The sequence below is a fragment of the Thalassophryne amazonica genome, chromosome 3 (assembly GCF_902500255.1).
Source record: "Thalassophryne amazonica chromosome 3, fThaAma1.1, whole genome shotgun sequence".
In the NCBI taxonomy this organism is placed as follows: Eukaryota; Metazoa; Chordata; class Actinopteri; order Batrachoidiformes; family Batrachoididae; genus Thalassophryne; species Thalassophryne amazonica.
The window spans coordinates 1094431-1166519 of NC_047105.1; the positions used below are offsets into that span (position 1 = coordinate 1094431).

Sequence of the window (72089 nt, forward strand, 5' to 3'; positions counted from 1 at the left end):
GGGTGCAGTACCAACCCAGACCACTTTGTGGAAAAGTGGCTTAAATGACATTTTGTCACTAATGTGTGAATGCAGCATGAGAGAACGTGCACGCCCATTAGCCTGTGACACTCATGTCTACTTGCTAAATGCTCCTGCTAATATAATTTGCAGTCATTTGCATGTCTTGTCTCACAGGTGTACTTCAGCTCCCTCCCACTGGGGATCTACCTGCTGATGACTGGTCACCTGTGGGTGGGTGTGGTCCTGGTCAGTCTGGTTCCTTCCACGCTGCTGATGCTCGTTCTGTACGGCTTCTGTCAATGTCTGTGTCAAGAACTGATGGAGGTGCTCGCCATGTCATGACACATCTTATCATAGTAAAAAAAATCCGTGCAAAACTACACAGACCCAACGCCATTCACCCCACTAAACTACACAGACCCAACGCCATTCACCCCACTAAACTACACAGACCCAACGCCATTCACCCCACTAAACTACACAGACCCAACGCCATTCACCCCACTAAACTACACAGACCCAACGCCATTCACCCCACTAAACTACACAGACCCAACGCCATTCACCCCACTAAATTACACAGACCCAACGCCATTCACCCCACTAAATTACACAGACCCAACGCCATTCAATCAATCAATCAATCAACTTTTTTCTTATATAGCGCCAAATCACAACAAACAGTTGCCCCAAGGCGCTCCACATTGCAAGGCAAGGCCATACAATAATTATGAAAAAAAAAAAAAAACGGTCAAACCCCAACGGTCAAAAAGACCCCCTATGAGCAAGCACTTGGCCACAGTGGGAAGGAAAAACTCCCTTTTAACAGGAAGAAACCTCCAGCAGAACCAGGCTCAGGGAGGGGCAGTCTTCTGCTGAGACTGGTTGGGGCTGAGGGAAAGAACCAGGAAAAAGAGATCGATCACTAATGATTAAATGCAGAGTGATGCATACGGAGCAAAAAGAGAAAGAAACAGTGCATCATGGGAACCCCCCCACAGTCTACGTCTAAAGCAACATAACCAAGGGATGGTCCAGGGTCACCCGATCCAGCCCTAACTATAAGCCTTAGCGAAAAGGAAAGTTTTAAGCCTAATCTTAAAAGTAGAGAGGGTATCTGTCTCCCTGATCTGAATTGGGAGCTGGTTCCACAGGAGAGGAGCCTGAAAGCTGAAGGCTCTGCCTCCCATTCTACTCTTACAAACCCTAGGAACTACAAGTAAGCCCGCAGTCTGAGAGCGAAGCGCTCTAATGGGGTAATATGGTACTACGAGGTCCCTAAGATAAGATGGGACCTGATTATTCAAAACCTTATAAGTAAGAAGAAGAATTTTAAATTCTATTCTAGAATTAACAGGAAGCCAATGAAGGGAGGCCAACACGGGTGAGATATGCTCTCTCCTGCTAGTCCCCGTCAGTACTCTAGCTGCAGCATTCTGAACCAACTGAAGGCTTTTTAGGGAACTTTTAGGACAACCTGATAATAATGAATTACAATAGTCCAGCCTAGAGGAAATAAATGCATGAATTAGTTTTTCAGCATCACTCTGAGACAAGACCTTTCTGATTTTAGAGATATTGCGTAAATGCAAAAAGGCAGTCCTACATATTTGTTTAATATGCGCTTTGAATGACATATCCTGATCAAAAATAACTCCAAGATTTCTCACAGTATTACTAGAGATCAGGGAAATGCCATCCAGAGTAACGATCTGGTTAGACACCATGCTTCTAAGATTTGTGGGGCCAAGTACAATAACTTCAGTTTTATCTGAGTTTAAAAGCAGGAAATTAGAGGTCATCCATGTCTTTATGTCTGTAAGACAATCCTGCAGTTTAGCTAATTGGTGTGTATCCTCTGGCTTCATGGATAGATAAAGCTGGGTATCATCTGCGTAACAATGAAAATTTAAGCAATACCGTCTAATAATACTGCCCAAGGGAAGCATGTATAAAGTGAATAAAATTGGTCCTAGCACAGAACCTTGTGGAACTCCATAATTAACTTTAGTCTGTGAACAAGATTCCCCATTTACATGAACAAACTGTAATCTATTAGACAAATATGATTCAAACCACCGCAGCGCAGTGCCTTTAATACCTATGGCATGCTCTAATCTCTGTAATAAAATTTTATGGTCAACAGTATCAAAAGCAGCACTGAGGTCCAACAGAACAAGCACAGAGATGAGACCACTGTCCGAGGCCATAAGAAGATCATTTGTAACCTTCACTAATGCTGTTTCTGTACTATGATGAATTCTAAAACCTGACTGAAACTCTTCAAATAGACCATTCCTCTGCAGGTGATCAGTTAGCTGTTTTACAACTACCCTCTCAAGAATCTTTGAGAGAAAAGGAAGGTTGGAGATTGGCCTATAATTAGCTAAGATAGCTGGGTCAAGTGATGGCTTTTTAAGTAATGGTTTAATTACTGCCACCTTAAAGGCCTGTGGTACATAGCCAACTAACAAAGATAGATTGATCATATTTAAGATTGAAGCATTAAATAATGGTAGGACTTCCTTGAGCAGCCTGGCAGGAATGGGGTCTAATAAGCATGTTGATGGTTTGGATGAAGTAACTAATGAAAATAACTCAGACAGAACAATCGGAGAGAAAGAGTCTAACCAAATACCGGCATCACTGAAAGCAGCCAAAGATAACGATACATCTTTGGGATGGTTATGAGTAATTTTTTCTCTAATAGTCAAAATTTTGTTAGCAAAGAAAGTCATGAAGTCATTACTAGTTAAAGTTAATGGAATACTCAGCTCAATAGAGCTCTGACTCTTTGTCAGCCTGGCTACAGTGCTGAAAAGAAACCTGGGGTTGTTCTTATTTTCTTCAATTAGTGATGAGTAGAAAGATGTCCTATCTTCACGAAGAGCTTTCTTATAGAGCAACAAACTCTTTTTCCAGGCTAAGTGAAGATCTTCTAAATTAGTGAGACGCCATTTCCTCTCCAACTTACGGGTTATCTGCTTTAAGCTACGAGTTTGTGAGTTATACCACGGAGTCAGACACTTCTGATTTAAAGCTCTCTTTTTCAGAGGAGCTACAGCATCCAAAGTTGTCTTCAATGAGGATGTAAAACTATTGACAAGATACTCTAACTCCCTTACAGAGTTTAGGTAGCTACTCTGCACTGTGTTGTTATATGACATTAGAGAACATAAAGAAGGAATCATATCCTTAAACCTAGTTACAGCGCTTTCTGAAAGACTTCTAGTGTAATGAAACTTATTCCCCACTGCTGGGTAGTCCATCAGGGTAAATGTAAATGTTATTAAAAAATGATCAGACAAAAGGGAGTTTTCAGGGAATACTGTTAAGTCTTCTATTTCCATACCATAAGTCAGAACAAGATCTAAAATATGATTAAAGTGGTGGGTGGACTCATTTACTTTTTGAGCAAAGCCGATAGAGTCTAATAATAGATTAAATGCAGTGTTGAGGCTGTCATTCTCAGCATCTGTGTGGATGTTAAAATCGCCCACTATAATTATCTTATCTTATCTGAGCTAAGCACTAAGTCAGACAAAAGGTCTGAAAATTCACAGAGAAACTCACAGTAACGACCAGGTGGACGATAGATAATAACAAATAAAACTGGTTTTTGGGACTTCCAATTTGGATGGACAAGACTAAGATACAAGCTTTCAAATGAATTAAAGCTCTGTCTAGGTTTTTGATTAATTAATAAGCTGGAATGGAAGATTGCTGCTAATCCTCCGCCCCGGCCCGTGCTACGAGCATTCTGACAGTTAGTGTGACTCGGGGGTGTTGACTCATTTAAACTAACATATTCATCCTGCTGTAACCAAGTTTCTGTTAGGCAGAATAAATCAATACGTTGATCAATTATTATATCATTTACCAACAGGGACTTAGAAGAAAGAGACCTAATGTTTAATAGACCACATTTAACTGTTTTAGTCTGTGGTGCAGTTGAAGGTGCTATATTATTTTTCTTTTTGAATTTTTATGCTTAAATAGATTTTTGCTAGTTATTGGTGGTCTGGGAGCAGGCACCGTCTCTACGGGGATGGGGTAATAGGGGGATGGCAGGGGGAGAGAAGCTGCAGAGAGGTGTATAAGACCACAGCTCTGCCTCCTGGTCCCAACGCTAGACAGTCACAGTTTGGAGGATCCCAAAAAATTGGCCAGATTTCTAGAAATGAGAGCTGCTCCCTCTAAAGTGGGATGGATGCCGTCTCTCCTAACAAGACCAGGTTTTCCCCAGAAGCTTTGCCAATTATCAATGAAGCCCACCTCATTTTTTGGACACCACTCAGACAGCCAGCAATTCAAGGAGAACATGCGGCTAAACATGTCACTCCCGGTCTGATTGGGGAGGGGCCCAGAGAAAACAACAGAGTCCGACATTGTTTTTGCAAAGTTACACACCGATTCAATGTTAATTTTAGTGACCTCCAATTGGCGTAACCGAGTGTCATTACTGCCGACGTGAATTACAATCTTACCAAATTTACGCTTAGCCTTAGCCAGCAATTTCAAATGTCCTTCGATGTCGCCTGCTCTGGCCCCCGGAAGACAATTGACAATGGTTGCTGGTGTCGCTAACTTCACATTTCTCAAAACAGAGTCGCCAATAACCAGAGTTTGATCCTCGGCGAGTGTATCGTCGAGTGGGGAAAAACGGTTAGAGATGTGAACGGGTTGACGGTGTACACGGGGCTTCTGTTTAGGGCTACGTTTCCTCCTCACAGTCACCCAGTCGGCCTGCTTTCCCGACTGCACGGGGTCTGCCAGGGGGGAACTAACGGCGGCTAAGCTACCTTGGTCCGCACCGACTACAGGGGCCTGGCTAGCTGTAGAATTTTCCACGGTGCGGAGCCGAGCCTCCAATTCGCCCAGCCTGGCCTCCAAAGCTACGAATAAGCTGCACTTATTACAAGTACCATTACTGCTAAAAGAGGCCGAGAAATAACTAAACATTTCACACCCAGAGCAGAAAAGTACGGGAGAGACAGGAGAAGCCGCCATGCTAAAACGGCTAAGAGCTAGTAGCTACGCTAAGCTAGCGGATTCCCAAACAGGGAATCCGACACTAGACAGGCTGTGGAGCAGCACAGGTACTCACAGGTATTCACCCCACTAAATTAAATCAAATCAATTTTTTTATATAGCGCCAAATCACAACAAACAGTTGCTCCAAGGCGCTTTATATTGTAAGGCAAAAGCCATACAATAATTACAGAAAAACCCCAACGGTCAAAACGACCCCCTGTGAGCAAGCACTTGGTGACAGTGGGAAGGAAAAACTCCCTTTTAACAGGAAGAAACCTCCAGCAGAACCAGGCTCAGGGAGGGGCAGTCTTCTGCTGGGACTGGTTGGGGCTGAGGGAGAGAACCAGGAAAAGACATGCTGTGGAGGGGAGCAGAGATCGATCACTAATGATTAAATGCAGAGTGGTGCATACAGAGCAAAAAGAGAAAGAAACACTCAGTGCATCATGGGAACCCCCCAGCAGTCTACGTCTATAGCAGCATAACTAAGGGATGGTTCAGGGTCACCTGATCCAGCCCTAACTATAAGCTTTAGCGAAAAGGAAAGTTTTAAGCCTAATCTTAAAAGTAGAGAGGGTGTCTGTCTCCCTGATCTGAATTGGGAGCTGGTTCCACAGGAGAGGAGCCTGAAAGCTGAAGGCTCTGCCTCCCATTCTACTCTTACAAACCCTAGGAACTACAAGTAAGCCTGCAGTCTGAGAGCGAAGCGCTCTATTGGGGTGATATGGTACTATGAGGTCCCTAAGATAAGATGGGACCTGATTATTCAAAACCTTATAAGTAAGAAGAAGAATTTTAAATTCTATTCTAGAATTAACAGGAAGCCAATGAAGAGAGGCCAATATGGGTGAGATATGCTCTCTCCTTCTAGTCCCTGTCAGTACTCTAGCTGCAGCATTCTGAATTAACTGAAGGCTTTTCAGGGAACTTTTAGGACAACCTGATAATAATGAATTACAATAGTCCAGCCTAGAGGAAATAAATGCATGAATTAGTTTTTCAGCATCACTCTGAGACAAGACCTTTCTAATTTTAGAGATATTGCGCAAATGCAAAAAAGCAGCCCTACATATGTGTTTAATATGCACATTGAATGACATATCCTGATCAAAAATGACTCCAAGATTTCTCACAGTATTACTAGAGGTCAGGGTAATGCCATCCAGAGTAAGGATCTGGTTAGACACCATGTTTCTAAGATTTGTGGGGCCAAGTACAGTAACTTCAGTTTTATCTGAGTTTAAAAGCAGGAAATTAGAGGTCATCCATGTCTTTATGTCTGTAAGACAATCCTGCAGTTTAGCTAATTGGTGTGTGTCCTCTGGCTTCATGGATAGATAAAGCTGGGTATCATCTGCGTAACAATGAAAATTTAAGCAATGCTGTCTAATAATACTGCCTAAGGGAAGCATGTATAAAGTGAATAATATTGGTCCTAGCACAGAACCTTGTGGAACTCCATAATTAACCTTTGTCTGTGAAGAAGATTCCCCATTTACATGAACAAATTGTAATCTATTAGATAAATATGATTCAAACCACTGCAGCGCAGTGCCTTTAATACCTATGGCATGCTCTAATCTCTGTAATAAAATTTTATGGTCAACAGTATCAAAAGCAGCTCTGAGGTCTAACAGAACAAGCACAGAGATGAGTCCACTGTCTGAGGCCATAAGATCATTTGTAACCTTCACTAATGCTGTTTCTGTACTATGATGAATTGTAAATTGGTTATGAGTAATTTTTTCTCTAATAGTTAGCAAAGAAAGTCATGAAGTCATTACTAGTTAAAGTTAAAGGAATACTCGGCTCAATAGAACTCTGACTCTTTGTCAGCCTGGCTACAGTGCTGAAAAGAAACCTGGGGTTGTTCTTATTTTCTTCAATTAGTGATGAGTAGTAAGATGTCCTAGCTTTACGGAGGGCTTTTTTTTTATAGAGCAACAGACTTTTTTCCAGGCTAAGTGAAGATCTTCTAAATTAGTGAGACGCCATTTCCTCTCCAACTTACGGGTTATCTGCTTTAAGCTGCGAGTTTGTGAGTTATACCACGGAGTCAGGCACTTCTGATTTAAGGCTCTCTTTTTCAGAGGAGCTACAGCATCCAAAGTTGTCCTCAATGAGGATATAAAACTATTGACTAAATTACACAGACCCAACGCCATTCACCCCACTAAAGTACACAGACCCAACGCCATTCACCCCACTAAAGTACACAGACCCAACGCCATTCACCCGACTAAAGTACACAGACCCAACGCCATTCACCCGACTAAAGTACACAGACCCAACGCCATTCACCCCACTAAAGTACACAGACCCAACGCCATTCACCCCACTAAAGTACACAGACCCAATGTCATCACCCAACTAAACTACACAGACCCAGTGTTGGTCACCCCACTAAACTACACAGACCCAGCGCCGTTCACCCCACTAAACTAAAGTCTAACCTTACCAATCCCTCTGAGCAAGAACACAGGTAACAGTGGTAAGGACAAACTCCCTCTGATGATTTGAGGAAAAAAACTCAAGAAGACCAGATTCAAAGGGGTGACCCTCTGCTTAGGCCAGTTACAAGGTTTTTACAAAGTTTTAACAAGCTGAAGAAACAGGAAAAGGAAATCCAGAATAGCCTAAAAAACAAAGTGCATTATTGAGGTGAGCATGCGGTCATTGGCGCCACAGGCAGGGCGTTGTGAGATCAGTCCTGGGGTGCAGAGCCAGCATCCATCCATCGACTTGTCAGTTTCAACTTCAAGAAAATGAAAAAAATTATTTTCTTCTTTAATTTTAACAGGGTTATTCATGTGATGTTATGTCTACCATTCTTAGATTCTGATCTTTGATCCTGATCACTCAGCTATAATTTGTGATCTGAAACTTCGATCCTAATCAATAATCTGTGATCTTATAATAAGGATAACTGATTAGTTCAGCAGACAGGATCCTGCATCAGGTTCCTCTCTTTGTTTCTCTAAAGATCAAAGGAAAAGCAACCTTTCATCTGGAGCTACACCAAATGATTCAAGTCTTTCTTGATGCGAACTTTACCGCTGCATGAACTGAAATGTCTTGTGAGCTCTTTGTGTTAATAAACAAACATCAACATAATCAGAGGTCCTTTGTGGAGTTAATTTGGCAAACTGAAATCTTGTTTCAGGAGAAATTTTCTTTTATATACAACTCCAGTTCCATTGAAGTTGGGATGTTGTGTAAAATGTAAATAAAAACAGAATCCAATGATTTTCAAATCCTCTTCAACCTATATTCAATTGAATACACCACAAAGACAAGATATTTAATGTTCAAACTGATAAACTTTATTGTTTTTGTGCAAATATTTGCTCATTTTGAAATGGATGCCTGCAACATGTTTCAAAAAGTTGGGACAGTGGCAACAAAAGACTGGGAAAGTTGATGAATGCTCAAAGAACACCTGTTTGGAACATTCCACAGGTGAACAGGTTCATTGGAAACAGGTGAGTGTCATGATTGGGTATAAAATAAGTATCCCCAAAAGGCTCAGCCATTCACAAGCAAAGATGGGGTGAGGATCACCACTTTGTGAACAACTGCATGAAAAAATAGTCCAACAAAGATTCAGAGAATCTGGAGAACTTTCTCCACGTAAGCAGCAAGGCCAAAAACCAACATTGAATGCCGTGACCTTCGATCCCTCAGGCGGCACTGCATTAAAAACCAACATCATTGTGTAAAGGATCTTACTGCGTGGGCTCAGGAACACTTCAGAAAACCACTGTCAGTTAACACAGTTCGTCACTACATCTACAAGTGCAAGTTAAAACTCTACCATGCAAAGTGAAAGTCAAACATCAACAACATCCAGAAATGCTGCCGCCTTCTCTGGGCCCGAGCTCATTTGAAATGGACAGACGCAAAGTGAAAAAGTGTGCTGTGGTCTGATGAGCCCACATTTCAAATTGTTTTTGGAAATCATGGACGTTGTGTCCTCTGGACAAAAGAGGAAAAAGACCATCCAGATTGTTACCAGCACTAAGTTCAAAAGTCAGCATCTGTGATGGTATGGGGGTGTGTTAGTGCCCATGTCATGGACAACTTACACATCTGTGATGGCACCATCAATGCTGAAAGGTACATCCAGGTTTTGGAGCAACACATGCTGCCGTCCAAGCAACGTCTTTTTCAGGGACGTCCCTGATTATTTCAGCAAGACAATGCCAAGCCACATTCTGCACGTGTTCCAACAGCGTGGCTTCATAGTAAAAGAGTGCGGGTACTAGACTGGCCTGCCTGCAGTCCAGACCTGTCACCCATTGAAAATGTGTGGCGCATTATGAAGCACAAAATACGACAACGGAGACCCTGGACTGTTGAACAACTGAAGTCGTACATCAAGCAAGAATGGGAAAGAATTCCACCTACAAAGCTTCAACAATTAGTGTCCTCAATTCCCAAACGCTTATTGAGTGTTGTTAGAAGGAAAGGTGATGTAACACAGTGGGAAACAGACCACTGTCCCAGCTTTTTAGAAACATGTTGCAGGCATCCATTTCAAAATGAGCAAGTATTTACACAAAAACAATAAAGTTTATCAGTTTGAACATTAAATATCTTGTAGAACAAAAAAGGAGAGTTCTCTGCACTTCTGTATAGCACAAACAAATCTGGTGCAACCAGATAGGACTGATTTGTAAAAGAGAAAAACAGCTGGTGCAACACAGAGGTAGGTGGTAAAAAATTTAAGGTGCTGAAAACATACAAAAAATATACAGTGGGATTAACGTTTAGACGTGAAAATCACATCTTCATCAGAGTCCTGCAAAGACAAGGATGGTACAGCTTAAATACTAAAAAGAACCAGGTGTCCTAATGCTTCAAAAGGGGCATGACCATCTGTCACAACACAAGACTAAAACCAGACTAAAAACAATTATTAGAGAAAACAAGTACACTTTAGTTCTTCATTCAATCCAAAAGGTTCCAAGGTACCTAAAATATAAATCCAAAATGCTTCTCTACATCAGAGTTTTTTAATAATGTCACCTCCTCTGGGTGGAGCTGTGATTCTCTCAATCCCCCAAAATTTTAAAGATGCTGGAGAGCCATGACCGGCCTGTTTATAGTGCCTCGCCATGGCACAAGTTAAATTCTGAGTACAGATTGCTGTTTTATGTTCAGCTATCTGTAATTTAAGTTGACGTTTTGTTTGGCCAACATATGACAATCCACAAGGGCATTTTAACATATATACTACATGAGTAGTGTTATAATTGATAAATGAAGAAATAGGATATTGCTTACCAGTGTGAGGATGAGAGAAACATGAAGCATTAGTGGAATTTGAACAATGTGCACAATTACCACATCTGAAGAAACCTTTTGGAGGGCCAGGCAGTTGAGACGGGACTAATCATTTCTGAATGAACATGTCTGTCACGAATATTTCGGGCACGCCTAAATATAAATTTGGGCGGTTCAGCACAGATGTCTTTAAGAGTGGGATCACTCTTAATAATATGCCAGTGTTTATAAATTATGTTTTTATTCTTCCTGCAAATGGAGTATAGCAGGTAGAAAAAAACAATTTAGCTGTTGAAGAAGATTTAGATTTTTTCTTAAGTAAAGAGGCACGATCAGTATTTAGAGCTCTGTCCCATGCTTTACCCATATCAATTTTATTAAAACCACGTTGTTCAAACAGAGTTGCTAGATGAGCTGCTTTTGACATAAAATCAGTAATAGAACTACAGTTTCTTCTGACTGTTATGGTCTGGACGCAGGTTGAGGAGCAGTCCAGCGTCTGACTGAACCCAGCACTAAATAACCAGAAGCAGTTCCAAAAGAAACAATTTTATTTTCTTCCCACTGTGCTGTACACAAAATAAATAAGTCTGGTGGGGTGAAGAGGCGGCGCGCTCTCCCAGCGCCTCAACGGATCGGAGCCCGAACGTTCTGGACTCAGGAGTTCTGCCGACACCCCCCAGGTGGCTTTTCCCAAGACTGTAATCTATGAAGGAGGAACAGAGGTGAGGTTATTCAGTACTTATATCAAGAAACACTATTTCGAGGCACACTTATCAGCAACACGTTCAGGACTGACTTCAGACTTAATTCAGAAGAACAGCTGCTCACAGTTTGTGGAGGATTATCAATCCGCACACCACAGCCGCGAGGAGCAAACGAGACGATTCTCTTCAATACTTAATTTTAGCTGCGCAAAAACACCACATTATATTCACAGATAAGCTTTTAAGGATAATCACCTCTGACGTGTGCTGACAGCGTTTGCCTCTCACCCTCGTCCTCCTTCACAGACGCAATGTCAGATTCTGGAGCGGCCCTCAGCGTCCTCAAACGGTTGTCACACGGTCGTATTATCCGGCCCCTAAGCCCTGATCACTGCTGGCTTAAATGCAGTTCTTCATCTCTTCATTGGTACCAGCTGAGAGTCCTTAGAACTGCACGTGAATGTCACAGGTGTCGTAAATCGTCCCGATTAGAGAATCGCATGTGAGTGCAACAGGTGCAGCAGATCACCGTGACAGAGGTGAGAGACTCTTCTGCAGCACATTCTCCCCAGAGATCAGCCCCAAACCACCTGGGAAGGAAAACAAACACAAAAACCACAAAACAGTGTCCAGCCAAGCCCCCCAACACACAACACTGACTTGTAAAAACTGACCTACTGGTATGTTACGAACTAAATGGGGCAGATGATCACTGTCTGCCCTCAATAAATTTTAAGAAGGCAAAAAACTTGATTTCTTTTTAAAAGGAGTAACTTCTCTTAGAGGCTCACTAATATTAGAATCACTTTTATTATTAGACTCATTATGAGATTTAGAAACAAAAATATTTCAAATGCAGCTGTCTAAAGAATTTGAAAGAATCAACTATAAGAGAAAAAGAGTCAAGGTGGTTAGAAGGGGCAAAGGAGAGTCCTTTGTGCAGAACCGCTGTCTCAGTAGCTGTAAGGACAGAATCAGAGATGTTAATCACAGTCTCCTCAGATGGGTCTGCTAGGACCAGCGTCTTACTCTAAGACGAGTGGGACCTTGATCCAAAAAAGAGGAACTGCTGGATTGAGAGGTGCCACGACCTCCGACGTCACTCAGTTCATCAGAAGAATCATACTCACTTGCCGTAGAAAGAGGTGTGTCCCTGTGCGTCTTGAGGAGGAGCTGGCGTTTATTCATAAAAAACTTCTTCTTTTTACCATGCCAATCATGGTGTTGACTCAATTTACTTGTTTTCTTTAAATATTAATAATTGTTTTTGATTCTGGTTTTAGTCTTGTGTACTTTGGGACAGTGTGTTTCTAATCATGAATTGATTACTAATTGAGTGAGTGTTGTGACGGATGGTCATGCCCCTTTTGAAGCATTAGGACACCTGGTTCTAGTTTTAGTATTTAAGCTGTACCATCCTTGTCTTTGCAGGACTCTGATGAAGATGTGATTTTCACGTCTAAACGTTAATCCCTCTGTATATTATTTGTATGTTTTCAGCACCTTATGAAAATTTTCAGCACCTACTTCTGTGTTGCACCAGCTGTTTTTCTCTTTTATTGAATATCTTGTCTTTGTGGTGTATTCAGTTGAATATAGGTTGAAGAGGATTTGCAGATCATTGTATTCTGTTTTTATTTACATTTTACACAACGTCCCAACTTCATTGGAATTGGTGTGGTCTGAAATGTCCCAACTTTGGGCTCACGGTCTTTGCAAAGTGCAAATCTGTTGTTGACTCTGTCAGCACCATTAGCTTTATCAGCAATTTATTAATGTCTTCACTCCCACGCTAACACTGGACTTTGTTAGCGTCGTTATTGCTGTTGACTCCGTTAGCGTCGTTATTGCTGTTGACCATTTTATTATTATTATATTAATTATTATTATAACCATTAGCATGGTTAACCTTGTTATGCAGTCAGCTGCTACATTTTCAATCGTGTCTTGTTTTTGTGTTGACATTAAAACAGTTTGCAGATGATCCACTTGTTTCTTTGAACAGTCAGCAGGACAGGTGTTGGATGGAAAAAGCTTGACAAGCTTTCTAAAAATAAACACTTCTGATTGGTGCTCTGCTGGTGGACTCTCTCGGGTCCAGGTCTCAGCTGTTTCAGAATAATTAAAAACAGCAGTGAGGTGGGCGGGGTTTGTGGCGTCTGAAGGAGGTTGAGCAGGCTGAAGGACAAGCTCACCTGTGGACATCTTCACACAGAGCTGTGGACAACCTGTGGAGGACTTTGATTGGACATTTAGTCAGGTGAGTGTTACAGTTTTTCTCCTAATAAATGTTTCAGTTAAAAAAACAAAAGAAAAAGATGTCCTGGGATTTAAAATTAAATGTGTCATTTGTGAAATAAAAACTGTTAAATGTTTAAACTTGATTATTCAGAGTATCTTAAATTCTCTGCTGGACACGAACGGCACCTTTTGCTGACAGATGAACTGCAGTGGTCAGTCGCTGAAAGACGATAGTCTTCTTGGACATGAGGTGGTTTTTGGCGCAGTGATGGGTCTCCTTAGAGTTCTGTGCACAATCAGGTCAGCGTGTGCTCCGCCGGCATCGCTGCAGCCGCCGCACCGTGGAACCACTGTGAGGTCTGCATAGAACCCATCAGGCAGACATGGGTACTCCTTTCCGGATCGTGACAAGTCCTTTCAACCACTCTGTCTCCAGATTGAAACAGAGATTAAGAACAGCTTCTCCAACACCTCTGGGCCATCGCACCTCAGGCAGTGCAGTGTCAGGGTTGAAATCTGTAAAAGAGCAACTCAGTTAGCTACACAAAGAGTAATTACGCAAGACTGAATTTAATTTCCTGATCAGGAGAGAAAAGATGACCCTTTGTCAAAACTCGTCCTCGTCCGCTCTGAAGGGTCCGCCCACTCTGCTCCTGGATTTATTTGAAGCAAGTTCCACACAGACATATTCAAAAGCACAGCTGTGTTTTTTTTCAGTCAGTTGATATTTGTATCACTTCAAATTGAAACATTACAGCGCCAGCCTGGAACAGTGTATAGGCTGTGCTGTTCTCTGCTCAAGGCGACTCATCAACTAAAATGTACATCTGTGCTCAGCAAAAACATAGCTCTAGCAAAACAGTCTGCAGTCACTAAGTCAAAGATCAAATGTTACATTCTCGTGGGAGCAGTTTTAATTGATTACCTGAACAGTTCAGTGTATATTTCTGCTTTGACAATGAGTGATTATTTAAAAGAATAATGGTGCATGAACTCTCACACATGCATATATCTATATATGAAACATAGAGAACAGAATCAAAAACAAGATCAAATGTAGCACGTCAAAGTAAAGGCATTAACAATCAAAGTAAAGACATTAATATTTGATAATAATATTGATAATATATAGAAAACCCTGTCAAGCAGCCACCGCAGCGTTGACAGCACGGGAAAAGACGGTCAGTGATCAGACGAAGGATGTGCTAGGTAACAACCCCTCCGCCCCCATGGGCCACCTCAGGTGTGGACCTGGATCCCAGAGTGCCACACCAGTCACCTCCCTCCAAAGAGAAAAGCTTTCGTGCTCTGCTGTGGCTTCATCTTTTCCATCCCATCATCAGGTGCTGCGCTCTAGAGGAAGGCTGCAGCAATTCCTCCCGCAGAGCATGGAATCTTTTTCGGTGTCGAGGTTACTGGAAACTTTCCTGGTGACTGAAGTGTTAAACCCACTACAGCCCCCCCCCCCCCCCCCCCCACCACCAAAAGGGCCATGTGAAGGCTGGAGGACCAGCTGCAGTCCGTGGACACAGAACACCGCCGCGCTCTTGATGTGACACTGGTGCACAATCTAAATGAAACATTCAAACATTTTAAAAGACATCTGAAATGTAAAGTGGGAGGTTCTTCAATCCATTTAATTCATAATCCAAAGTGCCCATTGGCTGGCTGACCAAAATGCCCCACAAACAGCCAATCAGTTTTCAGTAGCTCATCTTTGGCCAAAGACCCGCCTATGTTGCTTCTGGCTGCTGATGCTCACGCGGGTGTTGATGTTTCCTGTGTGAAGTTGATGTGATGTTTGTGTCAGGCGCTGGAATGAGTCGATGGCAGCGTTCCGTGACGGGACTGGCAGCACGACGGAGGCAGCAGCAGGAATGCGAACAAGTTCTTGAAGCCCTCAGCAGGGTCACTTCCTGTTTCCAGCAGCTGGTGGCGTCACTCGGCAGCTCAGCGGACTGCAGTTTCCTGCGAGAGGAAATGGATGAGATGAGCATGCTCGCATGTCGCACCTGCACATGTCAGACTTCAGTTAACTGTCATCACCATGTCATAACCAGGACTCTGACTCCTCCCCTTTCCTGTCGGTGTGTCTTTAGGTCTGTCCGGGTGTCTCGTCAATCTGCTGTCAGACTGTAACTCTGCCCCCAGCACTTCAGAGGACAGACAGAGCTTGGAGCGGTTGTGGGTTCTTTTTGTGTCTCTGCTGGAGACCTTCCTGTCTGACCTGCAGAAATCCAGCAGTCTGATTGGACAGTTTCCACTGATGCACATAAACCACCGCCGTTCACTCGTCAGCACAGGTGAACTTGCTGCCTTATTCAGTACAGTAAAACTTGCTTAAACTGTGATCATATAAACCGGATATTCGCACTCACCGGACAAAAGCAAAAATCCCAATGTTTATTCAAAACCGGCGATTATTAACCAAACGCTGCCTGAACTGTAGGACAACTGCTTTAGATCACAGCCCTCTGCAGGGGTGCGAACCCACTCTACAGCCTGACGTGCACCTGATAAACAATGGACACCGCAAAGGCTGTGATTTACACTTATATGTTTTCACTCCTTCCTCTCCTGTCATATTCTAATAGTTTTTCAGTGCACATGCTGATTACATTTTGATCGTGGATCAAATACGTTTGGCAGGAAAGTCCACAAATATGACCACCTTTACAACATGGAGTCAGAAAAAGATGCTCAAATGACCTGCAATTCATGGCGGAAATTGAACGCATGGTATTGTTGGTTTGGAGGTTGATGATTGTATAAAGAAGTGGAGCTCGTTCAGGGACAAATTCATCTATAAAAAGCTGCGGCTCCTGCGGTAAATTGCATAAAGACGTGATTGAGAACTTTTAAAGATTAACATCGACTGAATGTAATTTTTTTAAGGCAGGCATTTATTTTTATCAGATCAAGTTCAGACCCGGTCATTACATGAGGCAGGTCCCAACTTTAGGTCAGGCTTTTAATCAAGGAAATACAAGACTAATTGGAGCTGGTGATTCCCTGTAGATTGTTCGGCGCCTCTTGACTGCAACTAATGTTACATACATATGACGGATTTTGTCCGTTTTACACATAAGACAGATTTTGTCTGTTGTATACACAAAACGGTGACTTCGGCCTGGGTAATGGATGAGTCCGCCTCTGAGTCCCCAGTCTCTGCTTCCTCTTCGGAAGATGTGACGATGGGATTGAGGAGATCCTCGAAGTATTCCTTCCACCACTTGATAACATCCCCAGTCAGGGTCAACAGCTCTCCACCCGCACTGTAGACAGTGCGGGTGGAGAGCTGCTTCTGCCTCCTGCGGCGTTGGATGGTTTGCCAGAATTTCTTCGAGGCCGACCGATAATCCTCCTCCATGGCCTCCCCGAACTTCTTCCAGACCCGAGTTTTTGCTTCTGCGACCGCACGGGCTGCGGCATGCTTGGCCTGCCGGTACCTGTCAGCTGCCTCTGGGGTCCCACCTACCAACAAAGACAAGTAGGACTCCTTCTTCAGCTTGACGGCATCCCTTACTTCTGGCATCCACCACCGGGTTCAGGGGTTGCTGCCGCAACAGGCACCAGAGACCTTGTGACCACAGCTACGAGTGGCCGCATCGACAATGGAGGTGGAGAACATAGTCCACTCGGACTCCATGTCTCCAACCTCCCCTGGGATCTGAGAGAAGCGCTCCCAGAGGTGGGAGTTGAAGACCTCGCTGACAGAAGGTTCCACCAGTCGTTCCCAGCAGACCCTCACGATACGTTTGGGCCTGCCAGGTCTGACCGGCTTCCTCCTCTCCCAGCGGATCCAACTCACCACCAGGTGGTGATCGGTCGACAGCTCAGCCCCTCTCTTCACTCAAGTGTCCGAGACATGTAGCTGAAGGTCAGATGATACGACTACAAAGTCGATCATCGACCTCCGGCTCAAGGTGTCCTGGTGCCACGTGCACTTATGGACACCCTTGTGCTCGAACATGGTGTTCGTGATGGACAAACTGTGACTAGCACAGAAGTCCAACAACTGAACTGTCGCCGTCCACGTGGGTGTTGAAATCCCCCAGGAGGACAATGGAGTCCCCAGTCGGAGCACTATCTAGTACCTCTCCCAGGGACTCCAAGAAGGCCGGGTACTCTGCACTGCCGCTCGGCCCATAGGCCGAGACAACAGTGAGAGAGCTGTCCCGGACCCGAAGGGTAGGGACGCGACCCTCTCATTCACTGGAGTGAACTCGAACACATGGCAACTGAGCTGGGGAGCAGTAAGCAATGCGACCCCAGCTCTCCACCTCTCCCAGTGGGCAACACCAGAAAAGTGGAGCGTCCAGCCCCTCTCCAGGAGTCAGGTACCAGAGCCCAAGCTGTGTGTGGAGGTGAGCCCGACTATCTCTAGTCGGTATCTCTCAACCTCCCGCACAAGCTCAGGCTCCCCCCCCCCCCAGCGAGGTGACATTCCATGTCCCAACAGCCAGGGGCTGTGAGCGCGGACCATATCACCAAAGCCCGGCGTTTCGGCCTGGAGATACAGTGAGGAAAATAAGTATTTGAAAATTGAAAATATTTTGAAAATTTTCATCTTAGGTGCATGTCCACTGTGAGAGACATAATCTAAAAAAAAAAAAAATCCGGAAATCACAATGTATGATTTTTTTAAAATAATTTATTTGTACGTTACTGTTGCAAATAAGTATTTGAACACCTACCAACCAGCAAGAATTCTGTCTCTCACAGACCTGTTAATTTTTCTTTAAGAAGCCCTCTTATTCTGCACTCTTTACCTGTATTAATTTCACCTGTTTGAACTTGTTACCTATAAAAAAGACACCTGTTCACACACTCAGTCAATCACACTCCAACCTGTCCACCATAGCCAAGACCAAAGAGCTGTCTAAGGACACCAGGGACAAAACTAGAGACCTGCACAAGGCTGGGATGGACTACAGGACAACAGGCAAGCAGCTTGGTAGAAGACAACAACTGTTATGTGTTGTGTGGGCCGCTGAAGAGGAGGTACTGCTGGCCCACCACCACCAGAGGGCGCCCTGTCTGGAGTGCGGGCTCCAGGCACCAGAGGGCGCTGCCGCCTCGCAGGAGCAGCCAGGGTGACAGCTGTCACCCATCACCTGAGACGAGACAGCTGATATCAATCAACAGGGAGGTATATCAGCAGGACGGCATCTCCACCTCATTGCCGAGATATCGCTCTACCAAGGAGGTAACGTATCCAGCCAAACAGATCATCTTTTGACCATTAAATACTTTTTGCCTCTACACAGAAAGAGAAAAGACAGCAGGAGACTGTATTTTGGATAAGTACTCACATTCCTACACTCACCTGTAATTTCCTGACAAGAGGTGGAGGTGGCGTTTCCACCCTGTGTGTTGCTGGGTGCAGCCGCACCCACACCTGACTGTTTCTGTTCCTTGCCAGCAGTACCGGATCCGACGAGCGGAGGCAGTGGCCACCTGGGGTTCGGGACTTGGCGGCTCCAGTATCCCCGGGGTTCGGTGGCAGAGGAGATCGGGTGGTTCCGGTTCGACTCGGACAGACGTCTCCTATCGTCGAGCCTGCCCACACGACACCTTTGGAATTCGGTTACTGCTGTATTTGTAATCTGTTGTGTTTGTTGTGTGAGTTCACAACAGTAAAACTTTGTGATTTGACTTTCTCCATTGTCCGTTCATTTGCGCCCCCTGTTGTGGGTCCGTGTTCCTACACTTTCCCAACAGTTATGATTATTTATTAGAAAGTGGAAGAAACACAAGATGACTGTCAATTTCCCTTGGTCTGGGATTCCATGCAAGATCTCACTTTGTGGAGTAAGGATGATTCTGAGAAAGCTCAGAACTACACAGGAGGACCTGGTCAATGACCTGAAGAGAGCTGGGACCACAGTCACAAAGATTACATTAGTAACACATGATGCTATCATGGTTTAAAATCCTGCAGGGCAGCAAGGTCCCCCTGCTCAAGCCAGCACATGTCCAGGCCCATTTGAAGTTCACCAGTGACCATCTGGATGATCCAGAGGAGGCATGGGAGAAGGTCATGTGGTCAGATGAGACCAGAATAGAGCTTTTTGGAATCAACTCCACTTACCATGTTTAGAGGATGAGAACAACTTGAAGGATATATTGTTTTATTTGAATGTTTTAATATTAACCATTTGTGCTTCTTTCTCGATTCAGAATCAGTTTACTGTTTTATCCTTTGTTGAGCTAAGAATATATTGTGTTGTTTGAGTGTGTTCAAATGTTTTGAAGTGATCATTTACATTTTAATAGAGCTTGTTGCTGTAAGAAAGATACATTAATCATATGTGCATAATGATTAACAAATATTAATGCTTATTAAACATGTAAACAATCGCTAAGGTTAATTCATGCGATATCCAAATGTTTAAATACATTTTGAGTTATATGTTTGAATGCTGTTTTTGAAATGTGCAAACATTCTTGTGATGTAACTTGCTGACAGTTTTTCAGTTAGTAGTTGTTGCCTGAAAACCTTATCAGAAGGCTTCACAGTGCGTGTGGGCAGGACCATGCCACGAAAAGGAGGGATCAAGACCACCCAGACGAAGGACAACGCCCAAGATTAGCAGAAAGACGTTGTAGTAGCATAGGGTATAAATTTAAATGCCAGCCCACTGTTCAGGGTTCCTCTTTGCTGTCAGCTTGCTGGGACACCAGATTGCTGGTTGGAAGCTCGCAGCTCCTCAGACCCTCAGAACTTCTGGGTATGTTTTTGTTTATCTCACTCATTCTGTAAAACTTAAATTCTGTCAAAATTTGTGACATTTAAATCCTGTTCAATAAATCTCTGAGTGGTGGATGAGCCCTCAGAGTAATTGTGTTTAAATTTAAATGACTGGTTAATACCTTCTTTCAAATCAACGGATGCGCGGGATAAGAGGATGTTACAATGGACCTCCAAAATATCCCAATAAACCCCAAGAAAACCATCCCAACCGTGAAGCATGGGGGTGGAAACATCATACTCTGGGGGTGCTCTTCTGCAAAGGGGACAGGATGACTGCACCGTATTGAAGGGAGGATGGATGGGGTCATGTATTGTGAGATTTTGGCAAACAACCTCCTTCCCTCAGTAAGAGCTTTGAAGATGGGTCATGGCTGGGTCTTCCAGCATGACAATGACCCCAAACACACAGCCAGGGCAACTAAGGAGGGGCTCTGTAAGAAGCATTTCAAGGTCCTGGAGTGGCCTGGCCAGTCTCCAGACCTGAACTCAATAGAAAATCTTTGGAGGGAGCTGAAACTCCAAACCTGAAAGATCTGGAAAAGATCTGTATGGAGGAGTGGACCAAAATCCCTGCTGCAGTGTGTGAAAACCTGGACAAGAAGTACAGAAAACGTCTGAGTTCTGTAACTGCAAACAAAGGTTTCTGTGCCAAATATTAAGGTTTGTATTTCTGTTGGATCAAATACTTATTTCATGCAATAAAATGCAAATTAATTATTCAAAGATCATACAATGTGATTTTCTGGATTTTTTTAAATTCTGTCTCTCACAGTTGAAGTGAACCTACGATAAAAATTACAGACCTCTACATTCTTTGTAGGTGGGAAAAGTTGCAAAACTGACAGGGGGTCAAGTACTTATTTTCCTCATTGTATCTTGTGAAGCAGCAATGTGCCGTGAGCCGGTCCTGCTGAAAAAAAGAGTTATTATATATCAAGAAGCTTTGATGTGATGTTCTTTGATGCGTCAAACAGTTTGTGTGTCAAAGTAATTTTATATGATTGTTGTTTGGGAATAATATAATTGTATATATGTCAGCTGTTACAACTTTCAAAGGCCCATCATGAAATTGATGTCCTTTTTTTTGGGGGGGGGGGGGGAGTTATATGCTGAAGATACAGGCTAATGTTGGCAAAAAGAGAATGTTTGATTGTAATTGCAACATTATATATGTTTTGTTCATTGTTCTCCGTTGCCTCTGATTTCAGTTCAATTTCAATTTATGTTCATTTATATAGCGCCAAATCACAGCAGAGTTCCCTCAAGGTGCTTCACACTGGTAAGGTCTAACCTTACTAACCCCCAGAGCAACAGTGGTAAGAAAAAACTCCCTCTGAGGAAGAAACCTCAAGCAGACCAGACTCAAAAAGGTGACCCTCTGCTTGGGCCATGATACAGACACAAATTACAGAACAATTCACACAACGAATATACAAGAAATGCTGTTGGTGCACAGGACAGGAGGGTCTCCAGCACAAATACAACTCCCATCTCTGGATGGAGCTGCACCTTAAACAGAGAGAAAAAACAGAATCAGGCATCAGAAAGACAAGAAATACAGTATAATTTGTCAGCATTAAACAACAAGAAAAACAGCTGTGCAGTTCTGATACACTGTTTATTCAAGCATGAAACACTGGTCTTATAATCAACAGAATATCAAAGTATATATTTTCAGAGGGGATTAACATTTGTACATTACTGCTGAAAAATGTTTACTTCCACTTTTAGTGCTGGAGCTAAGGCTAAGATCGTGTGTTTTTGGATTAAAAGCATGAAACTTGGCACAGTTATAGAGTGACCCCAGGTGAATATTTCTGGATATGGATACATTCTGGCAGAGCCCCCTGGCGGCCACAGCTGGAACTAAAAGTGCACACATCGAAATAACACTACTTCAGTAAATATATGGTCTGTTAGAAAAGGATCTGACCTTTTTATTTTTTTCAAAAACTATATGGATTTGAATCACGTATGATTGCATCAGCCAAGCTTGAACCTTCGTGCGCATGCGTGAGTTTTTCCACGCCTGTCGGTGACGTCATTCGCCTGTGAGCACTCCTTGTGGGAGGAGTCGTCCAGCCCCTCGTCGGAATTCCTTTGTCTGAGAAGTTGCTGAGAGACTGGCACTTTGTTTGATCAAACTTTTTTCTAAACCTGTGAGACACATCGAAGTGGACATGGTTCGAAAAATTAAGCTGGTTTTCGGTGAAAATTTTAACAGCTGATGAGAGATTTTGAGGTGATTCTGTCGCTTTAAGGACTTCCCACGGTGCGAGACGTCGCGCAGCGCTCTCAGGCGCCGTCGTCAGCCTGTTTCAAGCTGAAAACCTCCACATTTCAGGCTCTATTGATCCAGGACGTCGTGAGAGAACAGAGAAGTTTCAGAAGAAGTCGGTTTCAGCATTTTATCCGGCTATTCCACTGTTAAAGGAGATTTTTTTAATGAAAGACGTGCGGACGGGTCCGCGCGTCGGGACGCAGCCGCCGCGACGCTCCGCCACAGGAAAAACACCTCTGTTGGAAGCCTTAAGGACAAGTTGGAACATGCCCAGCTGTTAAACAATTTCTCATATACTCACTCCACTGAAAGCCATCAAAAGCCGCCTGGATTTTACAAATGGTTATCAACACAGAGGTGTTTTTCCTGTGCTGCCTTACCGCGCCGGCTCATTTTTTTTTCATTAAAAAAAAATCTCCGTCAGTCAGGTTTTAGAATTCATCATAGTACAGAAACAGCATTAGTGAAGGTTACAAATGATCTTCTTATGGCCTCGGACAGTGGACTCATCTCTGTGCTTGTTCTGTTAGACCTCAGTGCTGCTTTTGATACTGTTGACCATAAAATTTTATTACAGAGATTAGAGCATGCCATAGGTATTAAAGGCACTGCGCTGCGGTGGTTTGAATCATATTTGTCTAATAGATTACAATTTGTTCATGTAAATGGGGAATCTTCTTCACAGACTAAAGTTAATTATGGAGTTCCACAAGGTTCTGTGCTAGGACCAATTTTATTCACTTTATATATGCTTCCCTTAGGCAGTATTATTAGACGGTATTGCTTAAATTTTCATTGTTACGCAGATGATACCCAGCTTTATCTATCCATGAAGCCAGAGGACACACACCAATTAGCTAAACTGCAGGATTGTCTTACAGACATAAAGACATGGATGACCTCTAATTTCCTGCTTTTAAACTCAGATAAAACTGAAGTTATTGTACTTGGCCCCACAAATCTTAGAAACATGGTGTCTAACCAGATCCTTACTCTGGATGGCATTACCCTGACCTCTAGTAATACTGTGAGAAATCTTGGAGTCATTTTTGATCAGGATATGTCATTCAAAGCGCATATTAAACAAATATGTAGGACTGCTTTTTTGCATTTACGCAATATCTCTAAAATCAGAAAGGTCTTGTCTCAGAGTGATGCTGAAAAACTAATTCATGCATTTATTTCCTCTAGGCTGAACTATTGTAATTCATTATTATCAGGTTGTCCTAAAAGTTCCCTAAAAAGCCTTCAGTTAATTCAAAATGCTGCAGCTAGAGTGCTGACGGGGACTAGAAGGAGAGAGCATATCTCACCCATATTGGCCTCTCTTCATTGGCTTCCTGTTAATTCTAGAATAGAATTTAAAATTCTTCTTCTTACTTATAAGGTTTTGAATAATCAGGTCCCATCTTATCTTAGGGACCTCATAGTACCATATCACCCCAATAGAGCGCTTCGCTCTCAGACTGCAGGCTTACTTGTAGTTCCTAGGGTTTGTAAGAGTAGAATGGGAGGCAGAGCCTTCAGCTTTCAGGCTCCTCTCCTGTGGAACCAGCTCCCAATTCAGATCAGGGAGACAGACACCCTCTCTACTTTTAAGATTAGGCTTAAAACTTTCCTTTTTGCTAAAGCTTATAGTTAGGGCTGGATCAGGTGACCCTGAACCATCCCTTAGTTATGCTGCTATAGACTTAGACTGCTGGGGGGTTCCCATGATGCACTGAGTGTTTCTTTCTCTTTTTGCTCTGTATGCACCACTCTGCATTTAATCATTAGTGATTGATCTCTGCTCCCCTCCACAGCATGTCTTTTTCCTGGTTCTCTCCCCTCAGCCCCAACCAGTCCCAGCAGAAGACTGCCCCTCCCTGAGCCTGGTTCTGCTGGAGGTTTCTTCCTGTTAAAAGGGAGTTTTTCCTTCCCACGGTTGCCAAGTGCTTGCTCACAGGGGGTCGTTTTGACTGTTGGGGTTTTTACGTAATTATTGTATGGCCTTGCCTTACAATATAAAGCGCCTTGGGAGCTCTGAATTGGGAGCTGGTTCCACAGAAGAGGAGCCTGAAAGCTGAAGGCTCTGCCTCCCATTCTACTCTTACAAACCCTAGGAACTACAAGTAAGCCTGCAGTCTGAGAGCGAAGCGCTCTATTGGGGTGATATGGTACTATGAGGTCCCTAAGATAAGATGGGACCTGATTATTCAAAACCTTATAAGTAAGAAGAAGAATTTTAAATTCTATTCTAGAATTAACAGGAAGCCAATGAAGAGAGGCCAATATGGGTGAGATATGCTCTCTCCTTCTAGTCCCCGTCAGTACTAGTCCCCGTCAGTACTCTAGCTGCAGCATTTTGAATTAACTGAAGGCTTTTCAGGGAACTTTTAGGACAACCTGATAATAATGAATTACAATAGTCCAGCCTAGAGGAAATAAATGCATGAATTAGTTTTTCAGCATCACTCTGAGACAAGACCTTTCTAATTTTAGAGATATTGCGCGAATGTAAAAAAGCAGTCCTACATATTTGTTTAATATGCGCATTGAATGACATATCCTGATCAAAAATGACTCCAAGATTTCTCACAGTATTACTAGAGGTCAGGGTAATGCCATCCAGAGTAAGGATCTGGTTAGACACCATGTTTCTAAGATTTGTGGGCCAAGTACAATAACTTGTGTGTCCTCTGGCTGCATGAATAGTTAAAGCTGGGTATCATCTGCGTAACAATGAAAATTTAAGCAGTGCCGTCTAATAATACTGCCTAAGGGAAGCATGTATAAAGTGAATAAAATTGGTCCTAGCACAGAACCTTGTGGAACTCCATAATTAACCTTAGTCTGTGAAGAAGATTCCCCATTTACATGAACAAATTGTAATCTATTAGATAAATATGATTCAAACCACCGCAGCGCAGTGCCTTTTAATACCTATGACATGCTCTAATCTCTGTAATAAAATTTTATGGTCAACAGTATCAAAAGCAGCACTGAGGTCTAACAGAACAAGCACAGAGATGAGTCCACTGTCTGAGGCCATAAGAAGATCATTTGTAACCTTCACTAATGCTGTTTCTGTACTATGATGAATTCTAAAACCTGACTGAAACTCTTCAAATAGACCATTCCTCTGCAGATGATCAGTTAGCTGTTTTACAACTACCCTTTCAAGAATTTTTGAGAGAAAAGGAAGGCTGGAGATTGGCCTATAATTAGCTGGGTCAAGTGATGGCTTTTTAAGTAATGGTTTGCAGGGCATTGCAGTGGTTCACTTGTAACTGACTGACAGATAATACATTTATCCCAGTCAATTGGTGTGGACCAGAAGGACCTGGGATTGGATCATCAATTATCTTAAATGACATAATGAAACTTTAACCTGTTGTGTGGGCCGCTGAAGAGGAGGTACTGCTGGCCCACCACCACCAGATGGCGCCCTGCTTGAAGTGCGGGCTTCAAGCAGGAGAGGGCGTCATAGCAACCGGGAGTGACAGCTGTCACCCGTCATCAGCACCAGCTGTCACTCATCCACATCACACCACCACCACCATAAAGGCCGGACTGCAACTCCACCTCCCCGCCGAGAAATCAGCTACCTTGGAGGTAATTTTCTCTGCTGAACTAAAACATTGAGTAATAGTCTGAACTTCTTTGCAGCCGTTTTCCTATGGTGTTGCCTTATCTGTGGGATTGGCGTTTGGTGTGATCAGCGACGGCTTCGCTTCACACCCAAACCAGATAAATGGTTAGACAGGAGCTGCACGAGTGTGTGATTGGAGGTGCTCCCTCCCAAAAGAACACAGACGGTGGAATTACTGAGTGTGCGAACTCACACTCATCAAAACTGTTTCTGTTCTCTGCCAGCAGTACCCGGTCTGACAGCTGGAGACGGTGGCCACCTGGGGCTCCAGGACTTGGCGGCTCCGGTGTTCTTCAGATCCGTTGGCGGTGAAGGCCGTGTGGGATCTGGCTCGGTTCTAGACGGACGTCTCCTACCCTCAAGCCTGCCCACACGTCACTCAACTTTTAATTGTCTGTGGTACCAAAACTGTATTTGTCTGTATTCCGTTGTGCTCTTCACAACATTAAATTGTTACTGTTTGGCTTATCCATTGTCCGTTCATTTAGCGCCCCCTGTTGTGGGTCCGTGTTCCTACACCTTCACAACAGGATTTCTCGGCCAGCGTCATGGATCCCGAGGGGCGTCAACCATCGCTTGAACAGCCAATGGAAGAGCGAGGTGAACAGGCATCAGCAGGAGGCATGTTAGGTGAGCTGCAGCGAATCTTGACCGCTTTCACTGCTCGGCTGGACTTAGTCACCGAGCAGAATGTGATTCTCAATCGGAGGATGGAGGTTCTCACCGCCCGGGTGGAAGCGCAGGGTCAGGGCGCTGCTGCAGCACCTCCTCACGCTGACCGGAGGCCTGAGACAGACATTCCGCTGGTCGTTCAACGAACCCCCCCACCATCTCCTCAAGCTTACATAAGCCCTCCGGAGCCGTACGGAGGCTGTGTCGAGACGTGCGCGGACTTCTTAATGCAGTGCTCGCTCGTCTTTTCACAGCGTCCCGTCATGTACGAGTCAGACGCCAGCCGGGTGGCTTACGTAATAAACTTGCTTTGAGGAGAGGCACGCGCCTGGGCTACGGCACTCTGGGAGCAGAATTCACGGCTCCTAACGACGTATACTGGGTTTGTGAGGGAGTTCAAGCAGGTTTTGATCACCCCCATAGAGGCAAATCTGCATCAAACTTGCTGCTGTCAATCAGACAGGGGCGTCGGAGTGCAGCGGAGCATGCAGTCGACTTCCGCATCGCGGCTGCGAGGTCCGGCTGGAACAACGTTGCACTCCGCGCCGCCTTCGTAAACAGACTGTCTCCAGTCCTGAAGGAGCATTTACTGGCTAAGGATGAACCGCGGGATTTCGATGGGCTTGTTGATCTGGTTATACGATTAGATAACCGATTAGAGTAACACCGTCGGGAGCAGGGCGGGGGCCGTGGCCGGGCACGAGCCGTCCCTCTTCCTTCGGGGTCCGAAAGGGTGCCATCTTCCCCACGCTCCACAGCCCGTGACTCTCGTGTGGCAACAGCTCCCCCTGCTGACGAAGCTATGGACACGAGCAGGGCTAAAGTCAATACAAAGCTCAGACAACGGAGGCTGGTCCGCGGGGAGTGTTTTTTCTGTGGCTCGAGTGAGCATCTACAGAGGAACTGCCCAAAACGGTTAAACAACAATGCCTGCCCCTAGAAGCTGGGCTAAGGGTGGGCCATAATACGCACGCGGGGAAACCCCGTAAATCTGCACGCATCCCAGTTACGATCCTGAGTGGGGATCTGACCCTTCACGCCCCAGCACTGGTAGACACGGGGTCGGAAGGGAATCTGCTGGACAGCAGATGGGCAAGGGAAGTCGGGCTCCCTCTAGTGGCTCTACCTTCGCCTCTGAAGGTACAGGCACTAGATGGCACCCTTCTACCATTAATCACACACCAGACACCACCAGTGACACACAGGGAGGAGATTGTGTTTTATGTCACACCTTCTACCTCCCGTGTGGTTTTGGGCTATCCTTGGATGATAAAGCACAATCCCCGGATTGATTGGCCGTCTGGGGTTGTGGCTCAGTGGAGCGAAACCTGCCACCGGGAATGTCTCGGATCCTCGGTGTCGCCTGGTGTGACAGCTAGTGAGGAGGTCAAAGTCCCTCCCAATCTGACGGCGGTGCCAAGTGAGTACCACGATCTTGCTGACGTTTACAGCAAGGATCTGACGCACACCCTTCCCCTGCACCGTCCGTACAATTGTGCCATTGATTTGATCCCGGGCGTTGAGTACCCGTCCAGTAGGCTGTACAACCTCTCACGTCCTGAACGCGAATCAATGGAGACCTACATCCGGGACTCATTAGCTGCCGGGCTGATCCGGAACTCCACCTCCCCGATTGGGTGCTGGTTTCTTTTTTGTGGGCAAGAATGATGGTGGACTTCGTCCATGCATTGATTACAGGGGGCTGAACGAGATCACGGTTCGCAACCGATACCCTCTGCCCCTGTTAGATTCAGTGTTCACGCCCCTGCATGGAGCCCAAATATTCACAAAACTGGATCTTAGGAATGCGTACCACCTGGTTTGGATCCGGAAGGGAGACGAATGGAAGACGGCATTTAACACCCCGTTAGGTCACTTTGAGCACCTGGTCATGCCGTTCGGCCTCACAAACGCCCCGCGACGTTCCAAGCTTTGGTAAACGATGTCTTGCGGGACTTCCTGCATCGGTTTGTCTTCGTATATCTAGATGATATTTTCATCTTTTCCCCGGATCCTGAGACTCATGTTACGCATGTACGTCAGGTGCTGCAGCGGTTGTTGGAGAACCGGCTGTTTGTGAAGGGCGAGAAGTGCGAGTTCCACCGTACTTCTTTGTCCTTCCTGGGGTTCATCATCTCCTCAAACTCCATTGCACGCGATCCGGCCAAGGTAGCGGCGGTGAGAGACTGGCCCCATCCAACAAACCGTAGGAAACTGCAACAGTTCCTCGGTTTTGCTAATTTTTACCGGAGGTTCATCAAGGGCTATAGTCAGGTGGTTAGTCCCCTGACAGCCCTGACCTCCACAAAAGTCCCCTTCACCTGGTCGGATCAGTGCAAAGCCGCATTTAGGGAGTTGAAACGCCGGTTCTCGACTGCGCCAGTTCTGGTGCAGCCCGATCCAAGTCGCCAGTTTATAGTCGAAGTGGACGCCTCTGACTCAGGGATAGGAGCCGTGCTGTCCCATAGCAGGGAGTCCGACAAGGTTCTCCACCCTTGTGTCTATTTTTCCCGCAGGTTGACCCCGGCTGAAAGGAACTATGACGTCGGCAATCGGGAACTTCTTGCGGTGAAGGAGGCTCTGGAGGAGTGGAGACACCTGTTGGAAGGAGCTTCGGAGCCATTCACGGTTTTCACAGACCATCGGAACCTGGAGTACATCCGGACCGCCAAGTGTCTGAACCCCAGGCAAGCCCGCTGGTCACTGTTCTTCGGGCGTTTTGACTTTCAGATCACATACCGCCCCGGGACAAAGAACCAACGGTCTGACGCCCTGTCCCGGGTGCACGAAGAGGAAGTCAGGACCGAGCTGTCAGACCCGACCAAAACCATCATCCCCGAGTCCAATGTCGTGGCCACCCTCACCTGGGACGTGGAGAAGACCGTCCGGGAGGCCCTGACACGGAACCCGGACCCGGGGACCGGCCCCAAGAACAGACTGTACGTCCCACCAGAGGCCAGAGCTGCAGTCCTGGACTTCTGTCACGGTTCCAAGCTCTCCTGCCACCCAGGGGTGCGAAGAACCGTGGCAGTTGTCCGGCAGCGCTTCTGGTGGGCGTCTTTGGAAGCCGACGTCCGGGAGTACGTCCAGGCCTGCACCACCTGCACCAGGGGCAAAGCGGACCACCAAAGAACCCAGGGTCTCCTCCAGCCTTTGCCCGTGCCTCATTGCCCCTGGTCTCACATCGGCCTGGACTTCGTCACGGGCCTCCCGCCGTCCCAGGGCAAGACAACCATCCTCACGATAGTGGACCGGTTCTCCAAGGCAGCCCACTTCGTGGCCCTCCTGAAGCTCCCGACGGCCCAGGAGACTGCAGACCTCCTGGTCCACCATGTCGTGTGTCTGCATGAAATTCCATTGGACATTGTCTCAGATCGTGGTCCCCAGTTCTCCTCCCAGGTCTGGAGGAGTTTCTGCAGGGAACTGGGGGCCACAGTAAGCCTCTCGTCCGGGTACCACCCCCAGACGAACGGGCAGGCAGAGCGGATGAATCAGGAGTTGGAGCAGGCCCTCTGCTGCGTGACCTCCGCGCACCCGACGGCCTGGAGTGACCATCTGGCCTGGATCGAGTACACTCATAATAGCCAAGTGTCATCTGCCACCGGCCTCTCCCCATTCGAGATATGTTTGGGGTACCAGCCCCCATTATTTCCGTTGGTGGAGGGAGAGGTCGGGGTGCCCTCGGTCCAGGCCCATCTGAGAAGGTGCCGTCGGGTGTGGCGTACCGCCCGCTCTGCCCTGCTCAAAGCCCGGACGAGGGCCAAGGCCCATGCAGACCACCAGCGTGCCCCGGCCCCTACGTATCAGCCCGGGCAGACGGTTTGGCTATCCACGAAAGACATTCCCCTACAAGTGGAATCCCAAAAACTAAAGGACAGATATATCGGACCCTTCACCATCCTAAAAGTCCTCAGCCCAGCCGCAGTGAAGCTGAAGCTGCCAGCTTCACTGCGGATACATCCGGTTTTTCATGTGTCAAGACTCAAACCCTGCCACTCCTCTCCCCTCTGTGCCCCTGGACTGGCGCCGCCGCCTGCCCGGATCATTGACGGGGAGCCGGCTTGGACTGTGCGCCGGCTCCTGGACGTCCGTCGGAAGGGCCGGGGGTTCCAGTATCTGGTGGACTGGGAGGGGTATGGACCCGAAGAACGCTCCTGGGTGAAGAGGAGCTTCATCGTGGACCCGGCCCTCCTGGCTGACTTCTACCGGCGGCACCTGGACAAGCCTGTTCGGGCGCCAGGAAGCGCCCGTTGAGGGGGGGGTCCTGTTGTGTGGGCCGCTGAAGAGGAGGTACTGCTGGCCCACCACCACCAGATGGCGCCCTGCTTGAAGTGCGGGCTTCAAGCACGAGAGGGTGTCATAGCAACCGGGAGTGACAGCTGTCACCCATCATCAGCACCAGCTGTCACTCATCCACATCACACCACCACCACCATAAAGGCTGGACTGCAACTCCACCTCCCCACTGAGAAATCAGCTACCTTGGAGGTAATTTTCTCTGCTGAACTAAAACATTGAGTAATAGTCTGAACTTCTTTGCAGCCGCTTTCCTGTGGTGTTGCCTTATCTGTGGGATTGGCGTTTGGTGTGATCAGCGACGGCTTCGCTTCACACCCCAACCAGATAAGTGGTTAGACAGGAGCTGCACGAGTGTGTGACTGGAGGTGGAGGTGCTCCCTCCCAAAAGAACACAGACGGTGGAATTACTGAGTGTGCGAACTCACACTCACCAAAATTGTTTCTGGTCTCTGCCAGCAGTACCCGGTTTGACAGCTGGAGACGGTGGCCACCTGGGGATCCAGGACTTGGCGGCTCCAGTGTTCTTCAGATCCGTTGGCGGTGAAGGCCGTGTGGGATCCGACTCGGTTCAGGACGGACGTCTCCTATCCTCAAGCCTGCCCACACGTCAGTCAACATTTAATTGTCTGTGGTACCAAAACTGTATTTGTCTGTATTCTGTTGTTCACAACATTAAATTGTTACTGTTTGGCTTATCCATTGTCTGTTCATTTAGCGCCCCCTGTTGTGGTTCCTACACCTTCACAACACAACCTCCTTAATGTTGTAACTATATAGCGCTATATAGGCCTACATTTGACAATAAATGTTACTAAACTGGAATGGTTATGAATGAACAGTATAGATGTAGCTACTAATAACACCTATCAAGCAGCTGACAAGACATCCAACCATAAAATGATGGCCAAGTGCATTTCTCTGGTGAGAGTTACTGAAAACAGAACCACTGGTGACACCCCACAGTGGAAATCGCAGCAATTCACCAGTACTTATTCTATAATGTCTCTCAACGTGGTTTTATTTATATTTGCATATAATATTACCAAGTTGTATTATAATAAAATATGTAATATTATCATGGTGATTGTTAATATTAAACAAAATACAGTGACTGTTGGTATTTGTTGGCTATCATTAAAACATTAATAAACTTAAAAAAAAAATCAATATAATAAAAATCAATATTTATTGCAGTTCAAGTCAAGTTCAGTGTCTGGTGCTTCTGTTTGCATATAGTAATAGTCAGCATTTTAACAGAATTTTTATCTTCATGTGCTTTCTTCCAGCCATGTACAGGCTAAATTACCCAAATATAATTAAATAAATGATTTAATTTTTAAAAATCTAGTTTGTCAAGATTTATTCAACATGTTCTGAAGTTAACTGAACAGAACTTGCCTGTTCGTCAGCTCTGCTTCAGGTGCTGGTCTACGGAGGTACCTGCGGATCGTGTCGTCAATAAAGCTCATTTCCAGGAACAGTTTGTGCAGAATATATATATATATATATATATATATATATATATATATATATATATATACTAAGAGTTTCAGTCAGGTTTTAGAATTCATCATAGTACAGAAACAGCATTAGTGAAGGTTACAAATGATCTTCTTATGGCTTCGGACAGTGGACTTATCTCTGCTTGTTCTGTTAGACCTCAGTGCTGCTTTTGATACTGTTGACCATAAAATTTTATTACAGAGATTAGAGCATGTCATAGGTATTAAAGGCATTGCGCTGCGGTGGTTTGAATCATATTTGTCTAATAGATTACAGTTTGTTCATGTAAATGGGGAATCTTCTTCACAGACTAAAGTTAATTATGGAGTTCCACAAGGTTCTGTGCTAGGACCAATTTTATTCACTTTATACATGCTTCCCTTGGGCAGTATTATTAGACGGTATTGCTTAAATTTTCATTGTTACGCAGATGATACCCAGCTTTATCTATCCATGAAGCCAGAGGATACGCACCAATTAGCTAAACTGCAGGATTGCCTTACAGACATAAAGACATGGATGACCTCTAATTTCCTGCTTTTAAACTCAGATAAAACTGAAGTTATTGTACTTGGCCCCACAAATCTTAGAAGCATGGTGTCTAACCAGATCGTTACTCTGGATGGCATTTCCCTGATCTCTAGTAATACTGTGAGAAATCTTGGAGTTATTTTTGATCAGGATATGTCATTCAAAGCGCATATTAAACAAATATGTAGGACTGCCTTTTTGCATTTACGCAATATCTCTAAAATCAGAAAGGTCTTGTCTCAGAGTGATGCTGAAAAACTAATTCATGCATTTGTTTCCTCTAGGCTGGACTATTGTAATTCATTATTATCAGGTTGTCCTAAAAGTTCCCTAAAAAGCCTTCAGTTGGTTCAGAATGCTGCAGCTAGAGTACTGACGGGGACTAGCAGGAGAGAGCATATCTCACCCGTGTTGGCCTCCCTTCATTGGCTTCCTGTTAATGCTAGAATAGAATTTAAAATTCTTCTTCTTACTTATAAGGTTTTGAATAATCAGGTCCCATCTTATCTTAGGGACCTCATAGTACCATATTACCCCATTAGAGCGCTTCGCTCTCAGACTGCGGGCTTACTTGTAGTTCCTAGGGTTTGTAAGAGTAGAATGGGAGGCAGAGCCTTCAGCTTTCAGGCTCCTCTCCTGTGGAACCAGCTCCCAATTCAGATCAGGGAGACAGATACCCTCTCTACTTTTAAGATTAGGCTTAAAACTTTCCTTTTCGCTAAGGCTTATAGTTAGGGCTGGATCGGGTGACCCTGGACCATCCCTTGGTTATGTTGCTTTAGACGTAGACTGTGTTTCATAATTATTGTATGGCCTTGCCTTGCAATGTGGAGCGCCTTGGGGCAACTGTTTGTTGTGATTTGGCGCTATACAAGAAAAAGGTTGATTGATTGATTGATATATATATATATATATATATACACACACACGTATACATATACACTCAACAAAAATATAAACACAACACTTTTGGTTTTGCTCCCATTTTGTACGAGATGAACTCAAAGATCTAAAACTTTTTCCACATACACAATATCACCATTTCCCTCAAATATTGTTCACAAACCAGTCTAAATCTGTGATAGTGAGCACTTCTCCTTTGCTGAGATAATCCATCCCACCTCACAGGTGTGCCATATCAAGATGCTGATTAGATACCATGATTAGTGCACAGGTGTGCCTTAGACTGCCCACAATAAAAGGCCACTCTGAAAGGTGCAGTTTTGTTTTATTGGGGGGGGATACCAGTCAGTATCTGGTGTGACCACCATTTGCCTCATACAGTGCAACACATCTCCTTCACATAGAGTTGATCAGGTTGTCAATTGTGGCCTGTGGAATGTTGGTCCACTCCTCTTCAATGGCTGTGCGAAGTTGCTGGATATTGGCAGGAACTGGTACACGCTGTCGTATACGCTGGTCCAGAGCATCCCAAACATGCTCAATGGGTGACATGTCCGGTGAGTATGCCGGCCATGCAAGAACTGGGACATTTTCAGCTTCCAAGAATTGTGTACAGATCCTTGCAACATGGGGCCGTGCATTATCCTGCTGCAACATGAGGTGATGTTCTTGGATGTATGGCACAATAATGGGCCTCAGGATCTCGTCACGGTATCTCTGTGCATTCAAAATGCCATCAATAAAATGCACCTGTGTTCTTCGTCCATAACAGACGCCTGCCCATACCATAACCCCACCGCCACCATGGGCCACTTGATCCACAACATTGACATCAGAAAACCGCTCACCCACACGACGCCACACACGCTGTCTGCCATCTGCCCTGGACAGTGTGAACTGGGATTCATCCGTGAAGAGAACACCTCTCCAACGTGCCAAACGCCAGCGAATGTGAGCATTTGCCCACTCAAGTCGGTTACGACAACGAACTGGAGTCAGGTCGAGACCCCGATGAGGATGACGAGCATGCAGATGAGCTTCCCTGAGACGGTTTCTGACAGTTTGTGCAGAAATTCTTTGGTTATGCAAACCGATTGTTTCAGCAGCTGTCCGAGTGGCTGGTCTCAGACGATCTTGGAGGTGAACATGCTGGATGTGGAGGTCCTGGGCTGGTGTGGTTACACGTGGTCTGCGGTTGTGAGCCTGGTTGTATGTACTGCCAAATTCTCTGAAATGCCTTTGGAGACGGCTTATGGTAGAGAAATGAACATTCAATACACGAGCAACAGCTCTGGTTGACATTCCTGCTGTCAGCATGCCAATTGCACGCTCCCTCAAATCTTGCGACATCTGTGGCATTGTGCTGTGTGATAAAACTGCACCTTTCAGAGTGGCCTTTTATTGTGGGCAGTCTAAGGCACACCTGTGCACTAATCATGGTATCTAATCAGCATCTTGATATGGCACACCTGTGAGGTGGGATGGATTATCTCAGCAAAGGAGAAGTGCTCACTATCACAGATTTAGACTGGTTTGTGAACAATATTTGAGGGAAATGGTGATATTGTGTATGTGGAAAAAGTTTTAGATCTTTGAGTTCATCTCATACAAAATGGGAGCAAAACCAAAAGTGTTGCATTTATATTTTTGTTGAGTGTATATGTATATATATATATATATATATATATATATATTTACACACACATATACACATGAAGATTAGGAGTTGAAGTTACGCAGCCGTCTGCAATGAGTTCATGCTCTTTGCAACAGTATGACTCCGTGTCTGTTCACATGACAGAGCAATGCCCGCATCAGCACCATGGCATGCTTGCCATTTTGGACCTGCTGTCACGCACATCTCTGACCGCATTTTCCTCCTCGGAATCACTGAAATGCGAGGACTCGTCCCCCGAAGCCGGCTCCTCCCTCTCCGGTTCGTGCAGGTTGCCGTTTACACCGACTTCATCAAAGTGATAAGCCAAGATTTCACTTATTAAACGTTGTATGCACTGCGGATCTTGGCTAAATGAGCCGCGGGCTCGCTGACCCAGAATCAACTACTGCTCCCCACTGGTTCTGTCTAAATCAGAATCCAAATCGGTCCGAGTGGGTTATTCCTGTGATAAAATTATTCAGTGTGCTACTTTTATGGTGTAATTTTTACTGAATATGCATGTATTTTGTTTATGGTAATAGATAGTACGACTAACGTTATATTTGTGACTGATACTGATACACTTTAAGACATGTTTTGCAATGAACTCAGGTCAGCGCATTCCTTACTAACGGGTTTTTTATGTTTTGTTGCATTTTCATATCGGTTGTACTTTGAATGATGTGTTCATGAATGAGATTTCTTCCTCGGGGAGGTTTGCTGCAGTTGGCCTTCTTCATGTTTCAAGCGGTTTCTGTGTCCAGGATGTGTCGATGGTGTTGTGGGCGCAGCAACACGAGGGATACTGGTTCAGGCTCCATGGTTGTTGCTGGACAAGGAACCACACATGACTTGGGTGACTGATATCGCAGGACTGGAGTCCATGCTGAGCAACATGCAGCTGAGGGTGAGACGCAACAGAAACACCTCCTCCAGTCCAACCCGGGACCTGGATTAGATGGATTCAGCCAACAAGGACCCACACCTGAACCACTGTACAACTCATTCGTTTGATTATGTGCAACAGCTCAGTCAGCATTCTGTGTGAGGGGACACATTTAGCCCCCCCCGGGGTCTACATGTTTTTCTGCCGTTTTACGGCCCCCTTCCATCAGGTCCATTAAATGAGCTAGTGTTTGTCGGGAGGTTTACAGATTTCAAGGTCAGATCCTTGATGCCATTTTCCAATGTTCTGCAGGTTCATGTCCCATTCTGGTCTGTGGAGGCAACGCAGCCAGCTGGTGCTGAGGTCCAACGGGGCCTAGATGAGATGGACTACAGTCTGGAGGACCTGATGGAGCTCGATGCCATCTCCCATACCAACAGGAGGGTTACCTGTTGTGGCCTGAGCTGCATAGAGTAGGCTGAGAGTCCTCCTGGATATAAACCGCAAGTCCAGAAAGGACGTCTCGTGGTGGGGAAACGCCAGAACATCAGACCAGAACTCTCCTTTAGTGTATATCTGCATTCAGTTTTTTAGTGTGCCTAAAAATGTGCTCTGAGATTGTGAGGAACCACCCAGGTATAGGTCCTGGACTCTGTACAGACAACTGCAGGCACTTTGTGATGGACAGTTGTAGCAGCCAATGAGAAGTGCTGACTGAGTGACAGGATGTTGGACGGCGTGTGGAAATCAAGTTTGGGGAGAAGTGAAGCCTCCTAAGTTTTTCCTCTGGTGATATTTTTCAGTTAAACCTGCCAACAAACATGAATTTAAAACTAGAAGTGTAACTTTAACCCACATTAAGACAAGTTTTTATTTCAGACTTCATCCACTCCAGTTTGCTGAATTAAGGATTAGAACCTACCAATGGCCTCATATCACTTGTTCTATTCACACATTGTTATTGTGGTTCATGTTGGTTTAACAGTGTTGTTGATTTGTTGTGTTTCGTAGTTCAGTTGGTTTAGTCAGTTTGGTTGAGTGTCATGTTGTTGTTACCATATGTGTGAAGTGTCATGTTTGATGACCGCCATTGCCTCTGTCTTGTTATATGTAAAAATAACAGAACCTCCTTGTGGCAGAGTGCAGAAAAGACAAAAGCTCTGGCTCTGTGTTCTTTCTTTCATGCAGCTCGCCACACTGTTATTATCATTATTATTATTTAATAGGCTTCACTGTGCAGTTAAATCAGTTCTCTCTACCCCAGACTTTTACACCTCACCTGTGGAATTGAGCACGAAGAAAACCCACATGAGTTTTGTCTTCACATAAAAATACAAGTGTCTTCAATTTTATAAAGTAAAGATTTGCATGTATTCACAGGAGGACCTGGTCAATGACCTGAAGAGTGCTGGGACCACAGTCACAAAGATTACATTAGTAACACATGATGCTGTCATGGTTTAAAATCCTGCAGTGCAGCAAGGTCCCCCTGCTCAAGCCAGCACATGAAAATTCAGTAAGGTATATCTTATATATTATATTCCAATTATAAGGTGGAGCTATGCCAGTATACAGAGGTATAGCTAAATATCTAAAAAGGAAGAGTAAAATAGGAGAGTAGAAAAGAGTAGAGTAGAGCCACTTAGGTGCCTGGTCTTGAGAACCAGGGATGGTAGGTTAAAAAGCTTTTTTATCCCATGGGAACATGTCCAGGCCTGTTTGAAGTTCACCAGTGACCATCTGGATGATCCAGAGGAGGCATGGGAGAAGGTCATGTGGTCAGATGAGACCAAAATAGAACTTTTGGTAACACTTTACTTGAAGGTACCATCATAATCGTGACATGACACTGTCATAACTGTTACATGACACAGTCATGAATGTGTCATAAACATTATGTCAATGTCATAAATGTTTATGACTGCTGTCATTTAAGTGTCATTCGGTTTTTGTCATGACAAGCTGACATTTTTTGGGTTGCCTTGATTATGACAACTTCACATTATTGAACGTGACATTAGCAGAAGTTGTCTTTGTCATGACAACTTGACATTAACAACATATGCATCTATTTTTGTTTATGGCAAGTTGACATAATGATTATTATGTAGGAGGAGATAAACCTGGTGCTGTCTGCATTGCTGGTAAGTGGGCTAGCCTACGACAGCTAGATTTTTTTTTTTTTTTTGTTCACTAAGCTAATGGGCCTTTCACACTGAATACGTCAGATGTGTCAAAAAACAGTCTAAAAAGCATTATTTTCAATGAGATACGTTGCTTCTTAGATGCGTCAGATGCGTCGCGTCAAAAGCCGAGCTAAACAGACGCTTCTGACGCGCATTGCTGCTTGTCGGCAGGCTGACGCGGTCAAAGTTCAACCCAATCCAACTTTCGATGCTCTGAGCTGTGACGTACCTTCTCGTTGTCCAATACGAACGATGCGTCAGGCCAAAACATGGAAGACTAGTGGCAGAAACCACTGATCTGTACAAAACGGATCGGTGCAGAAACCACTGATCTGTAGAAAATGGATCGGTACAGAAACCACTGATCTGTACAAAACAAATTGGTACAGAAACCACTGATCTGTACAAAACAAACGTGTCACAGGACTGCTCATTTATAGAGCAGTTTTCTGAAGAAAAATCCTTGGAAATGTTTTTTGTTGTTGTTTGTTACCTCAGAATTTCTGATTACTGATAAAAAAAAAAAGTTTAGAACAGTTGTTATTAAAATAGTTAAATAAATCAATAAATGGTTCTTTAGAAACCTTTCATCTGTAAATTAAAACCACCTGTTATTTCAGATGAGATAATTCCGTTTAACATAAGGAACCTCTGACATTTATTTTTAGACAAAATAACATAGAAATTTGTATTTTTTTTTTAAAGTCTGGTAGATTATTTATATCTCATTTCAACCAGAAAAACAGACACTGTAAATAAATACAAATGTTTATTATAAATGCAACAGGAAATTATTTAACAATGACTGCAGTGTGATTGTAAAGTAGGATTTCTGTGACATAAACCTCTTGATTTTTTTTTTAGTCATTTCAACTTGTAATTTTGCCAAAATATGTAATTGCCTTTAATGTTGTTATCAGGAGAGTCATTTCTAAAATATGAATTTAAGCACAATAAGTGGAGAGCTTCTACCTGTGCAAATGTCTTTGGACTTTGACTTATGGACATTTTTAATGATCATTTATTTCATCATTGATAATTATTTATTGTTAAAATATAAAATGAAACAGCTTTTTAGCCTGTAATCTACAGATGTCTCTTGATCTTGAGTCCCGTTGGCTGTTGGATAGTGTAGTTTTAAAATGACTGGAATTGGTAAGTGGCATACTCTCTGGTATTAGTTGCATGGTTGTCTTCATACTCTGCTTTTGGCCTACAGTGTTTTTGTCATGGGTTGAAAAGGTTTCTGCAAAGTAAAGCATCTCCCATAGTTTCATTGTTGTATGTGAATTTTGTGGGAGCGAGCTTCTGTCCTTCAGCCTTGCTGCTGTTTTAATGGAACTTAACGTATACTAATACTAGCTTGTTTATACTGGGTAGTGTTATGTATTTGAGGAAATAACAGTATTTGTACGCTTTGGGAAGGCACTACTTTTTGTTGGTCAACAGTTGCCAGTGTACCTGTTTGGTTTAGTGATGTGTCGCGCATTGATACCTGAATTATTATTGTTAACTGAAATTGCACTTGAACAGTAAAAGTCCTGAAACTGTATCTCGTGATTCAGCTAATTATTTAATGCTGTTATTGTAAGTGAGAAACATAACAGAATTGGCGATGAGGCTGTAGAAATCCCTAACGTGCACAAGACAGGCTAAAGAGGGATGTGACGATATGACTATATCGACCTGGTTTTCTGGGGAAATTCGTCTGCTCTCTCCGCATGGATGCTGTGCTGATGGAGCAGAGGGCATATGCTAAACAAAAACCGAGGTAACAGAAGAAATATTACGCTGTGGAAAAGAAACTAAGAGAAAATGTCTGAAAGTGTTGGACATATGGACAGTTTCGACAGCACGGTGGAAGACTGGACAACATCTATCAGGACTCTACTGGTGGTTGGCTCTCACTGCGGTATTGTATCACTTCCTGTTCCGGAGCACAGCGGTGTTTTTCTGTATCTGTTAGCTGTTTAATCTGCGTAGTTAGATTGATCTAGTTATCTAGATAACGATTTGTTTCCCAGTGTAATCTTCACGTGCCTTAACTAAAGCACTCCCTCTGCTGAATCACCTCTAAATTATTTACACATTATTCACTTTGCGTGTTTTTAGGAATCCGCTAGCTTAGCGCAGCTACTAGCTCTTAGCTGGTTTAGCATGGCGGCTTCTCCTGTCTCTCCCGCACTTTTCTGCTCTGGGTGTGAAATGTTTAGTTATTCCTCGGCCTCCTTTAGCAGTAATGGTACTTGTAATAAGTGTAGCTTATTCGTAGCTTTGGAGGCCAGGCTGGGCGAATTGGAGACTTGGCTCCGCACCTTGGAAAATTCTACAGCTAGCCAGGCCCCTGTACTTGGTGCGGACCAAGGTAGCTTAGCCGCCGTTAGCTGTCCCCCAGCAGATCCCGAGCAGCCGGGAAAGCAGGCCGGCTGGGTGACTGTGAGGAGGAAGCGTAGTTCTAAACAGAAGCCCCCTGTACACCACCAACCGGTTCACATCTCTAACCGTTTTTCCCCACTCGGCGACACACCCACCGAGGATCAAACTCTGGTTATTGGCAACTGTTTTGAGAAATGCGAAGTTAGCGACACCAGCAACCATAGTCAATTGTCTTCCGGGGGCCAGAGCAGGCGACATTGAAGGAAATTTGAAACTGCTGGCTAAGGCTAAGCGTAAATTTGGTAAGATTGTAATTCACGTCGGCAGTAATGACACCCGGTTACGCCAATCGGAGGTCACTAAAATTAACATTGAATCGGTGTGTAACTTTGCAAAAACAATGTCGGACTGTGTAGTTTTCTCTGGGCCCCTCCCCAATCGGACCGGGAGTGACATGTTTAGCCGCATGTTCTCCTTGAATTGCTGTCTGTCTGAGTGGTGTCCAAAAAATGAGGTGGGCTTCATAGATAATTGGCAAAGCTTCTGGGGAAAACCTGGTCTTGTTAGGAGTGACGGCATCCATCCCACTTTGGATGGAGCAGCTCTCATTTCTAGAAATCTGGCCAATTTTCTTAAATCCTCCAAACCGTGACTATCCAGGGTTGGGACCAGGAAGCAGAGTTGTAGTCTTACACACCTCTCTGCAGCTTCTCTCCCCCTGCCATCCCCTCATTACCCCATCCCCGTAGAGACGGTGCCTGCTCCCAGACCACCAATAACCAGCAAAAATCTATTTAAGCATAAAAATTCAAAAAGAAAAAATAATATAGCACCTTCAACTGCACCACAGACTAAAACAGTTAAATGTGGTCTATTAAACATTAGGTCTCTCTCTTCTAAGTCCCTGTTAGTAAATGATATAATAATTGATCAACATATTGATTATTCTGCCTTAGAGAAACCTGGTTACAGTAGGATGAATATGTTAGTTTAAATGAGTCAACACCCCCGAGTCACATTAACTGTCAGAACGCTCGTAGCACGGGCCGAGGCGGAGGATTAGCAGCAATCTTCCATTCCAGTTTATTAATTAATCAAAAACCCAGACAGAGCTTTAATTCATTTGAAAGCTTGACTCTTAGTCTTGTCCATCCAAATTGGAAGTCCCAAAAACCAGTTTTATTTGTTATTATCTATCGTCCACCTGGTCGTTACTGTGAGTTTCTCTGTGAATTTTCAGACCTTTTGTCTGACTTAGTGCTTAGCTCAGATAAGATAATTATAGTGGGCGATTTTAACATCCACACAGATGCTGAGAATGACAGCCTCGACACTGCATTTAATCTATTATTAGACTCTATCGGCTTTGCTCAAAATGTAAATGAGTCCACCCACCACTTTAATCATATCTTAGATCTTGTTCTGACTTATGGTATGGAAATAGAAGACTTAACAGTATTCCCTGAAAACTCCCTTCTGTCTGATCATTTCTTAATAACATTTACATTTACTCTGATGGACTACCCAGCAGTGGGGAATAAGTTTCATTACACTAGAAGTCTTTCAGAAAGCGCTGTAACTAGGTTTAAGGATATGATTCCTTCTTTATGTTCTCTAATGCCATATACCAACACAGTGCAGAGTAGCTACATAAACTCTGTAAGTGAGATAGAGTATCTCGTCAATAGTTTTACATCCTCATTGAAGACAACTTTGGATGCTGTAGCTCCTCTGAAAAACAGAGCCTTAAATCAGAAGTGCCTGACTCCGTGGTATAACTCACAAACTCGTAGCTTAAAGCAGATAACCCGTAAGTTGGAGAGGAAATGGCGTCTCACTAATTTAGAAGATCTTCACTTAGCCTGGAAAAAGAGTCTGTTGCTCTATAAAAAAGCCCTCCGTAAAGCTAGGACATCTTTCTACTCATCACTAATTGAAGAAAATAAGAACAACCCCAGGTTTCTTTTCAGCACTGTAGCCAGGCTGACAAAGAGTCAGAGCTCTATTGAGCTGAGTATTCCATTAACTTTAACTAGTAATGACTTCATGACTTTCTTTGCTAACAAAATTTTAACTATTAGAGAAAAAATTACTCATAACCATCCCAAAGACGTATTGTTATCTTTGGCTGCTTTCAGTGATGCCGGTATTTGGTTAGACGCTTTCTCTCAGATTGTTCTGTCTGAGTTATTTTCATTAGTTACTTCCTCCAAACCATCAACATGTCTATTAGACCCCATTCCTACCAGGCTGCTCAAGGAAGCTCTACCATTATTTAATGCTTCGATCTTAAATATGATCAATCTATCTTTATTCCCTCAGCCCCAACCAGTCCCAGCAGAAGACTGCCCCTCCCTGAGCCTGGTTCTGCTGGAGGTTTCTTCCTGTTAAAAGGGAGTTTTTCCTTCCCACTGTAGCCAAGTGCTTGCTCACAGGGGGTCGTTTTGACTGTTGGGGTTTTACATAATTATTGTATGGCCTTGCCTTACAATATAAAGCGCCTTGGGGCAACTGTTTGTTGTGATTTGGCGCTATATAAAAAAAATTGATTGATTGATTGATATTAGTTGGCTATGTACCACAGGCTTTTAAGGTGGCAGTAATTAAACAATTACTTAAAAAGCCATCACTTGACCCAGCTATCTTAGCTAATTATAGGCCAATCTCCAACCTTCCTTTTCTCTCAAAAATTCTTGAAAGGGTAGTTGTAAAACAGCTAACTGATCATCTGCAGAGGAATGGTCTATTTGAAGAGTTTCAGTCAGGTTTTAGAATTCATCATAGTACAGAAACAGCATTAGTGAAGGTTACAAATGATCTTCTCATGGCCTCGGACAGTGGACTCATCTCTGTGCTTGTTCTGTTAGACCTCAGTGCTGCTTTTGATACTGTTGATCATAAAATTTTATTACAGAGATTAGAGCATGCCATAGGTATTAAAGGCACTGCGCTGCGGTGGTTTGAATCATATTTGTCTAACAGATTACAATTTGTTCATTTAAATGGGGAATCTTCTTCACAGACTAAGGTTATTTATGGAGTTCCACAAGGTTCTGTGCTAGGACCAATTTTATTCACTTTATACATGCTTCCCTTAGGCAGTATTATTAGAAAGCATTGCTTAAATTTTCATTGTTACGCAGATGATACCCAGCTTTATCTATCCATTAAGCCAGAGGACACACACCAATTAGCTAAAGGAATGTCTTTCAGACATAAAGACATGGATGACCTCTAATTTCCTGCTTTTAAACTCAGATAAAACTGAAGTTATTGTACTTGGCCCCACAAATCTTAGAAACATGGTGTCTAACCAGATCCTTACTCTGGATGGCATTACCCTGACCTCTAGTAACACTGTGAGAAATCTTGGAGTCATTTTTGATCAGGATATGTCATTCAAAGCGCATATTAAACAAATATGTAGGACTGCTTTTTTGCATTTACGCAATATCTCTAAAATCAGAAAGGTCTTGTCTCAGAGTGATGCTGAAAAACTAATTCATGCATTTATTTCCTCTAGGCTGGACTATTGTAATTCATTATTATCAGGTTGTCCTAAAAGTTCCCTAAAAAGCCTTCAGTTAATTCAAAATGCTGCAGCTAGAGTACTGACGGGGACTAGAAGGAGAGAGCATATCTCACCCATATTGGCCTCTCTTCATTGGCTTCCTGTTAATTCTAGAATAGAATTTAAAATTCTTCTTCTTACTTATAAGGTTTTGAATAATCAGGTCCCATCTTATCTTAGGGACCTCGTAGTACCATATCACCCCAATAGAGCGCTTCGCTCTCAGACTGCAGGCTTACTTGTAGTTCCTAGGGTTTGTAAGAGTAGAATGGGAGGCAGAGCCTTCAGCTTTCAGGCTCCTCTCCTGTGGAACCAGCTCCCAATTCAGATCAGGGAGACAGACACCCTCTCTACTTTTAAGATTAGGCTTAAAACTTTCCTTTTTGCTAAAGCTTATAGTTAGGGCTGGATCAGGTGACCCTGAACCATCCCTTAGTTATGCTGCTATAGACGTAGACTGCTGGGGGGTTCCCATGATGCACTGTTTCTTTCTCTTTTTGCTCTGTATGCACCACTCTGCATTTAATCATTAGTGATCGATCTCTGCTCCCCTCCACAGCATGTCTTTTTCCTGGTTCTCTCCCTCAGCCCCAACCAGTCCCAGCAGAAGACTGCCCCTCCCTGAGCCTGGTTCTGCTGGAGGTTTCTTCCTGTTAAAAGGGAGTTTTTCCTTCCCACTGTAGCCAAGTGCTTGCTCACAGGGGGTCGTTTTGACCGTTGGGGTTTTACATAATTATTGTATGGCTTTGCCTTACAATATAAAGCACCTTGGGGCAACTGTTTGTTGTCATTTGGCGCTATATAAAAAAATTGATTGATTGATTGGTGCAAATTACTTACCTTCTGACACATTTCTCACGTTGATGCAAATTACTTACCTTCTGACACATTTCTCACGTTGATGCAAATTACTTACATTCTGACACATTTCTCACATTGATGCAAATTACTTACCTTCTGACACATTTCTCACATTGGTGCAAATTACTTACTTACCTTCTGACACATTTCTCACATTGGTGCAAAATACTTACTTACATTCTGACACATTTCTCACGTTGGTGCAAATTACTTACCTTCTGACACATTTCTCACATTGATGCAAATTACTTACCTTCTGACACATTTCTCACATTGATGCAAATTACTTACCTTCTGACACATTTCTCACATTGGTGCAAATTACTTACATTCTGACACATTTCTCACATTGGTGCAAATTACTTACCTTCTGACACATTTCTCACGTTGATGCAAATTACTTACATTCTGACACATTTCTCACATTGGTGCAAATTACTTACCTTCTGACACATTTCTCACATTGGTGCAAATTACTTACCTTCTGACACATTTCTCACATTGGTGCAAATTACTTACATTCTGACACATTTCTCACATTGGTGCAAATTACTTACATTCTGACACATTTCTCACATTGATGCAAATTACTTACATTCTGACACATTTCTCACATTGGTGCAAATTACTTACCTTCTGACATTTCTCACATTGGTGCAAATTACTTACATTCTGACACATTTCTCACATTGATGCAAATTACTTACCTTCTGACACATTTCTCACATTGGTGCAAATTACTTACCTTCTGACACATTTCTCACATTGGTGCAAATTACTTACCTTCTGACACATTTCTCACATTGGTGCAAATTACTTACATTCTGACACATTTCTCACGTTGGTGCAAATTACTTACCTTCTGACACATTTCTCACGTTGGTGCAAATTACTTACATTCTGACACATTTCTCACGTTGATGCAAATTACTTACCTTCTGACACATTTCTCACATTGGTGCAAATTACTTACCTTCTGACACATTTCTCACATTGGTGCAAATTACTTACCTTCTGACACATTTCTCACATTGGTGCAAATTACTTACTTACCTTCTGACACATTTCTCACATTGGTGCAAATTACTTACTTACATTCTGACACATTTCTCACGTTGGTGCAAATTACTTACCTTCTGACACATTTCTCACATTGGTGCAAATTACTTACCTTCTGACACATTTCTCACATTGGTGCAAATTACTTACCTTCTGACACATTTCTCACATTGATGCAAATTACTTACCTTCTGACACATTTCTCACATTGGTGCAAATTACTTACCTTCTGACACATTTCTCACATTGATGCAAATTACTTACCTTCTGACACATTTCTCACATTGGTGCAATTTACTTACCTTCTGACACATTTCTCACATTGGTGCAAATTACTTACATTCTGACACATTTCTCACATTGGTGCAAATTACTTACATTCTGACACATTTCTCACATTGGTGCAAATTACTTACCTTCTGACACATTTCTCACGTTGATGCAAATTACTTACCTTCTGACACATTTCTCACATTGGTGCAAATTACTTACCTTCTGACACATTTCTCACATTGGTGCAAATTACTTACCTTCTGACACATTTCTCACATTGGTGCAAATTACTTACCTTCTGACACATTTCTCACATTGGTGCAATTTACTTACCTTCTGACACATTTCTCACATTGGTGCAAATTACTTACATTCTGACATATTTCTCACATTGGTGCAAATTATTTACCTTCTGACACATTTCTCACGTTGATGCAAATGACTTACATTCTGACACATTTCTCACATTGGTGCAAATTACTTACCTTCTGACACATTTCTCACATTGGTGCAAATTACTTACATTCTGACACATTTCTCACATTGGTGCAAATTACTTACATTCTGACACATTTCTCACATTGGTGCAAATTACTTACATTCTGACACATTTCTCACATTGGTGCAAATTACTTACATTCTGACACATTTCTCACATTGGTGCAAATTACTTACATTCTGACACATTTCTCACGTTGGTGCAAATTACTTACATTCTGACACATTTCTCACGTTGATGCAAATTACTTACCTTCTGACACATTTCTCACATTGGTGCAAATTACTTACCTTCTGACACATTTCTCACATTGGTGCAAATTACTTACCTTCTGACACATTTCTCACATTGGTGCAAATTACTTACTTACATTCTGACACATTTCTCACATTGGTGCAAATTACTTACATTCTGACACATTTCTCACGTTGGTGCAAATTACTTACCTTCTGACACATTTCTCACATTGGTGCAAATTACTTACTTACCTTCTGACACATTTCTCACGTTGGTGCAACTTACTTACCTTCTGACACATTTCTCACATTGGTGCAAATTACTTACCTTCTGACACATTTCTCACATTGGTGCAAATTACTTACCTTCTGACACATTTCTCACATTGGTGCAAATTACTTACCTTCTGACACATTTCTCACATTGGTGCAAATTACTTACATTCTGACACATTTCTCACGTTGGTGCAAATTACTTACCTTCTGACACATTTCTCACATTGGTGCAAATTACTTACATTCTGACACATTTCTCACATTGGTGCAAATTACTTAACTTCTGACACATTTCTCACATTGGTGCAAATTACTTACCTTCTGACACATTTCTGACATTGATGCAAATTACTTACCTTCTGACACATTTCTGACATTGATGCAAATTACTTACCTTCTGACACATTTCTGACATTGGTGCAAATTACTTACCTTCTGACACATTTCTCACATTGGTGCAATTTACTTACCTTCTGACACATTTCTCACATTGGTGCAAATTACTTACATTCTGACATATTTCTCACATTGGTGCAAATTACTTACCTTCTGACACATTTCTCACGTTGATGCAAATTACTTACATTCTGACACATTTCTCACATTGGTGCAAATTACTTACCTTCTGACACATTTCTCACATTGGTGCAAATTACTTACATTCTGACACATTTCTCACATTGGTGCAAATTACTTACATTCTGACACATTTCTCACGTTGGTGCAAATTACTTACATTCTGACACATTTCTCACGTTGATGCAAATTACTTACCTTCTGACACATTTCTCACATTGGTGCAAATTACTTACCTTCTGACACATTTCTCACATTGGTGCAAATTACTTACCTTCTGACACATTTCTCACATTGGTGCAAATTACTTACCTTCTGACACATTTCTCACATTGGTGCAAATTACTTACTTACATTCTGACACATTTCTCACATTGGTGCAAATTACTTACTTACATTCTGACACATTTCTCACGTTGGTGCAAATTACTTACCTTCTGACACATTTCTCACGTTGGTGCAAATTACTTACCTTCTGACACATTTCTCACGTTGGTGCAAATTACTTACCTTCTGACACATTTCTCACATTGGTGCAATTTACTTACATTCTGACACATTTCTCACGTTGGTGCAAATTACTTACATTCTGACACATTTCTCACGTTGGTGCAAATTACTTACCTTCTGACACATTTCTCACGTTGGTGCAAATTACTTACCTTCTGACACATTTCTCACATTGGTGCAATTTACTTACATTCTGACACATTTCTCACGTTGGTGCAAATTACTTACCTTCTGACACATTTCTCACGTTGGTGCAAATTACTTACCTTCTGACACATTTCTCACATTGGTGCAATTTACTTACATTCTGACACATTTCTCACGTTGGTGCAAATTACTTACCTTCTGACACATTTCTCACGTTGGTGCAAATTACTTACCTTCTGACACATTTCTCACATTGGTGCAATTTACTTACATTCTGACACATTTCTCACATTGGTGCAATTTACTTACATTCTGACACATTTCTCACGTTGGTGCAAATTACTTACATTCTGACACATTTCTCACGTTGGTGCAAATTACTTACCTTCTGACATATTTCTCACGTTGGTGCAATTTACTTACATTCTGACACATTTCTCACGTTGGTGCAATTTACTTACATTCTGACACATTTCTCACGTTGGTGCAATTTACTTACATTCTGACACATTTCTCACGTTGGTGCAATTTACTTACATTCTGACACATTTCTCACATTGGTGCAAATTACTTACCTTCTGACACATTTCTCACATTGGTGCAAATTACTTACCTTCTGACACATTTCTGACATTGATGCAAATTACTTACATTCTGACACATTTCTCACATTGGTGCAATTTACTTACATTCTGACACATTTCTCACGTTGGTGCAAATTACTTACATTCTGACAGGTACCAGCTGGTTTTTATTTTTTAAGCCGCTCCCTGCCAACTACACCTGGTGGGTGACTTCATGTGTGGTGGGGTGTGGCTCTCTGTTGAGACTGTTTACACTGAGACTGCTACCTGCTGCTGCTTTGGACTTGAATTAACAGTCTTTTTCAAGACTTTTTTACTTTTTTACCTTTTTACTTTTTTTTTTTTTTACTTTTTTACTGTGCTCCAACGCCTAAGGAAGACCTCTAACGGTCGAAACATCGCAACGGAGCACTTTTATCTGCTAACTTTCATCAGCGTTGGCAAGCTAACTAGCTTGCTAACGCTTTCGTTTTTTATTTATTTATTTATTTATTTATTTTTTCTCTTTTAGCACTGTTGTCGTGCGTTCCCTGTGCTGCTTCATGGCCTGTTTGGTGCCTTGATTGGGGCACTCCTTCTGCTGAATCACCTTTAAATTATTTACACATTATTCACTTTGTGTGTTTTTAGGAATCCGCTAGGTTGCGTAGCTACTAGCTCTTAGCCGATTTAGCATGGCGGCTTCTCCTGTCTCTCCCGCACTTTTCTGCTCTGGGTGTGAAATGTTTAGTTATTCCTCGGCCTCCGTTAGCAGTAACGGTACTTGTAATAAGTGCAGCTTATTCGTAGCTTTGGAGGCCAGGCTGGGCGAATTGGAGACTCGGCTCCACACCGTGGAAAATTCTACAGCTAGCCAGGCCCCTGTAGTCGGTGCGGACCAAGGTAGCTTAGCCGCCGCTAGTTCCCCCCTGGCAGATCCCGGGCAGTCGGGAAAGCAGGCCGACTGGGTGACTGTGAGGAGGAAGCGTAGCCCTAAACAGAAGCCCCGTGTACACCGTCAACCCGTTCACATCTCTAACCGTTTTTCCCCACTCGACGATACACTCGCCGAGGATCAAACTCTGGTTATTGGCGACTCTGTTTTGAGAAATGTGAAGTTAGCGACACCAGCAACCATAGTCAATTGTCTTCCGGGGGCCAGAGCAGGCGACATCGAAGGACATTTGAAATTGCTGGCTAAGGCTAAGCGTAAATTTGGTAAGATTGTAATTCACGTCGGCAGTAATGACACTCGGTTACGCCAATCGGAGGTCACTAAAATTAACATTAAATCGGTGTGTAACTTTGCAAAAACAATGTCGGACTCTGTTGTTTTCTCTGGGCCCCTCCCCAATCAGACCGGGAGTGACATGTTTAGCCGCATGTTCTCCTTGAATTGCTGGCTGTCTGAGTGGTGTCCAAAAAATGAGGTGGGCTTCATTGATAATTGGCAAAGCTTCTGGGGAAAACCTGGTCTTGTTAGGAGAGACGGCATCCATCCCACTTTAGATGGAGCAGTTCTCATTTCTAGAAATCTGGCCAATTTTCTTGGATCCTCCAAACCGTGACTATCCAGGGTTGGGACCAGGAAGCAGAGTTGTAGTCTTACACACCTCTCTGCAGCTTCTCTCCCCCTGCCATCCCCTCATTACTCCATCCCCGTAGAGACGGTGCCTGCTCCCAGACCACCAATAACCAGCAAAAATCTATTTAAGCATAAAAATTCAAAAAGAAAAAATAATATAGCACCTTCAACTGCACCACAGACTAAAACAGTTAAATGTGGTCTATTAAACATTAGCTCTCTCTTCTAAGTCCCTGTTGGTAAATGATATAATAATTGATCAACGTATTGATTTATTCTGCCTAACAGAAACCTGGTTACAGCAGGATGAATATGTTAGTTTAAATGAGTCAACACCCCCGAGTCACACTAACTGTCAGAATGCTCGTAGCACGGGCCGGGGAGGAGGATTAGCAGCAATCTTCCATTCCAGCTTATTAATTAATCAAAAACCTAGACAGAGCTTTAATTCATTTGAAAGCTTGTCTCTTAGTCTTGTCCATCCAAATTGGAAGTCCCAAAAACCAGTTTTATTTGTTATTATCTATCATCCACCTGGTCGTTACTGTGAGTTTCTCTGTGAATTTTCAGACCTTTTGTCTGACTTAGTGCTTAGCTCAGATAAGATAATTATAGTGGGCGATTTTAATATCCACACAGATGCTGAGAATGACAGCCTCAACACTGCATTTAATCTATTATTAGACTCTATTGGCTTTGCTCAAAAAGTAAATGAGTCCACCCACCACTTTAATCATATCTTAGATCTTGTTCTGACTTATGGTATGGAAATAGAAGATTTAACAGTATTCCCTGAAAACTCCCTTCTGTCTGATCATTTTTTAATAACATTTACCCTGATGGACTACCCTGCAGTGGGGAATAAGTTTCATTACACTAGAAGTCTTTCAGAAAGCGCTGTAACTAGGTTTAAGGATATGATTCCTTCGTTATGTTCTCTAATGTCATATACCAACACAGAGCAGAGTAGCTACCTAAACTCTGTAAGGGAGTTAGAGTATCTCGTCAATAGTTTTACATCCTCTTTGAAGACAACTTTGGATGCTGTAGCTCCTCTGAAAAAGAGAGCTTTAAATCAGAAGTGTCTGACTCCGTGGTATAACTCACAAACTCGTAGCTTAAAGCAGATAACCCGTAAGTTGGAGAGGAAATGGCGTCTCACTAACTTAGAAGATCTTCACTTAGCCTGGAAAAAGAGTTTGTTGCTCTATAAAAAAGCCCTCCATAAAGCTAGGACATCTTTCTACTCATCACTAATTGAAGAAAATAAGAACCCCAGGTTTCTTTTCAGCACTGTAGCCAGGCTGACAAAGAGTCAGAGCTCTATTGAGCTGAGTATTCCATTAACTTTAACTAGTAATGACTTCATGACTTTCTTTGCTAACAAAATTTTAACTATTAGAGAAAAAATTACTCATAACCATCCCAAAGATGTATCGTTATCTTTGGCTGCTTTCAGTGATGCCGGTATTTGGTTAGACTCTTTCTCTCCGATTGTTCTGTCTGAGTTATTTTCATTAGTTACTTCATCCAAACCATCAACATGTTTATTGGACCCCATTCCTGCCAGGCTGCTCAAGGAAGTCCTACCATTATTTAATGCTTCAATCTTAAATATGATCAATCTATCTTTGTTAGTTGGTTATGTACCACAGGCCTTTAAGGTGGCAGTAATTAAACCATTACTTAAAAAGCCATCACTTGACCCAGCTATCTTAGCTAATTATAGGCCAATTTCCAACCTTCCTTTTCTCTCAAAGATTCTTGAGAGGGTAGTTGTAAAACAGTTAACTGATCACCTGCAGAGGAATGGTCTATTTGAAGAGTTTCAGTCAGGTTTTAGAATTCATCATAGTACAGAAACAGCATTAGTGAAGGTTACAAATGATCTTCTTATGGCCTCGGACAGTGGACTCATCTCTGTGCTTGTTCTGTTAGACCTCAGTGCTGCTTTTGATACTGTTGACCATAAAATTTTATTACAGAGATTAGAGCATGTCATAGGTATTAAAGGCACTGCGCTGCGGTGGTTTGAATCATATTTGTCTAATAGATTACAATTTGTTCATGTAAATGGGGAATCTTCTTCACAGACTAAAGTTAATTATGGAGTTCCACAAGGTTCTGTGCTAGGACCAATTTTATTCACTTTATACATGCTTCCCTTAGGCAGTATTATTAGACGGTATTGCTTAAATTTTCATTGTTACGCAGATGATACCCAGCTTTATCTATCCATGAAGCCAGAGGACACACACCAATTAGCTAAACTGCAGGATTGTCTTACAGACATAAAGACATGGATGACCTCTAATTTCCTGCTTTTAAACTCAGATAAAACTGAAGTTATTGTACTTGGCCCCACAAATCTTAGAAGCATGGTGTCTAACCAGATTGTTACTCTGGATGGCATTTCCCTGATCTCTAGTAATACTGTGAGAAATCTTGGAGTCATTTTTGATCAGGATATGTCATTCAAAGCGCATATTAAACAAATATGTAGGACTGCCTTTTTGCATTTACGCAATATCTCGAAAATCAGAAAGGTCTTGTCTCAGAGTGATGCTGAAAAACTAATTCATGCATTTATTTCCTCTAGGCTGGACTATTGTAATTCATTATTATCAGGTTGTCCTAAAAGTTCCCTAAAAAGCCTTCAGTTGGTTCAGAATGCTGCAGCTAGAGTACTGACGGGGACTAGCAGGAGAGAGCATATCTCACCCATATTGGCCTCTCTTCATTGGCTTCCTGTTAATTCTAGAATAGAATTTAAAATTCTTCTTCTTACTTATAAGGTTTTGAATAATCAGGTCCCATCTTATCTTAGGGACCTCGTAGTACCATATTACCCCATTAGAGCGCTTCGCTCTCAGACTGCGGGCTTACTTGTAGTTCCTAGGGTTTGTAAGAGTAGAATGGGAGGCAGAGCCTTCAGCTTTCAGGCTCCTCTCCTGTGGAACCAGCTCCCAATTCAGATCAGGGAGACAGATACCCTCTCTACTTTTAAGATTAGGCTTAAAACTTTCCTTTTCGCTAAGGCTTATAGTTAGGGCTGGATCGGGTGACCCTGGACCATCCCTTGGTTATGCTGCTTTAGACGTAGATTGTGGGGGGGTTCCCATGATGCACTGTTTCTTTCTTTTTTTTGCTCCGTATGCATCACTCTGCATTTAATCATTAGTGATCGATCTCTGCCCCCCTTCACGGCATGTCTTTTTCCTGTTTTTTTCCCTCAGCCCCAACCAGTCTCAGCAGAAGACTGCCCCTCCCTGAGCCTGGTTCTGCTGGAGGTTTCTTCCTGTTAAAAGGGAGTTTTTCCTTCCCACTGTTGCCAGGTGCTTGCTCATAGGGGGTCGTTTTGACCGTTGGGGTTCTTCATAATTATTGTATGGCCTTGCCTTACAATATGGAGCGCCTTGGGGCAACTGTTTGTTGTGATTTGGCGCTATATAAGAAAAAAAGTTGAAGTTGACACATTTCTCACGTTGGTGCATGCCAAAGACAACTTCTGGTAATGTCACATTGATTAATGTCAAGTTGTCATAATCAAGACAACCCAAAAAATGTCAACTTGCCACGACAAAAAACAAATGACACTTTATGACAGCAGTCATAAACATTTATGACATTGACATGTTTATGACACATTCATGACTGTCATGTCACAACTGTGACGGGACCTTCAAATAAAGTGTTGCCGAACTTTTTGGTATCAACGTTAACAATGTGTTAACAATGGGCTTTCAGTGTGTGTGTGTGTTTATTGAAAAATGAATGTAATGAAATTTAAAGGACCCCAGGAAGAATAGCTACTGATTTTCAGTGGCTAATGGGGATCTTAATAAACTAACTAACCAACTCCACTTACCATGTTTAGAGGATGAGAACAACCCCAAGAAAATCATCCCAACCGTGAAGCATGGGGGTGGAAACATCATACTCTGGGGGTGCTCTTCTGCAAAGGGGACAGGACGACTGCACCGTATTGAAGGGAGGATGGATGGGGTCATGTATTGCGAGATTTTGGCAAACAACCTCCTTCCCTCAGTAAGAGCATTGAAGATGGGTCATGGCTGGGTCTTCAGCATGTCAATGACCCCAAACACAGTCAGGGCAACTAAGGAGGGGCTCCGTAAGAAGCATTTCAAGGTCCTGGAGTGGCCTGGCCAGTCTCCAGACATAAACTCAATAGAAAATCTTTGGAGGGAGCTGAAACTCCAAACCTGAAAGATCTGGAGCCTCATGTAAAAGCATGCTCATGCACAAAAACCTGGCATCTGTCCTTCTCCTTGCCAATGTTCAGATGTATCCGAATGACAGGGGGAATGTGTCACCCAAAAACCCTGGCTGGCGTACACACATTTCTACAGCTATTGTTCCACTGTGGGTGATGCTGGGAACCGTTAATTGTGTGAAAACATGAAATCATCAGAGTGACGTGCACATAAGAGACACAGTGATGAACATTTAACACACCCATGTGTCAGCAGTTATATGGGTGGATATAAAAACATGCACAAAGTGATGTGTAAAATGGCACCAAACAGTGGCTGCGTTAGTGTTGTTAGAGGACATTGTAAATGGTTCAATCCAACGTGAGCATGTATTCAGGGAACTAGAGGATTCACTTGCAAATGATGATAATTGGTTCATAAACCGATTTTGATTAGCAAGGCCACTGTTACTGGAGTTGCATGCAGAACTGTGGTCAGCCCAGAGCGCGATACAGTGAAGAGCCAGGGGCTGTCTGTGCCCACACAGGTGCTGACCACACTGGGCATCCTGGCAACAGGGGCATTCCAGCGGGAGCTGGCCGATCGGTCAGGAGTGTGCCAGTCAACCTTGAGCTGAACCGTGCCAGCCATGTGGAACGCAATCATCCAAATGTCATCCAGGTACATCACATTCCAACATTACAGTGTATTTTGCAGCAAAAGCCGGTTTCCTGAATGTAATTGCAGCTACTGACTGCACACATGTTGCTATAAAGGCACCATCACATGATGAGTTTGTTTCTATTAATAGGAAACATTTTCATTCCATCAGTGTTCAAATCATATGTGATGTGCAAATGCGCATCAGGCTGGAGGCTGCAAGGTGTGTGATTGGGGGGGGGGGGGGGGCTGCTTGGTGGCTAAATAATTTATCCGTGTAATTGTTCCAAATGAAAACCAGCGCGGACACATTTGGCCATGTACACATTCATATGTTTTTATTATTATGTTTTCTTTTTCCTGGTGGTAGAACTAGAGATGAGCATCTTAAACAAACCCCCGACTGTGTTCAGTATTTGTCAATAAAAGCCCATCATGTTAATGTCACATGCTGTCAACTGCCGTGCACCTATCTTTTTGTGTGCAGCTCATTTCAGCATTTACACACACAAACGTACTTGGGATGCATAAACCAAACGTGCATGGATTCATGCCTACGCACACTTTGATACATCTTAATATATTTGTGCTTACGCCTGATTCAGGGTTTTGGTGAGCGCCAACTTTTAGTAGAAAGTCAATGCAAGTCTTTCTACATGAGGCCCCTGGAGAAGATCTATATGGAGGAGTGGACCAAAATCTCTGTTGCAGTGTGCAAACTTGGTCAAGAACTACAGGAAACGTCTGAGCTCTGGAACTGAAGACAAAGGTTTCTGTACCAAATATTAAGGTCTGTTTTTCTATTGGATCAAATACTTATTTCATGCAATAAAATGAAAATTAATTATTTAAAAATCATATAATGTGATTTTCTGATTTTTTTTTTATTGTCTCTGACAGTTGAAGTGAACCTACGATAAAAACACTTACAGTTGGAGATGAAAGACTTGGGTGTTAACTTGGTGTTAAAGTCAGAACAAGCTGCACTGAAAGAGATCAATCTGGGACAAAGAGACACAGTCTGTGTGTTGTCGCTCCAACGACAGCGGCACTCTGAGCAGTGTGTGACATTAACATCATTATGTATGTGGACGATACTGTCCTGTTTAGTCACGGAAAGAACATGATAGAAGTGGCCACAAAATTGACAGGAGAATTGAAAAAGGTTGCTGCCTGGCTACAAAATTATCTCACACTAAATGTTGATAAAACGGTTGCAATGTACTTTAGAAACAGACAAAAACCTTTAAATCAACCAGACATCCATATAAATGGGAAAAAAATTAAAAATGTAAATAATTTTACCTACTTGAGCGTTACCCTTGACCCAACCTTGACTTTTAAAAATCATGTCAAGAAATTGTGTAGTCCTTTAAAATTTAATCTGGCAAATTTTAGGTACATTCGAGGATGTCTTACTACTGAGGCATCTCATATGTATTTAAATTCTATGATTCTCTCACGCTTTCTGTATTGCGTGACTAGTTGGTCGCAGGCCAGTAAATCAGTCCTAAAGCCACTTGAATCAATGTTCAAAAGGGCAAAAAAAATTCATGATAGGAAATCCAGACAATATCATCGTCTTATTCTTTCTAAGTATGACTTTTTAAAATTTTGATAATCTAATAATACATGCAAATATCTGTCTACTCTTTAAAATCATCTACGATATGGCTGCTCCTCCCCAAAGGTTTGTCACATTGTGCTCAGAAAGAACAACTCGAGCTACAAGGGCGACCTCTAGAGGAGAGTGCAGCATCGCTAAATGTAGGACCTCTTTTGCCAAATCGCCTTTTCTGTTGTTGCCTCTAGTCAGTGGAATATCTTACCAAACGACATAATGAAATGTACAACTTTTCCAACATTTGCACAGCTGACAAAGAAATGGCTTTTATCAAAGCAAGTTTGTACCCACCACTGATGAATGTATGTGTATGAGAGCGTGTGCACGTGAGAGCACAGAGTGCAGGTGTCTGAAAAGTATGATTTGTATATATGATGTATGCATGAGAATATAGTGTGAGATGTTTGAAAAGTGTGACTATGTGTATGTGTGCACGTATGTACGAGGTCTATTAGAAAAGAAACCGACAGTTTTATTTTTTTAAAAAACTATATGGATTTGAATCGTGCGATTACATCAGCCAAGCTTGAACCCTCGTGGTCATGCGTGAGTTTTTTCACGCCTGTCGGTGACGTCATTCGCCTGTGAGCACGCCTTGTGGGAGGAGTCGTCCAGCCCCTCGTGGGATTTTCATTGTCTGAGAAGTTGGTGAGAGACTGGCGCTTTGCTTGATCAAAATTTTTTCAATTACTGTGAGGCACATCCGAGTGGACACCATTCGATAAATTCAGCTGGTTTTCGGTGTAAATTTTAACGGCTGATGAGAGATTCTGGATTGTTTCTATCGCTGTAAGGACTTCCCACAGAGCGGGACGTCGCGCAGCGCTCCGAGGCGATGTCGTCATCCTGTTTTGAGCTGAAAACCTCCAAATTTAAGCCTCTGTTGACCCAGGACGTCGTGAGAGAACAGAGATCTTTCAGAAGAGGTCAGAATCAGTAGTTTATCCGGACATTCCACTGTTAAAGGAGATTTTTTTAATGAAAGACGTGCGGACGGGTCCACGTGTCGGGACGCAGCCGGCGCGGTGCAGCGGCACAGGAAAAACTCTGTGTTGATAACCATTTGTAAAATCCAGGCAGCTTTTGGTGGCTTTCAGTTGAGTGAGTATCTGAGAAATTGTTTAACAGCAGGGCATGTTCTAACTTGTTCTTAAGGCTTCCAACGGAGGTGTTTTTCCTGTGGCGTGCGCGCCGCGCCGGCTGCGAGCCAACGCACCAATCCGTCCGCACATCTTTCATTAAAAAAATCTCCTTTAACAGTGGAATGTCTGGATAAATTGCTGATTCCGACCTCTTCTGAAAGTTCTCTGTTCTCTCACGACGTCCCGGGTCAACAGAGGCTTAAATTTGGAGGTTTTCAGCTCGAAACAGGATGACGACGTCGCCTCAGAGCGCTGCGCGACATCCCGCTCCGTGGGAAGTCCTTACAGCGATAGAAACAATCCAAGATCTCTCATCAGCCGTTAAAATTTTCACAGAAAACTAGCTGAATTTCTCGAATGGTGTCCACTCGGATGTGCCTCACAGTTCTTGAAAAAACTTTGATCAAGCACAGCACCAGTCTCTCAGCAACTTCTCAGACAAAGGAATTCTGACGAGGGGGCTGGACCACTCCTTCCACAAGGCGTGCTCACAGGCGAATGACGTCACTGACAGGCGTGAAAAAACTCACGCATGACCACGAGGGTTCAAGCTTGACTGATGTAATCGCACGATTCAAATCCATATGGTTTTTAAAAAAAATAATAAGGTCGGATACTTTTCTAACAGACCTCGTGTATATATATATATGTATGTATGTATATGTGTGTGTATGTATGTGTATATATATATATATATATGTGTGTGTGTATATATATGTATATATGATGAGTGTGAACAAAGTGGTATCTTTTGTATATGTCTTTGAATTGATAAAATGTTGAAAGTTTTTATGAATGGTATACTTGAGGGGTGAGGTATTATATGTTTACAGTATCAATAGTCTTTGTGCTAAATGGATTTTCTTTTCATTTAAAAATGCTGTTATTTATAGTTAGACATCAACCTGTCCAGGGACTACAGGTGGAAATTAGTATTTTTGCTATAACCTTGCACAATGCATCTTTCCTGTTTTTTTTAGGTCAGTGTATTATTGTGCACTGTCCCTGAGAAATAAAATCATACCATACCATACCATACCATGGAGAAAGTAGTCCGGCAGCTCAGTCTGTGGGCGCGAGCTGTCCCACAACGCTAAAACAGCGGCACTCTGAGCAAGGTGCAAGGAACCAGGAAATGTTGAACACTTCCTGGCATGGGTGGAGCTAGAGCGGAGGTCGGGGTTTCACTGGACTCTCCTGAAATCTGATTGGACACAGATGATTGACATGTCACGGCACGTCTGGTTGAAAGAGCTGCATTTTGAAATCAGTGTCACATTGACTGCAAGGTTCCTCCTATCCAGTAGTTGGTGCTGTGTGCCACAAAAAGTTCTAATCCACCTTAGAAGAAAAATGTTTTCTTCAGATTTTAACTGAACACGTCATCTGAACTATGGACTCTTCCAGCACCTGCTGAGAGAAATCACTCAGGACTTCAAGACCGACCTCCACTTTCAGAGCTCCGCTGTGATGCTCTGCAGGAAGCCAGTGAGGCTGACCTGGTCGGCAGCTTGCAGATCAGCAGCTCAGTGGATTTCTGGTAGCGGCAGATCTCTCTCGGTGCCATGGTGCCGGGACTGTATTGGTGAGGCTTCTTCCCACCACCGGTAGCCAGAGTGCTCTTCTGGGTGGCTTTGGTGGCGAGCTGCTTTCTCTGAGCTTTTCCTCCAGTGTATTTACAGATGGTCTGCTTGGTTCTGGCCATATTAAGCTTATGTGAAACTGACCACATTGCTACATCATCGTTAAATTCACTATCCGGTACAACATACGGATCCACTGAACCAACTGTTACACGTCAATCAATCAATTCAATCAATCAATTTTTTTTTTATATAGCGCCAAATCACAACAAACAGTTGCCCCAAGGCGCTTTATATTGTAAGGCAAGGCCATACAATAATGATGTAAAACCCCAACGGTCAAAACGACCCCCTGTGAGCAAGCACTTGGCTACAGTGGGAAGGAAAAACTCCCTTTTAACAGGAAGAAACCTCCAGCAGAACCAGGCTCAGGGAGGGGCAGTCTTCTGCTGGGACTGGTTGGGGCTGAGGGAGAGAACCAGGAAAAAGACATGCTGTGGAGGGGAGCAGAGATCGATCACTAATGATTAAATGCAGAGTGGTGCATACAGAGCAAAAAGAGAAAGAAACAGTGCATCATGGGAACCCCCCAGCAGTCTAAGTCTATAGCAGCATAACTAAGGGATGGTTCAGGGTCACCTGATCCAGCCCTAACTATAAGCTTTAGCAAAAAGGAAAGTTTTAAGCCTAATCTTAAAAGTAGAGAGGGTGTCTGTCTCCCTGATCTGAATTGGGAGCTGGTTCCACAGGAGAGGAGCCTGAAAGCTGAAGGCTCTGCCTCCCATTCTACTCTTACAAACCCTAGGAACTACAAGTAAGCCTGCAGTCTGAGAGCGAAGCGCTCTATTGGGGTGATATGGTACTACGAGGTCCCTAAGATAAGATGGGACCTGATTATTCAAAACCTTATAAGTAAGAAGAAGAATTTTAAATTCTATTCTAGAATTAACAGGAAGCCAATGAAGAGAGGCCAATATGGCCAATCACAATAAACAGCTTTATCTCAAAGGTTTAAAGCCTCATAATAAGCTATTCATTCTATTTTCTTTCATGCGCCAGCCATGTAGTAATCCACGATGGAGACGGGAGCAAATTGGTCACGTGATTGAAAACCCTCTATACACATTTAAAGTGTCACTGCCATGCCATGACGTTTTTACATATTCTTGAATAAAAAGTTTTTTCCACATGTTGTCTGTTTTTTTTTTTACCACAAAATTACACTGAACAAGGATTTAGACATTTTGTTACCCATCTGAGAATTTGAATTTCCCGCCTCTAAGTTGACCTACTTTTTCGCTGCGACGGATGTGACGTCATTCGAGTAAATGTATCGCAGCATGGCTGTTTAGCTATACGGCAGACGCGGACAACGAAGGCATAGTGCGTGATTATAGTGAAGATTTAAGTGACATATCGATTGTTTTTGAAGAAGATGAAGTTTCTGGGACACCTGCTCCAAACCGTGTATGTTCCACCTGAACACGACAGAAAGAGGATGTGAAGCTGCAGCTGTCAGCTGAAAACAACGCTGTGGAGGACGATATAAGCTGCTGAATAGTTTGTTCACTCACCTTTTCTTATAAATGCGCATTTATGCTGCACCTCCAGCCACCACTCAGTAAAGCTCATCAAGTTTGCGGACAACACCACCCTCATCTGACTCATTTCGGATGGGGATGAGTCTGCCCACAGGAGGGAGGTGGACCAGCTGGTGACCTGGTGCAGCAGCAACAACTTGGAGCTCAACGCCCAGAAAACAGTGGAGATGATCGTGGACTTCAGGAAAGCCACAGCCCCCCCCGCCCTCCCTCGCCCTCACCAACAGCCCCATCACCACTGTGGACTGTCACCGCTTCCTCGGCACCACCATCACCCAGGACCTCAAGTGGGAGTCAATCAATCAATCAATCAATTTTTTTATATAGTGCCAAATCACAACAAACAGTTGCCCCAAGGCGCTTTATATTGTAAGGCAAGGCCATACAATAATTATGTAAAACCCCAACGGTCAAAACGACCCCTTGTGAGCAAGCACTTGGCTACAGTGGGAAGGAAAAACTCCCTTTTAACAGGAAGAAACCTCCAGCAGAACCAGGCTCAGGGAGGGGCAGTCTTCTGCTGGGACTGGTTGGGGCTGAGGGAGAGAACCAGGAAAAAGACATGCTGTGGAGGGGAGCAGAGATCGATCACTAATGATTAAATGCAGAGTGGTGCATACAGAGCAAAAAGAGAAAGAAACAGTGCATCATGGGAACCCCCCAGCAGTCAACCATCAGCTCCCTCATCAAGAAGGCCCAGCAGAGGATGTACTTCCTGCGGCAGCTGAAGAAGGCCAAGCTGCCTGTCCAGCTGATGGTGCAGTTCTACATGGCCATCATCGAGTCCATCCTCTGCTCCTCCATCACGGTGTGGTACGCCGGGCCACAGCCAGGGACAGACACAGACTGCAGCGCATTGTGGCCTCTGCTGAGAAGGTGATCGGCTGTAGCCTTCCATCTCTCCACGACCTGCACATCTCCAGGCCTCTGGGCCGAGCAGGTCGGATCACAGCTGACCCTTCTCACCCTGCACACGGTCTATTCAAACCACTCCCCTCGGGCAGGAGGCTACGGTCCATCCGGACCAGAACCTCTCGCCATAAGAACAGTTTCTTCCGCTCTGCCGTTAGACTCATGAACACCTCATAACTCAGTCACCTTAAGCTTAACTCTGTCACTCTTATCATTTTATCACGGGTCACTTTAGACAATGTACTTTGGTTTTTAAGTGCACTCCTCCCACTGCACTGTTTTTTCTGTTTCTCTGTTTTTCTGTTGCACACAGCCTTTCATATTTCATATCGTATATTTTATCTTATTTTGACACGTTATATTTTATCCTAGCATTTTATCTCTTCTTAATGTTGCACCATTGTACCGAAGCAAATTCCTAGTCTGTGAATCCTGTTCACTGGCAATGGCAATAAACTACTTCTTCTTATTATTCCTGGCACGGTTTGTTTGTGTGTATGAAAAAATTATTTCAGCAGCACAGCGTGCTTAAATTCAGGAGTTTGTTCTAAAATCACCAAAAATAAAGTTTCTGTACATTCTGTATATATTTAATCATTTATAAGTCAGTTTCTTGTGATTGCTAATTCTTCACTTTTTATTCAAAGCAAATGATTTCAAATCTTTATCTGAAAAGCTGTAGACCCACATGGGATGGGGGAAAAAAGATTTCTAAATAAAAGAAAATTTTACTTCTATATCTGTTGTCAAATTTTATCAGAATAATATTGTAGAAAAATGTTTATGTTAAATGGAGACTTTCCTGTCTAAAATACACATACAGAACATCTGTAATCATAAATTGTATCACATCTAATCTACTTTGAATCAACAGACGTCTGAAACAGGCTGTTCAGTTTACATGCTTATGTATATTTGGAAAACACAAAAATGTTTTTTTTTCAGGTGTTCATGTGAACACCGTCAGCCGATGCCACTCGTGATCGAGTCTCGCTGTTGCAGAGAAATTTCTGCAGTCCTGTCGGAGATGCAGCGTGGTGGTGAAAATCCTCAATGTGTCACACAGCTGGCAAGTTTCTCGATTGTGTTTGGATGCAGATGTCCTCAGAGTGGCACACTATGCCCACATGATGCTCCACAGTACGAGTCAGCACATGAAATAAAAAGTTTCATTTACATGGTTTATAGAAAAAAGTAAAAAATATTCAAATACAAAAAGAATGAACTGTTGTTTTGAACATCAATCCATGCTATTTTTTGTTGCAGAAAGAATCATAATATCTCATATCGGCAATTTGTGTGGTTGTGCTGGGGACACTTGGGAAGGCACAGAAGGTTGCCACTACCAGCTTGTGTTGTATTCAAAATAAGGAGGACGTTTCCATCACCATCATCTGACTACGCTGGCTTCCAGTTTCCTCCTCTGGAGTGAGGGGTCGGGCTCATCGGTGGTACCTGGTCCGCTTGGCAGCATCAGCTTCAGCTTTGTTTGTTCACGTTGGTTGCTCAGTGGAGGAGGATCATTGGTGGGGATTTCTACTCGGTTTGGTGTTTTGCAGATCTGAAGAACCTCTTTTGCTGTCGCTCACAGACTGAATAAAATGTTTTTTGACAAATTGTAAAACACTTCTCATTTGAATGAAACAATGTCATCATGTCAATTTTATCATGCTATATAAAAATATACAAATAACCTGTTTTGTTTTTTCATTTTCCACATATCACATGTTGGATCTGTGGCTAACTTTCTCACTGTGAATCCTCCTCTTTTCCACTAAGGAAAGTATATTCTGAACCTTTGTCTCTCTTGCTTTGTCTGCTTTTGTTGTCTCCCTGCATTTTCATTCAAATGAAAGGTTGCCACCAAAGTCCTAAAACAGAAGTTAAAACAACATTAATAATAATAATAAAAAAATAGCTTATACACATTAAAAAATGCTGTTTGAAAGTTAGGGTGTTATTGAGATAACAGACAACTTACCTGCAAAGCTGATCCTGATATGAGGAGACTCGATCACGAGTGGCATCGGCTGACTGTGTTCACATGAACACCTGAAGAAAAAAAAAAACAAAAAACAGAACATTGACATTTTTATGTTTTCCAAATATACATATGCATGTAAACTGAACAGCCTGTTTTTTGTTCAGACGTCTGTTCATTCAAAGTAGATTAGATGTGATACAATTTATGATTACAGATGTTCTGTATGTGTATTTTAGACAGGAAAGTCTCCATTTAGCATAAACATTTTTCTACAATATTATGCCTGATAAAATTTGACAACAGATACAGAAGTAAAATTTTCTTTTATTTAGAATTTTTTCCCATCCCATGTGGGTCTACAGCTTTTTAGATGAAGATTTGCAATCATTTGCTTTGAATAAAAAGTGAAGAATTAGCAATCACAAGAAACTGACTTATAAATGATTAAATATATACAGAATGTACAGAAACTTTATTTTCAGTGATTTTCAAACAAACTCCTGAGTGTAAGCACGCTGTGCTGCTGAAATAATTTTTTCATACACAAACACACCGTGCCAGGAATAAATGATCATTTATAAGAAAAGGTGGTGAGTGAACAAACCATTCAGCAGCTTATATCGTCCTCCACAGCGTTGTTGTCAGCTGACAGCTGCAGCTTCATCCTCTTTCTGTCGCATTCAGCTGGAACACATTTACTCGAATGACGTCATCCATCGCAGCAAAAAAGTAGGTCAACTCGGAGGCGGAAAATTCAAATTCTCAGATGGGTAACGAAATGTCTAAATCCTTGTTCAGTGTAATTTTATGATAAAAAAACAAAGACAACATGTGGAAAAAACTTTTTTATTCTTCAAGAATATGTAAAAACGTCATGGCGTGGCAGGGACACTTTAAGCTAACAGACAGCAGCTGGTTCATGCTCTGTTGGCTTATTAGTGCAGCAGATAACTGAAACAGTCCTTCAAATGGTGATACAAGGATCAAATTCAGCACAAATACAGCTGAAGCAAAATTAATGGAGCAACATTAACTTTTGACCTCTGAACAAACTGAAACTGACCTTTGTCACCATTCCTTCTGCTTTTACCTCATAACTCCAAAACATTCAGTCACAGATTGTCCAAACTATACCTTTTTGGAATCTCTATGATCAGACAAATAATGTGTAGTTTTCTATATGATTGGAGCATCTTTTAATTTTGACCCCTGGGCAACATACCACTGTCCCAGCTTTTTTGAAACATGTTGCAGGCATCCATTTCAAAATGAGCAAATATTTGCACAAAAACAATAAAGTTTATCAGTTTGAACATTAAATATCTTGTCTTTGTGGTATATTCAATTGAATATAGGTTGAAGAGGATTTGAAAATCATTGTGTTCTGTTTTTATTTACATTTTACACAACGTCCCAACTTCTTTGGAATTGGGGTTGTAGTTTAGCATTTTTCTTGTGAAGGCAGATAAATCTTGAAATGGTGCCATGCTTAGGGAACACTATTTAAAAAGGGCACAGAACAAGATGATATTGGGAAAGTGCCGTATCCGTGTGGACACAGACTCAGACTGCTGACATGGGAATCACTGCACCAGGACTGATGCCGTAGTTCTGACTGAGGACTGCTATACTGTCCTGTTGGGACAACTTTGAGCTGGTCTTCCTGTCAGGATGTTAGACACCTCTGGTGATGATCCACCAGAGGACTGTGCACCACCAGAACCAGCTGAGGTTTGATCAAGCTGAAGGTACGACTGATAACTGAGCTGAACTTCTTCAGGTGGATGGAAACATCATTCTCTTGCCATTATAAACTTCACCTTGGAAGACAAGAACCATCCCAACAAAAGACTGAGTCATAATCTGGAAAGGATGACTGGACTGCAACACCAAGGTGGGTATTATACGGCTCTGTACCGGAAAAGGCTCAAACTAAATAGGATTCATTGCCAGCTGCTAAGCAACCAGTGGTCCAATCTCACGCCACAACCTGACTTTTTTCTGGCCTATAGTGATTTTCTGGTTGATTGGACCATTTTGGGGGGCCTGTTGAGAATTTGTGGGATTCTGTTTGTGTCCGTTGCCATGCTGGTGGTTGCCGGGACGTGTTCTGGTCCAGACTCTTTTCGGTGCTTGCACGGACTGCAGTGGTTCCTTTGACTCCGAGGATGATGCTGTAATCTTTGTGGAATCAACAGATGCCCTTCTCGAGAAGCTTCACTCCCTTTTGAAATGCAAAACTGAAACCTGCTCAACATGAACACCTGGTGAGTTTAAGTAATGATGTGTGGAAACATCTTCAGGAGTTTGAGGGCAGGATCTAAAGAATCCTGCCTGGATCATTAAACAACTCACTTATTCTTCTACAAATAGACACAAACACAGGAATCAAGTAAAAGTGGTAAATCTTACTACATTTGAGAAGCTGAGGTCACGTGACTCATGAACCTCCCCTCCTTAACGTGTGAAGCCTCGTTCTGACCGACACGACACACTGATGCAGTGCTGAGTTTTTTTTTGTTTGTTTTTTAAGACCTTTATTGAACATACACATACTGTACAAACAGGACAGACGAAATAAAAACTGGAGTCTTTTCACTTCTGGAAGGTGGCATGGAGGTGGACTTTAAAAGCTGTAAGAGACATCAGAAGATCCACATTAATGCTGCACTCACACTTCAGCTTCTATCATGTGACCAACTGCACAGTATGAAAGGAGCCACTAGGGGTCAGTAGTACACCGATATTTTTCAGATCAACGTTTTGTTTAGCTGTTGCAGCAGTTTCCTGATGGGAGGCGTTAGTGGAACACCAAAGTCTCAACTGTTCCAGACCCTGGAGGAGTCTCACAGGAGGCACCTGTGAGCTGGATCCTGCTCAGAACTAAAACACACCTGTGGCACTTCATGTGTTCTTACACAGTGGGCAGGAGACAAAATAACCACTTGTTCATGAGAGTCACTCCAGCACCACTAAAGGATTCTCTGGACAGACGAGACATCCAGTCCAAGACTCTCAACCAACCATACAACAAAAACCAGAATGGGAAATACTCTGACCTTCATTCAACTTCTAACCTCACGGCTCCGTGGACGGTCAGATCAATGCAACGAGACGGGAACTCACTCAACGTAACGGACTCTGCTGCTGGCCAGGGTTGGATACACAAGGGGACTAACTGGCAAATGTGCACCGTTTCTCAACATAGTTGTTTCATCAAGTGGTTTGTTCATTGGTTTTGTCATTTAGATTGCTGTTCGGTTGTTTGGTCCACTGCATCAAACTACACATGGCACAAAACAAGGATACAAGCCTGGTTCTTGGTTGTTCTCCAAGAACTAGTGTTGTAGAAATGCATGAACGTCTCTCCTGGCTGAGGGTTGATGAGAGGGTATCTGCTAACGTCCTCATATTTTCATAGAATCATTAACACTCAGACTCCTAAATTTCTTTATAATAATAAAACTTACTGTTCAAGCATTCATGTATACAGGGGCAGAGTTAGCCAAGCACCCCTATAAATATACACACTCGTATATACACGAGGTCTATTAGAAAAGTATTGGACCTTTTTATTTTTTGCAAAAACCTGATGGATTTGAATCACGTGTGCTTGCATGAGCTAACCTTGAACCTTCGCGCGCATGCGTGATTCAGACGGCTTTTGGTTAGGGTTAGGGTGGGCATGTCACATGTCCTGTGAGACTTCAACATGGAGGCGCTTTTGTGCCGCCGTTAGCAGCATGAATTTCACCGCCACTCTTTTCATGGCCAAATCTTCTGTCACAGTGGAATGTGCCAAAAAAGTGCTGATGTCCACCTCTTCCGCAATTTCACGGGTAGTCACACGACGGTCCCACATCACCACAGCATTCACTTTGGAAATGATCCGGTCGTTTCAGCGTGTTGATGGCCGCCCGGAGCACGGCTCGCTCTCCACCGTTGTGCGGTCGTCTTTAAACCGGTTGTACCGCTCCTTAATCTGTGTGATGCCCAGAGGATCGTCACCGAAAGCCGTCTGAATCATCCGAATGGTTTCCACCTGGCTGTCGCAGAGTTTCTGGCAAAATTTGATGCGGTGCTGCTCCAGTCTTTCCGTCATTTTCCTTGCAAAGAAAATCCGCCGAGAGCACAACACACGTCCTCACACAAAGGCTGCTTACCAGGAAATTATGTAATCGACAGGAGTGAAAAAACTCACGCATGCGCACGAAGGTTCAAGGTTTGCTCATGCAAACACGTGATTCAAATCCATCAGGTTTTTGAAAAAAAATAAAAAGGTCCGATACTTTTCTCACAGACCGAGGTCTGTGAGAAAAGTCACACCGAGTCACACTAACTGCCAGAATGCTCGTAGCACGGGCCGAGGCGGAGGATTAGCAGCAATCTTCCACTCCAGTTTATTAATTAATCAAAAACCCAGACAGAGCTTTAATTCATTTGAAAGCTTGACTCTTAGTCTTGTCCATCCAAATTGGAAGTCCCAAAAACCAGTTTTATTTGTTATTATCTATCGTCCACCTGGTCGTTACTGTGAGTTTCTCTGTGAATTTTCAGACCTTTTGTCTGACTTAGTGCTTAGCTCAGATAAGATAATTATAGTGGGCGATTTTAACATCCACACAGATGCTGAGAATGACAGCCTCGACACTGCATTTAATCTATTATTAGACTCTATTGGCTTTGCTCAAAATATAAATCAATCAACTTTTTTCTTATATAGCGCCAAATCACAACAAACAGTTGCCCCAAGGCGCTTTATATTGTAAGGCAAGGCCATACAATAATTATGAAAAACCCCAACGGTCAAAACGACCCCCTATGAGCAAGCACTTGGCAACAGTGGGAAGGAAAAACTCCCTTTTAACAGGAAGAAACCTCCAGCAGAACCAGGCTCAGGGAGGGGCAGTCTTCTGCTGAGACTGGTTGGGGCTGAGGGAAAAAACCAGGAAAAAGACATGCCGAGAAGGGGGGCAGAGATCGATCACTAATGATTAAATGCAGAGTGATGCATACAGAGCAAAAAGAGAAAGAAACAGTGCATCATGGGAACCCCCCCACAATCTACGTCTAAAGCAGCATAACTAAGGGATGGTCCAGGGTCACCCGATCCAGCCCTAACTATAAGCCTTAGCGAAAAGGAAAGTTTTAAGCCTAATCTTAAAAGTAGAGAGGGTATCTGTCTCCCTGATCTGAATTGGGAGCTGGTTCCACAGGAGAGGAGCCTGAAAGCTGAAGGCTCTGCCTCCCATTCTACTCTTACAAACCCTAGGAACTACAAGTAAACCCGCAGTCTGAGAGCGAAGCGCTCTAATGGGGTAATATGGTACAACGAGGTCCCTAAGATAAGATGGGACCTGATTATTCAAAACCTTATAAGTAAGAAGAAGAATTTTAAATTCTATTCTAGAATTAACAGGAAGCCAATGAAGAGAGGCCAACACGGGTGAGATATGCTCTCTCCTGCTAGTCCCTGTCAGTACTCTAGCTGCAGCATTCTGAACCAACTGAAGGCTTTTTAGGGAACTTTTAGGACAACCTGATAATAATGAATTACAATAGTCCAGCCTATCAATCAATCAATCAACTTTTTTCTTGTATAGCGCCAAATCACAACAAACAGTTGCCCCAAGCAGCCTAGAGGAAATAAATGCATGAATTAGTTTTTCCGCATCACTCTGAGACAAGACCTTTCTGATTTTAGAGATATTGCGTAAATGCAAAAAGGCAGTCCTACATATTTGTTTAATATGCGCTTTGAATGACATATCCTGATCAAAAATGACTCCAAGATTTCTCACAGTATTACTAGAGATCAGGGAAATGCCATCCAGAGTAACGATCTGGTTAGACACCATGTTTCTAAGATTTGTGGGGCCAAGTACAATAACTTCAGTTTTATCTGAGTTTAAAAATGAGTCCACCCACCACTTTAATCATACCTTAGATCTTGTTCTGACTTATGGTATGGAAATTGAAGACTTAACAGTATTCCCTGAAAACTCCCTTCTGTCTGATCATTTCTTAATAACATTTACATTTACTCTGATGGACTACCCAGCAGTGGGGAATAAGTTTCATTACACTAGAAGTCTTTCAGAAAGCGCTGTAACTAGGGTTAAGGATATGATTCCTTCTTTATGTTCTCCAATGCCATATACCAAGACAGGGCAGAGTAGTTACCTAAACTCTGTAAGTGAGATAGAGTATCTCGTCAATAGTTTTATATCCTCTTTGAGGACAACTTTGAATGCTGTAGCTCCTCTCAAAAAGAGAGCCTTAAATCAGAAGTGCCTAACTCCGTGGTATAACTCACAAACTCGCAGCTTAAAGCAGATAACCCGTAAGTTGGAGAGGAAATGGCGTCTCACTAATTTAGAAGATCTTCACTTAGCCTGGAAAAAGAGTCTGTTGCTCTATAAAAAAGCCCTCCGTAAAGCTAGGACATCTTACTACTCATCACTAATTGAAGAAAATAAGAACAACCCCAGGTTTCTTTCAGCACTGTAGCCAGGCTGACAAAGAGTCAGAGCTCTATTGATCCAAGTATTCCTTTAACTTTAAGTAGTAATGACTTCATGACTTTTTTTGCTAATAAAATTTTAACTATTAGAGAAAAAATTACTCATACCCATCCCATCGTTCTCTTTGGCTGCTTTCAGTGATGCCAGTATTTGGTTAGACTCTTTCTCTCCGATTGTTCTGTCTGAGTTATTTTCATTAGTTACTTCCTCCAAACCATCAACATGTCTATTAGACCCCATTCCTACCAGGCTGCACAAGCAAGCCCTACCATTAATTAATGCTTCGATCTTAAATATGATCAATCTATCTTTGTTAGTTGGCTATGTACCACAGGCTTTTAAGGTGGCAGTAATTAAACCATTACTTAAAAAGCCATCACTTGACCCAGCTATCTTAGCTAATTATAGACCAATCTCCAACCTTCCTTTTCTCTCAAAAATTCTTGTAAGGGTAGTTGTAAAACAGCTAACTGATCATCTGCAGAGGAATGGTCTATTTAAAGAGTTTCAGTCAGGTTTTAGAATTCATCATAGTACAGAAACAGCATTAGTGAAGGTTAGCGCCTTGGGGCAACTGTTTGTTGTGATTTGGCGCTATATAAGAAAAAAGTTGGTGGTTGGTTGGTTACAAATGATCTTCGTATGGCCTCAGACAGTGGACTCATCTCTGTGCTTGTTCTGTTAGACCTCAGTGCTGCTTTTGATACTGTTGACCATAAAATTTTATTACAGAGAT

At 43.1% G+C, this 72089-nt stretch overlaps 3 protein-coding genes across 7 annotated transcripts in view; 2 read left to right on the top strand and 1 right to left on the bottom strand.

Annotated features, from left to right (window-relative positions):
• LOC117507517 overlaps nucleotides 1–562 on the top strand; it is a 125906-nt gene extending 125344 nt beyond the window's left edge. The window contains exon 9 of the mRNA XM_034167385.1: nucleotides 178–562. Coding sequence (XP_034023276.1) covers nucleotides 178–345 — 168 coding nt within the window. The 3' untranslated portion in view covers nucleotides 346–562. The remainder of the gene's footprint in view (nucleotides 1–177) is intronic.
• A 12356-nt stretch (nucleotides 563–12918) lies between these two features.
• zgc:109913 (regulator of G-protein signaling 9-binding protein) lies at nucleotides 12919–37762 on the top strand. 2 transcript variants are annotated; one of them, XM_034164327.1, is made up of 6 exons: nucleotides 12919–13290; nucleotides 15082–15291; nucleotides 15371–15574; nucleotides 36270–36412; nucleotides 36704–36910; nucleotides 36946–37762. In XM_034164327.1, exons 2-5 carry the CDS (start codon nucleotides 15090–15092, stop codon nucleotides 36866–36868), a joined length of 714 nt encoding a protein of 237 aa, XP_034020218.1. In that variant the 5' UTR covers nucleotides 12919–13290; nucleotides 15082–15089; the 3' UTR covers nucleotides 36869–36910; nucleotides 36946–37762. The 2 variants fall into 2 exon arrangements, with proteins under 2 accessions (XP_034020218.1, XP_034020208.1); XM_034164317.1 differs by lacking the exon at nucleotides 12919–13290 and having other exon boundaries at nucleotides 14789–15291; nucleotides 36704–36901; nucleotides 36937–37761.
• A 29591-nt stretch (nucleotides 37763–67353) lies between these two features.
• The window catches only part of ube2c (ubiquitin-conjugating enzyme E2C), a 120805-nt gene continuing 116069 nt past the window's right edge, over nucleotides 67354–72089 (bottom strand). For all 4 annotated transcript variants that reach the window (XM_034164358.1, XM_034164366.1, XM_034164339.1 and 1 more), the window contains exon 7: nucleotides 67354–67462. In XM_034164358.1, the coding sequence (XP_034020249.1) occupies nucleotides 67425–67462 (38 nt within the window). In that variant the 3' untranslated portion in view covers nucleotides 67354–67424. The remainder of the gene's footprint in view (nucleotides 67463–72089) is intronic.

Coding starts and splice junctions, on each gene's coding strand:
- zgc:109913 (XM_034164317.1), top strand. CDS start 15,069: ATGTTTGTGTCAGGCGCTGGAATGAGTCGATGGCAGCGTTCCGTGACG. Junction 15,575..36,269: donor CCGTTCACTCGTCAGCACAG/GTGAACTTGCTG, acceptor TTCTGTGTCCAG/GATGTGTCGATGGTGTTGTG. Junction 36,413..36,703: donor TGAGCAACATGCAGCTGAGG/GTGAGACGCAAC, acceptor AATGTTCTGCAG/GTTCATGTCCCATTCTGGTC.